At 32.3% G+C, this 68,717-nt stretch overlaps 3 protein-coding genes across 4 annotated transcripts; 1 reads left to right on the top strand and 2 right to left on the bottom strand.

The window, feature by feature from the left end:
* Window positions 1–2,995: 2,995 nt before the first annotated feature.
* LOC107928672 (uncharacterized) lies at window positions 2,996–3,592 on the bottom strand. Its single transcript, XM_016859929.1, has 2 exons — window positions 3,295–3,592; window positions 2,996–3,231 (listed from the first exon to the last, which is right to left on the bottom strand). The coding sequence occupies exons 1-2, from the start codon at window positions 3,590–3,592 to the stop codon at window positions 2,996–2,998; spliced, it is 534 nt and encodes a 177-aa protein (XP_016715418.1).
* A 25,491-nt stretch (window positions 3,593–29,083) lies between these two features.
* Window positions 29,084–33,548, bottom strand: LOC107928671 (stemmadenine O-acetyltransferase). Its single transcript, XM_016859928.2, has 2 exons — window positions 33,274–33,548; window positions 29,084–30,362 (listed from the first exon to the last, which is right to left on the bottom strand). Exons 1-2 carry the CDS (start codon window positions 33,546–33,548, stop codon window positions 29,084–29,086), a joined length of 1,554 nt encoding a protein of 517 aa, XP_016715417.2.
* A 9,454-nt stretch (window positions 33,549–43,002) lies between these two features.
* Window positions 43,003–45,149, top strand: LOC107928656 (E3 ubiquitin-protein ligase AIRP2). Of its 2 annotated transcripts, none has more exons than XM_016859913.2 (5): window positions 43,003–43,310; window positions 44,019–44,181; window positions 44,278–44,344; window positions 44,442–44,667; window positions 44,750–45,149. In XM_016859913.2, exons 1-5 carry the CDS (start codon window positions 43,222–43,224, stop codon window positions 44,958–44,960), a joined length of 756 nt encoding a protein of 251 aa, XP_016715402.1. In that variant the 5' UTR covers window positions 43,003–43,221; the 3' UTR covers window positions 44,961–45,149. The 2 variants fall into 2 exon arrangements, with proteins under 2 accessions (XP_016715402.1, XP_040938989.1); XM_041083055.1 differs by having other exon boundaries at window positions 43,022–43,310; window positions 44,019–44,070.
* The last annotated feature ends 23,568 nt before the right edge of the window (window positions 45,150–68,717 follow it).

Raw genomic sequence — 68,717 nt, 5'->3', positions numbered from 1 at the left:
AGGAGCTTTGTCAAAGATGTGCAAAGTTGATTTCCAATTCAGCCTGAGCTTAGCAAGGCGATCTGCCACCAAATTATGTTCTTGCAGAATGTGGATTATCCTCCACTGGCCTTCTGATTTAATGATTCGTTAAACTCTTCTAAGCACAGTAATCGCAAACTCCTCCATTCCCAAATCATTTAAGGCTTGGATAGCTTCAAGACTATTAGTCTGAATAATGACTCGTCTCAATCCTTTATTAAGTAGCAAAAGGATTCCATCAAGGATGCTCCAAACTTTGGCCTCAAATGGTGAACAAACACCTAAGTATCTGCCGAATCCCATAATCCAAATTCCATCTCTATCCCGAACGACGCCTCCGGATGTGGCATGGCCAGAATTCCTCGTCACGGCACCGTTAGTAGACAAAAGTACCCATGTATTCTCAGATAAATTCGGACGATTCACAGCTGAAACCTTATTTTCGTATCCACTACTATATAATTCAAATTGGCGAGCCCAACTAGTAAAGACTTTCACCACTTCAGTAGCTGACCATGAGATGTTCTAGAAAATGAAGAGATTCCTATTCTTCCATATTCGCTAGGTTATTAATCTAAATAGGCATGACCAAGTAACTCCACTATCCTGCAATCTCATATGACAACAAAGATTAGATGAAAGCCAAACCTAAAAAGAGTCAGAAACGAACCTTTGCTTCAGATGATTTGGAAGCACATATGTCCACACGTCTTTTGCTACTGGAAAATCACAAAGAACGTGGCTCATATCCTCTAGCTCATGACCACATATAGAACAAGAATTACTGTGTCTGATCCCCCTCTTCGTACGCTCCGAATTTGTAAGGAGCCTTTGTTGAAAAGCAAGCCATAGGAAAAATCTCACTCTCTGTGGACCATGATATTTCCAAATAATTTTCCAATTCTCATCTCGAGGATTCCAAGTGTCTTTTTTTAAAGTTCAAAAAGCACTTCAAACCGAAAAAACGCCTAAGGTCGAACGAGTCCATATCACTTTGTCAGCTCCTCAGTCAGGATGGAGAGGAGGAATGCTTATGATCCTGTTAATCATGTCTTCAGGCAGCCAAACACGGAACAAATCCAAGTTCCAACTACCATCAGCGTTAACCATCTCCCTAACAAAACAATTCAAATCAAGGTTAGTATTGAAATTAGAGGACCCATACTTGGAATCTAAGAGTCCTTCAACAACGAACGCTGTCACCATCTCCTATAGCCCAAGCTAAGTTTTCACGGAGGGTTGGCCATATTTTAGCAAGGGATCGCCATAAATGTGAGCATTGACTCTTAGTAATGGACTCTGAAATTTGCTCTTTCCAACCATATTTAGAACGCAGGACACGAAACCATAATGCATTACATTTTGAAACTAAACCAAATCCAATTTTCACGAGAAATGTCATGTTTTGATCATTCAAATGACGAAAACCAAGTCCACCACGAGATCGTGGTTGACAAATAGAATCCCAGCCTACTAATGACATTTTTGGATGACCATTATCACACCCCCAAACAAACTGTCTAACCAATCTTTCAACCTTAGCGTAGACTCCCTTTGGAATAAGCATCGACTGCATGAAGTAGTTCGGGATAGAAAGTAAAATAGATTGGGCCAAAGTGATTCTTCTCGCTATGGATAGTTTCCTCACATCCCAATTGTTAAGCTTGTGCCTTACCTCATCAACCACAAAGCTAAAGGTACTTTTAGTCACCCTATTATGCAAAAGAGGAACTCCTAAGTAAATACCAAGGTTCTGAATCTTCTGAAATCCAAGCAGTTAAACAATTTGGTTACAAATTTTATTATTAATCCCGTTAGAAAAGTAAATATTACTTTTCCTAGCACTAACTCTATGTCCCGAAACATCACAAAATCGATTAAGAATGTTCTTCAGAAGTCTCGCTTGATCAACTTGAGCTTTGTAGAAAATCACCAAGTCGTCGGTGAAGAAAAGATGGGAAATCGCTGGTCCAAATCTTGAGAGTTGAATAGGTTTCCACCTTCCAATATCAATATCCGACCTAATAAGATGCCCTAGCCAATCCATGTATAACAAAAATAGATAAGGCGATAGAGGGCACCCCTGACGGATACCTCTGGCTAGTTTAAACTTTCGAGTAGACACTCCATTCCGAAGGATATGCATTGAACTGGAAGATATAGTCGACATAATCACTTTTCGAAGAGACTCAGGAATCCCAACAGCTGTCATCAAAACACTTATGAAGTCCTAGCTTATTATGTCATAAGCTTTCTCCAAATCTAACTTGATAGCCATCCAATTCTTCCCACTCCTCTTGCCACGCATCGAGTGTATGACTTCTTGAGCTAGAATGATATTATCTGATATGTTCCGACCAGCTATGAATCTAGCCTGTTCCTGTGAAATAAGGCTAGGGAAAACCAACTTAAAACTTTTAGCAATAACTTTTATAACCAATTTATACATAACAGAACACAAACTAATAGGCCGAAACTAGCTAAAATCTTTAGGACGGTCCTTTTTAGGGATTAAGATGATTAGAGTGTTATTCAAATCTTGTTCAATAGGCTTCCTAGCAAAAATTCCTTTCACCCACTTGCAAATATCATTACCAAGAAGATCCTATTGGCTCTGAAAGAAATGAGTATGAAAGCCATTACTCTCAAGAGCTTTTAACGGTGCCATATCAAATAGAGCCTTTTTAATCTTTTCATTGGTGATAAGCTTATCCAAGAAAGTAATCTCAGAGGGCTTTAGGCGAGGAAAATTAATATTGGTTAGGTCCCCCAATGGCTATGGCACTTCTCCATAAAGTTTCTCAAAGAATCCCACAGCTTCAGATTTCAAAATTTCCTGATTAAAACACCATTCCCCGTTGCTAGTACGCAATGTAGTGATACGGTTAAACTTCCTCCTCTTGACCGTACGACTATGAAAAAAATTAGTGTTTCTATCCCCCAACTGCAGCCAGTCACACCGAGCCTTTTGTCTCTAAAGTAAATCTTCATGATTGAGGACATTTTTCAATTCATCTCGGACTTCCATCTCCTTTCTAGCTAAGAAACTTGAATCAGTTCGTTCTAAGGCCTTTTCAATGTTGTTGAGCTCTCTCATAAGTTGACGTTTATGGGAGCCCAGAAAACCATAGACATCCTTATTCCAATCTTTGACATAAGTAGTAAACTTATTCAAAGAATCAGCTATATTGCTTGCGAAGGTCCACTTATCTTTGACAAAGGTAGAACAGTTATTGTGTTTCGTCTAACCGGTTAAAAATATGAAAGGTCTACCTTTATCCATATTCAAGTCCGGTCTTGTAGACAAAAGGATAGGCTGATGATCAGATTTAACATGTGGTAAATGTGATACTAGAGCCTGTGGAAAAGAAGTCATCCAAGCATCATTCTCAAGAGCTCGATCAAGCCTGACGAAAGTTCCACCTCTCTGCCAAGTGAAAGCCAGGCTGCTAAAGACCAGGTCTTGTAATTCACAAGAGTCAACAAAACCCCCAAATAAACTACATCTCTTACCTTTAGTACAAGGGCTTTGCTTATCCGCAAAAGATAAAATAGCGTTAAAGTCACCCATTAATAACCAAGGGCTCGTTTGAATAAGTATTGCATCTTTAAGCCCATCCTATAGAATCTTCCGTTTTGTCCTATCAGGACTGCCACAAACGAAGGAAATAAAAAATGATTATTAGGATCATGCTCATTAACACGAAGAAGAATGAATTGAGAATGATTCTTGATAATTTGAATCCTCACTGAATCACTCCAACCCACTTATATACCACTTGAAAAACCAACAACTTCAACACGGTGAGAAAAATTAAAACCCAGTTGATCAATAATGAAATTGGCTTTTTTACCGCTCACTCTCGGTTCAAGTAGACAAACAATATCAGGATGATGCTCCACATTGTACTCTCGAAAAACACGGATAAATTTCTTACTAGCACAACCTTGACAATTCCAAGAAAAAAATTTTAAGTTTGAATTCATGTCAAATAAGAAATTAAAAATATAAGCCTTACAATAATAAAAAAAATTCGGATACCAAAAAGAAAAATAACAATTACCTAGTGTATCAAAATAAAATAAATAATAAAACTTGTAATAATAAAATATCACAACTAGCAAATTAAAAACCATAAACTTGCGGCAGTAAATAAAACCAGCCTTACTGTCCAAGGAGACTCCCTTCCTTCTGCTGTTCTTCGTCTCCAAAATATCCATTTGAGCTAGATTTATCACCTATTAAAGAGGAAATATTTTCAGCCAAATGAGCAATCGAGTCTTTTAACAAAACTCTTTGGTTACCATTAGATTTAAATCGGCTGCCACTATTCACATGCATTTTATTAAATTTTTTCAAAGCTCCCCTGCTTTTAGCTTTCACACCGCCCTTACTTCCAAGCATCAACCCTTGATTCAAGCTTAGATTGGCCTTTAAAACCGTGGGGGTGCTGTTCTTATCCTTGCTTTGCGAGAAAACCACTGCTGAGTGCTTATCTGAGTCGAGACTTCCCACCTCCACCACCACTTCAGCATTCGGTTGGCCTTCCATCAAGGAACCAACGACTGTAAAATTCGAGACTTTTCCCATCGCTGAAGAAGTGTTACTGTTGGAACCACCGACCAGCACATTTTGGGCTATTACCTCTTGCCCTGTAATATCCAAAGAGGAACATGCTTGATTTGTTAAGGGGATACTAAGACCCGAGCTCCAGTTGGACAAGTTGGGTATAGCAATTAGCCCACCATCCTTTATGGCCAGGTCCAGGCTAGTTTTAGGATCCACCAGTTTAACCTTGCCATTCTTTTTTAATTCCCTAGGCAATCGATCGTTATCAGGTTCCATTCTTTCCTTGCTGGATTCAACAATTAGCCCACCATCCTTAAAGAGCGGATTCAAATTAATTTTAGGACCCAACATTTTAGCCTTGTCATTATTCTTAGATTCCATATTCTGTCGACCGTTGTCAGATTCCACTCTTTCCTTACTTGAAGAATTTTCAGCAATAATATCTTTCCCTTTTTTTTGTCTAAGGGCTATTAAATCTCTATCATTTATTTCAAAATTTGAATTCCTATTAATCAGAACCCTAGTCCTAAGGCCTTCCTTCTCTCTTTCAATATTTCCATATGTGTGTTGCCCATTATCCTTGGATTTTTACCTTTGTCTCCTTTCAACGATTATCCATGGCCCGTAACTTTCATCTTCCTTCTCCTGTCCAACATCTACCATACTATGGTTTTCCGGTGACTTTTCCGGCAGAGCTGAATCCTTTCCCATATTGATTTCAGTATTCTTGAAAGAACAGTTGTCCTTCACGTGAACATACCTCCTAAATTGAAAACGCCCATTGATCAAAATTTGAGACACTAAAGGTCTCTCCAGATTGATATATACCGCCATGCGAGCAAAGCAACCTCTCACCCTACTATCAGTATTGAAATCTAACTTGACAACCCTACCAACCAATCCTCCTATCTCAGTCAAAATTTTATGTTTATAGAGATATCCAAGCAGCCCAGGAAATCTGATTTATGCCATGACCACATTCGGGAAAGGTTGGGAAGGATCAAAATCCAATGTCCATGGTTGCACAGTTAAGTATTGACCAAATATGGTCCAAGGCCCTTCAGATAGAGCCTTTTCACAATCAAGCTTGTTCTGGAATTTGACTAGGAAATAGCCATTTTCAATATACATCATGTGAATAGGTGCCGAAGGCTTCCACAGGCTATGAATTTTATTCTGTAAAACCGAAAATCTAATATTACGACCCAAAAGTTTTAAAACAACTATGTTATCCATACCCTGAATAAGAATTTGATAGATCCTGTCAGAGAAATAGATAGCAGGCATTCCATTTACAAAGGATTTCTGAATATCCCACTCCAAAATAACAAGGTCTTCTTTTTCATTCGATTCTTTAAAATCAGTTTTGAAAGACTGTCCAACAAGCTTGTCCCTCCAAGATATTGACTGATCCAGTGATAGATCAATCATCATACCGCTATGCGTATTATCATCTTTATCTCTGAATCGAACCTTTTTAGGTATTAGTTTTTCCACCAGATTAGCTTCAGAATTCTCAATTCCGCCATAAGAGGCCATCCTATTTTTTTCCACCTAGATTCTTTTTTATACACTGAACTACTTAAAAAACAGCCCCTAAATGGAATTTCTTTGGTTTGTGCATCAATTGACTTAAGTTTTGAACTGCATACGACATGTTCGGTCGTGTATTGGTCAAATATAACAACCTGCCTAAAAGTTGTTGGTATACTGCAACATCAAGAATCAATTCATCACCATCAACTCTCAATTGTACAAACTCATCATACTCAATTAAAGTGAGCTTTTTGATTCTGTTCAAAAGGTTTTCTTGCTAATTTTGCTTCTCCTAACCCAACATTAGCTATCAACTCCAACGCATACTTCATTTGATTCAACACAATACTTTTGTTTGATCTTGACACCTTTATACCAAGAAAATATTTTAACTTTCCCAAATGTTTCATCTTAAAATTTTGATGCAGAACCTTTTTAAGCTCACTGATCATATTAACATCACTTTCAATGATTAGCAAATCATCAACATAAACAAGTAATATTACTATGTTACTCCCTTGCAACAATGCCTCAGTAAGCTTTAGATTCCATTGTTGAGAAGCTTGCTTTAAACCATACAACGACTTGAGCAAACGACACACCTTGTGCTCCTCCTGTTTGCGAAAACCTTCTAGAATGTCCATATAAACCTCCTCATACATATCACCTTGAAAGAAGGCATTGTAAACATCCATTTGGAAAAGAGGCCATCCATCTATTGCAGCCACACTAATGACAGTCTAAACAATAACATGTTTAACCACAAGAGAAAAAGTCTCCTGAAAATCAACTTCAGCTTGTTGGTTATACCGTTTTCACACCACCCAGGCTTTAAACCATTCAATGGAACCATCATAATTATATTTGACTTTATAGAACCATTTGTAGCTAATAGGAACTACACCAGATGGTAAAGAAACTACCTCCCACGTACCATTCTCCTCCAAAGCTCAAATTTCTTGTTGCATAGTATCGACCTACCTTAAATCCGAGATGGCTTCAGTATATGTTTAGGGTTCAAATATGGTAGAAATACTTGCTGCAAACAATTGAGTATGAACAGGTAAATGTAAAGAGGAATAAACATGAGAAATATAGTATGAACTTGTATCAAGGGAAGCAGAAGATTGATTGGAACAAACATAATCCCTCATTCATGCAAGTTTCTTAACAGACCGTGTGGTGTGTCTTAATAGGTTTGAGGTGGAAGATGCTGGTTGAACAGAAGGAGATAATGATTGTTCAATAAAAAAACAAGACTGGCTAGGTAAAGTATTATCGACTGGTAAAATCAGTGAAGTGGGCATTATAGGAATGGAAGGCATGGGCTCAAGATCAAGAAAATTCGATTTATCAGCTGTAGGGAAAAAAACAAAATTTTTGGTGGAAAATTTAAAAGGAAACACATTTTCATGAAACACAACATCATGATTAACAAAAAAAAAATTGGTTTCAAGATTGAATAATAGGTAGCCTTTTTAAATATTAGAATATTCCATAAACATTGAAGGAATAACTTTTGGAGAAAATTTATCATGATAATAAGATGTGGTAGCATAAAAAAGACACCCAAACATTCTTAGACGAGAAAGATCAGGTAGCTTATTGTATAAAATTTCAAAAGGGCTTTTCCAATACAAGAGAGAAGTGTGAATCGATTAATCAAAAAATAGATTGTTAGCACACATTCACTTCAAAACTTACTAAGCATATTATATTGAAATTTGAGAGACCTAGCAACTTTAATCAAATGTCTATGTTTACACTCAACAACCCTATTTTGTTGGGGAGTTTGAGCACACAATGCCTAACATACTAAAATATTCACTACACTCATTCTTGAAAAACTCATATCCATTATCACTACGAACATATTTTATATTAGCTGAAAAATGATTCTTGATCATAACAATGAATTGTTTAAGATATACAAGAGTATCACTTTTAAATCGCAACAAATACACCTATGTCATTCTCGAGTAATCATCAACAATGGTTTAAAAAATACTTATGACCACTATGAGAAGAAACTCAATAGGGCTTCCACAAGTCTATATGGATAAGAGAAAATATAGCATTGACACGAGTTGTACTTACAAGTAAAGGTAGTCTAGTTTGTTTAGCAAGATGACACACTAGACACTATTATATCTATCACTATTCAAAACTGTGTAGGGAAGATTAAGCACCTTATTTAATCTTGAAACAGAGCATGGTCGAGTCTAGTATGCCAAAGAAAATATGGTTCAACATTTGCTGAAAGAGATGTAATAGGTGTAGTTATAGCCACATTAGTTTGTCGAGAAGGTTGCAGGATGTAAAAACCGCCTTGTTCCCTACCAATCCCCCCCTTAGCCTTCCACTTGAGAGATCCTGTATAAGACAAAATTTAGGATAAAATGAAACAAAACAGTTGAGGTAAGTACTGAGTTTAGAAATTTGAAAAAAGGTTATAATGGCAATTTGAAATATAAGGAACTTTTATAAGCTGAAAGTTAAGGTGAATAGTGCAGGTGCCAATGTGGGTGATTGAGGTAGATGAGCCATTCGGTATTTAAACATAAGGAAAATCCAATACACATGCAAGAGGGAACTCTAAGCACTGGAAAGTAAAAAGCATATGGTCAGTAGCTCTAGTATCCATGATCCAGTTATTAGATACACCAACCATACTTGCTAAACTTGCGAAAACTTCAACTATATGCTCATTGTTCAACAAATTTAAGATTTGCTGACATTGTGCTTGAGTAAACATATGTGCTTGTTGACCATTCACAACACCAACATCACTAGCTATGTCACTACCACTAGTTGAATCACTAATTGATGCATTGTTCACCATGAATCTAAATGCATTATTAGCCGTCTTATTAGTGAACTTAAAATTAGTTGGGTAACTAATTATCCTATAACAATTTATCTTTTATGCCCTTTTTATCTTACAATGATCACATGTCCCATTAAATATCTTCTTTTGAATCACATTTGCTGTATTTGTTGAGTGTAAAGAAATTGAATTAGAACCTACAACACTTGGATTATGCTGCCTTTGAGATTTCTCTTACACGAGCATAGAGTGTGTTTGATTTACAGATGCCAATGGATTCATCAACAATATTTGGTTGCGCTCCACATTATATGACTCATTCAATCCCATCAGAAATTGAAAGAGACGCTGTTGTAAAACTTGTTCAACATTTTGCCTCGGCTGATCACAACCACATGAAGAAAAAGGAATAAGAGCATCATATTCATCCTAGAATAATCGTAGCTTAGTGAAATACACATAAATTAGTACCTTGAAGATGTGAAGTAATCTCACGATGCAAAAAATAAACCCTAGAGCCATTAACTTTATGAAACATTTCACTAAGATCCTTCCATACAACTGTTGTGCTAAAGGCAACTACAATTCTGACCAAGAGCTCTCTACTAACTGTATTCAGGATCCAAGATAATACAATAGCATTACACTGCTCCCATTGATAACTCATATCATATGGTAATGAATCCTTAGGTCAGGTACCATCCACAAACCCTAATTTGTTCTTAGCCAACAATGCAGTCTTCATGGGTTGACTCCAAACATTGTAATTTTCAACTCCAAACAACTAATGAGACACTAATAGGGCACCTAGAGTATCCGGCGAATGCAAATAAAGGGGGTGATTGAAATCAACAACCAAATCAGAGGGAATCACCATGATTTCAACCCAGCAACCAATACCAAAACAAAGAAGAGTGTCGAGCACGAACAAATGAAACCATGAGCAAGAACAGCGCAAAGAACCATGAGCAAGAATGGCATAAAGAACTACTAGTAAAAACGGCACCGATGGGAAGAAGATGACGTGAGTAAAACAAACCTAGGTTATTAGCTGGACCACACCCGACAAACAAATTTGGGCCAAAGAAATAGTAGAAAAATAGGTCTGACTATCAAACAACATAACCCCTCAAAAAAAGTGAAGAACACCAACAAACCAAGACTACTTTATGTGGACTACAATGACTGGAAAAATGACAATCACTGGAGCTCTAATACCATGTTGAGAACACTGACAAAGAATCAACTGAAGAAGAAACTATTTAAGAAAATTGATTTTCTTTAAAAAAATCATATCTCATAATTACAAATCTACAGACTTTATAGATTACTTGCTAACCATCTATTAACAAACTAATTATTCTAATAACAAGACTAACTACCCAACAAACTATCAGCTAACTTCTTAACAAACCAGGGTTCGAGAATAGTGAAGAACATTGTGTTTGTTGAAAGTCAATAATTGACCGAATTTTACTAAGTTCGAAAACACAAGTACTAATTTGGTAAAGTTTATTTATATAGATAACACAACATGATTCAATTTTATGAATTTTAAAAAAAATCATTATGCAAACAAATTGTCTTCTAAATTGTTTTTCCAACAAATACATCTTCAAGTCATTCAAGTCAATACCCACAAATCAAAAGGTCCAATTTATGTGATTTGGATTGATTCAATCTTGAAAGATTGGTTACTCCAGGAGGTGGATCCTCAAATATGGACCAACTCACATTCAAAAAGTCCTTTTAAGTCATTACCCAACTAATTTGATTGAAAAGGTTATCAACTTAAAATAAAACAAGTCTTGTGCAATTGGCTAGAGCAATGGTCATTGCATGAAGCATTGCTAACATAAGTGCCTCAACAATTCTCTCTTTCAAAGTCGAACAAGGCTCCCATATTTAGAGTATGAATTTAACTTCACAAAGTAACAGACAATCCATTCTAATCTCATCAAATCTTAAAAAATTTGTAAGCAAATAGTCAAAATATTTTAATAAAATAATTCAACTAATAAAACAAGTTAAAAAAAGTCAAAAATGCCAAGTGCGGTGGTCTTCAACATATAAACTATAGATCATCAGTTTAAATTTGAAATAATTAATAAAATATATTTTTAAAATTTTTTGCAACTTAATCTCAACTTCGTTGAAAAATTGGAAGAGGATTGTATGTAAGAAGCTTGGGCTTCTTCAATCGTACTTTCTCTTACCATGATTGAGCACTTGTTCATTCAATTGAATTTGCATTTTTGGTCATGTCTAGCTGATTAATTAATATTTTTCAGGAGCACGTGATGTATGTTTTATGGTTGACCATAAACTTTATATTAATTTATTTTAGAAAAACTCCTTAATAAAAAGTCTTCTATTGTTAAGATTGCAAACATTATTTTTATATAATGTTAAAGAAAATACCCATTGTTTTTTTTAAAGTTTGCTTTTACGTTGGATTTGAAGTGAAACCATGGTTTGTGGAAAATCCAAATGAAAAGGATGGTTGATTGTTGACACCATCTTCTCTTTTACTTTTTCTAAATTGGTTAATTCAATTTTGATTCTTTGAGATTTTTTTAATATATTTTTTTTAAATTTTTATAATATTATTAATTATTAGTTCAAATAATTAATGAAATTAATTTTTAATTAAAATATTATGTTTTTATATATAATTTGAATGCCTCAAATATATTAAAGATTAATATGTGACTTCCTATATTTTTTAAGTTTAGTTTACTTTTTTTTCTTTCACATTATAAAACAATGATAAATTTTTAATTTTGACCCTTATATTTATGTTGAAACTTGAGATTTAATATATATATATATTTTTAATTTTTTTTATATTTTGGTTTCTCTATATTTGTAACGTCATTAATTAATCTAAATAATCAAAATTATTAACTATTTCAACAAAAATCCTGACATTATTTTTTCTTACTCACTATCCCAATAAAAAAAATTATTTTATCATGATGAGTTTGAATGAATTTTTTAAAAGAAAAAAATCATATCAATATTTTCAATGTTACTTTCATTATTACATTATTACCAAATAAAAATATATATTTTTTAATTCTAAAATGAAATGCCAATAAATTTAATAAAACTTTTTTGATGAGGGTAACAATGGAACTTAATTTTAAATATAAAAAAGTAAAGAATTTGAATTCTTAAATAAAAATAGAGGCTAAATTTTTAATATACAAAGTGTATAGAAAATTAAAGCATATTTTAATTTTGAAATTCTAATTTTATAATTTAACATAAATAAATAATCAAGCTTAAACCTATGGAATTCCAAATTATCATCCAACTTGCTTCGTGAGGAAGTTTACAAAAAGAAAAGAAATCAATCCGACAAAAAGTCAACAACCAGCTTCGATCCCTATTGATTTCGAGGACCAAGGTGCAGCCATGAATAAACCCCTGCCCAAGGAATTAATTTGATGGAAATCTCAAAAACATATGCTTAGAACCTCCCACCAGCTTTTCCCGCTTCCTCGAAGGTCACAGAAACAATGTCGCCAAATGCCTATATATTGCTTAAACCCTACCGATTCCAAGGGCGTAGCTACTATCAATAGCACTCAAAGCAAGCTCAAGTTGGAGAGTTGCTCCAGTCTATCCCAAATTCATTCTCACTTAATTTAAAATGTTAGAATTTTAAGAAAATCAAAGCTCGAGACCGTTTTAATCCAAAAAAAGAAAATCAAATTTATAATTGAAAATGCATAATATAATTATATAATAATATTAAAATAAAATAAAAAAGAAATAAATCACAATTGTTATTTAACTTAAAAGCAAAAAAAAACACCCTTATAAAATAATGAAAAATCATTAAACCTCAATAAAAAATTACACCCAATTTAATACACATCATCACTCATTGAAATTATTATAAATACCCGGTTCAATTCTCACATCACAATTAGAACTGATTATGGGCCAAATTAAAGTAAAATTCTAGGCCTGTTTTTTAAGCTTGAGTCTAGCCTAGAAAATGGACTTAAAATTTTATCCAAGCTCAATCTAAATAAATATGTTAAAACTCAAGTTTAGCCTGCCCATATTAATTTTTTATATTATTTTTATGTGAAAATAAAATTAAAAGATATAATACATCAAATACACTAAAAACATTGAAATAAATATTTCCCAATAAATTTTAAATAAAATTATACTTAGATAATACTAAGAAAAGTAAAACTTAGTAAACAAAAGGCTCTAAAATAGTAGTAAAATTAATCATAAAACAATAACAACAAATTAGTAGTAATATAATAACGAAATGACAATAAAACAGTGACAAAACAACAATATTTTTCTTTTTGTAAATTCGGATCAAGCAAAAAAAAATACCAGAGGACCAATCCGTTTAGAAAACAAACATTATTTTTCATCCAATCTCATTTTTTAAGTCTACATTTTTATCCAAACTCTCTCACTTTTTAAACAGACCTTTAGATCGAGCCAAATAACCTGACCCATGATCACATGTATTCACAATTCATATATCATATTTACATATAAATATAAATGTTGTTTGAAAAATTCATTATTTTCATTTTTCTTGTTGTTTAGGTGATCATATCATTTTCTGATATAAAACATATCATTGGTCAAGAATAAATCTTAACCTCATATTGTACACATCATCTAAGTCACACGGTTATCCTCTTATTGATACAATAACATATAATAATACTTATCATTTCCATGAATATCAAATTCTAGTCGGTTCATCCACAATGCTTTCCAACCATTTTGCTAACATGTACAAGATCAGTAATTCTTTTTTCCATTGTTTAAGCAAATATAATTATTACAAGACACTTTCCTTTTTAACTTATGCCATTTCCAATATCTCAATTATTTTACTTCACTTTATCGCTTTATACTAACATGTTTATTTTAACTACATTTCACATATCCAAATCTATTAAATACACTTCACAATTTCTATCTTTTAAGGCACTTATCATAGGGTAACAAAAGTTGTTTGAGTACTTATATCTTTTGAACAATATGGCCCTAGATTACTATGGAATAAGCTTTAAACTGGCTTCTTTAGTTGCCTTAGAGTAAGACATGCGTGGATTTGATTTGAGAGACAAGCTAGAAAAAGGGAATTCTTCTTTCCCTTCTTCAAAGGGGGAGAGAAGATGACAAAAAATGCTCATATTTTCTTCCTTATTTCCTTTTAAAATTGTCAGTCAAATTCAACTTAAACTATGGTTGACTTAAACTATGGTCTACATTAATTCCCTTCCTTTCTATTCAACTCTTATCACCACAATTGCCCTCCAACGTCCAACATATCTTCATTTAAAAATTCAAAATATAATCTCATAAGTATAAATTACATTGTTATGGTATAATTGCACTATAATCCCTATACCTTTCAATTTTATTTAATTTAGTTCATGAATGAGTTTCCAATCCACATACCAATACATTTTTCCATGTCTCAAACAAATAATAATGGCTAGACCACCTTTATCCTTCATAATGATCAATTTGTACGTTAGTCCTCATATTTTCACCAAGTTTTCAATTTATTATTTTTTTTTGAAATCCCAAATTCACATTTATTCTTACTAATTTCCTTTCTCAATAACTATTAATTCCTTTAAAAGAAATCATTTACTAAACTCATTCCAATTTCTCAAAAATTCCTCTATTTACATCTTCAGAACAATACCATTTATACAAAAAAATTGGGATCTACATATCTATTGGATAATATTCTTGAAGAGAAAAGAAGAGATTTCAGCATGATGGACTGTATTCTTATCTCTCAAAGAGTTTGAAGTTGATGGAAACTTTATTTATTAGAGACAAATTCAATTGTGATAATCTCAACTTAAATTTGAAGGAGATGCTTATCTCCAATTCGATTTGGATGATCAAAGGTAATACCTATAAATAGGTTGTCGGCATCACATATTGAAGGGCTTTTTCAGTGTCATAGTTGATCACTTTTGCTTTGTTTTTCAATATATTTTTGACACTATTTATTGGAGAGTTTACATTGATTGTAAATGAGGTTATTTAAGAAAGTGATTGTAACAACTTGAATTCCATTTTGGGGCTACAATTATTTATTGTAAGAGAGCAGATTGGACTTAAGCTAATAATTATATCGAGTTAATTGTTAAGTAAAATCATTTTTTAAGAGAGGCTCATAAAGGTAGGATAAATGAATCTGAACTACGCTACCAAATATTGTATGATGATATTTCTTCTTGCCTTAGTCTCATTGCAGAACTGTATTATTGCATTTCATTGTCCTAACACATATTCAAACAACTATCCGAACCATAACTTAGAACAAGTGCAAATCGATATTGTTTCAATTGGAATTAGAGTAGGCTTCAAACATACTTGAAAAGGATCCTTAGTTCGATTTGTATTAAAGATCATGAAAAAAGATCGCTCTATCTCATGTCCATCTTTGTTGATTGAAGACCAGATTCAGACAACGATAGTGATGTTTCTTTTGGTAGTACAGAAGAAGCTTACAAGTCAATAATGGATAATTAGATTTGGATATGTCAATTGAATCAAACTTTGAAGAACGAAAATGCCAGACTCAAATGAGAAAATATGAAACTTGTAGAGGCATCATAGAAAAAGACATGCTTGTCGAGACTATTAAGGAAAAGGATGAGATGATTGTTAAAAATGATGTAATTTTGAAAACAAGTGAGCAACAACTAAATGATGCCAAAGTTATTCTTAAGAAAATGAAAGCCAAAGTAAGAAATTTGATAAGATCTTAGTTATTGAAAGATATGAACCTGGTCATAGTGAACTTGCTTAAACTCCGATGATTTTTTGTTAAATCTAAAGAGATGATTGCTAATTTTTTTTCTTTAAGATAAGTAAAAAGAAGAATAAAAACCTGATAGTTATCGTTGTGGAAAGGTAGAAAATATTAGATCAAGTTGATGAAACAAAAAAATGGAGAAAGGAATATTCAATCTGATATTGCAACATTTGATAGAATAATACCTAAACAACATATATGTAACAAGAAGAAATAAAAACTCGTATGCTACTATTGTGGTTTTTTTGGTCATATCAAACCTCACTGGTATAGAATGATGTAACGACCTAATTTTCAGTAGTGTTGGATAAAGTGATTTGAGAACACTAAATCCGACAAGTGAGTTTGAAAATTTAATAAATTACTATTTATTAATCAAGTGAAATTTTAGAAAAATTTTTGAATTAGTGAATTTTGTGAATTAAAAGAATTTATTAGGTAAATTGGGTCGAAAACGAGGTATTGAGACCTCGATTTCATAAACTGAGCCATATTTACGGATAGTGAATAAGTATTAAAGTTTCATTAGAAAATTTTAATGTTTTGATAGTTAATTAATTAAAAAGAACTAAATTGAAAAATGTGCAAAACTTGTTAATTAAAGAAATAGTGACTAAATAGCTCAAATAGGAAATAAGAGGGATTTAAAGGACAATTAGGCCTAAATTACATAGGTTGGACAGTAGAGATATGGAAATTAGCAAGGAAGTAATGTGAACTAAGGGCAAAATTGGAAATTTTGCAAATTAACTAAATAAAATAATGACTAAATTGAAATTCTAGACAAATCTTCATATTTCTTCAGCCAAAAAAAGCCATTGAAGAGTTCTTCTAATCTGGTTTTTCATATTTTTGCTACATGTAAGTCCAATTCTTGTTCTTTTCTTGAAATTTTTGTGTTCTTGAGACTTTTACAACTAGGTCCAACTATTGAATTCATTAGTTTTTGGTTCTATGAGTGATTTTGAAAGTTGCCATGGATAAGTGCTGAAAGTTTATGATGAATTAACATGGATTTGAAGCTCTAAGTTTATTATATGATAATTTTATTAAGTGATTTTGATAGAAATTGATTTCAGGACCTAATTGTGAAAAAGTTAAGAATTAGAGTTTGGTGCTGAAATTCTGAATATCAAAGGTTGTGTAGTAGTTTATAATGATGGAATAAAGTTTTAATTGAGAAAAATTAGTTACATTGATGGGTTAATTGATTAGGGATTAAAGTGTAAAAACTATAAAATTTACGGTGAATGTGTAATTTCAAAATTGAAGGGTATAAATTGTGAAATGGAATGAGGCTGAAACATATGTGCTAATGAATGAATAATTTTATATTATAGATCAAGAGTCCAAAGAAAATCGAAGAAAAGAGAAATTATCCGAATAGTTCCTGAGCTACAATAAATTTTGCAAACTAGTCCAGGTAAGTTCGTATGGTTAAATTTTTAATGTTATTTGTTAAATTGATGAATGGTAATAAGTACTTATTCATATTAATTTTTGAAAATAAAATTATTGGAAAAAATATGAAATGAAGTCAAGTATTCGAAGTGAATGGAACACAGGATTGAGTACAGTCGTTTAGTGCAAAAGAAGAATTGATGGTAAATTACCCAAGTAAAATGAGGTTCAGCATTCATTTTGGACTCTCGTGTTTACTTTCCATTTAGCTCTCATGAGCTTCAGTTAACTCATATGAGTTTTAGTTAACCCTAATGGGTTTCAGTTCAACTCTTACAAGTTTTTGTTTAACCTTACTGGGTTTTCGTTCAGCTCTTATAAGCTTATGTTCAACCCTTATGGGTTTTCGTTAGCACTTATGTAACACCTCTAACCCTCACTCGTTGCTGAAATAGGGTTTTGAAGTATTACTAGAACATCTAGAACATTTTTCAATTCATTCATGCAAATCACTATTTATTAACCAAGATTATTCGTAATGTCCCTTAATCAGACCCTAGAGGTCCAATACGAGCATTAGAATCCAGTCAGGACTTAATCAGGACCCCTAAGAATTTTTCGCGAAATTACAAAAAAAAAATTCAAGGTGCAGGGCTTACACACCAGAATGACTCTAAGACACTCCGGTGCTAGAGGCCGTGTTTGATCCCGTGTAACTCTCTGACTTGCACACACAGCCATGTCACACGCCCGTGTGCTAGGCCATGTGGTTAATTAATTTAATTCGAATTAGGTGCAGATTTCACAAGGCTAGGACACACGCCATCTTACTAGGCCGTGTGCACACACGGTTGAGACACACACCCATTTCTTTGCCCATGTGCCCAATTCTGAGTATTCTGTTTCTCAAAATTTAGGTGCAGGGGACACACAACCTAATCACACACCCGTGTTACCAGGCCGTGTGTCACACACGGTTTAGACACACGCCCATGTGTCTGCTCGTGTGGACAAAATGAAGTCATTTCCTAACTTCATTTCTCACCCAAAATCACCCAAAAACCTGCACATAAAACACTCAACCAATTACAAACAGTTCAAGTATTTAAAGTAAGCAATTTCATCATTTAAACAAGGCATACCATTTCATGCATTAATAGTTACCAACTCACCTTATTTTAAATTAAACATTCATAACATTGGATCACATGAATTTAGCATAACACATGTGGATATATATATCATAATAGTTTACTAAATCATATCCCAAAATGAACCACCACTAGCCATTCCAATGGATATGTTACAAAATGACACTTAAAGCCACTATTGGTCAAGTTTCCCTATACATGTCATTACACCAAAATGATTTCACTAAATATACCCAAAATGCTAGGTTGATAGTGTGACGATGCTCCAACAATCTTCTAACCTTCACGAGCTTCCGAGCACTATAAAACAGGGGAAAAATAAAAAGAGTAAGCATTACATGCTTAGTAAGTTTGTATAACAAAAACTAAACTTACCAATCTTGTTTAATAAATCTAAGCATACATATCATGTTTTCCATCCATTTGGCTAAATTGCCTAAACACATACAATCAATCAAACATGTTAGTCACCAAAATCTTCATATCAATCAAGTAATATAGATGAGCTCATCAAGCAATGTTCTTTCAAGTCATTATTATTTTATCTCAAGATTTTTATGCCAAATCAAGAGTTATATGTCCATTGAGTTATTGAAATCCCGATGAAGGCTCAAGTAGTACACTCGAGGTGTACGATTCATTAATCCGTCAATTCTTATCGAGGGTACCCCTTAGGGTACTTAACCAAGGAACACACTCACAAGTCACATGTTGTATAATAGGATTACCAGTCCAGGCTAAATCCTTTAAATAACGTATGCTCACAAGAGCTCGATTAGGATTACCAGTCTAGGCTAAACCCTAATCCTAACGAGTGCTTGAGAGGTATTATATCGGGATTACCCATCTAGGCTAAATCCTTTATATAACAAAGTTATTGGGATTACTCATCTGAGCTAAATGCCGTCCACAACAAATGTAGGACTTTATTAGTTTCGGGAAAGCATATACATTTATTGGAATTCAATATTCAATCAAAACTTAATCCTTTATTACCATTTCAAGCATGTATAATTTTCCATCATAACATACAAGTAAGGCACATTAACATAAATCACATTACATACAATGCAACATTCAATTTACATTATTACATATCCGATTAAGTTATACGAACTTACCTCGACACTTGTTCCCGTAAAAATCTACTAATCCGAAATCTTTTCCTTTCCTCGATCTAACCTCGAGTTTGTGTTTTCCGGATCTATATAAATGAATTTAATCATTAATTTCATAAATTTCATTCTTAGAAAAACTCAATTTATGTCTTAGGCAAAATTACCATTTTGCTCTTAGCTTTTCCAAAAATTTCGATCTTGTCCCTAAACCCGAAAAATGAAACTTGTATAAATTACTCCCTATTCCAAGCCTAACCAAAGCCCCATTACAAATTTTCCAGCACATGTTTAAACAAAATTTCAAAATTTTTCATCAAATTTTACAAGTTTACTTTTTAGTCTTTAAATCAAGTTTTCATCAAAAATCACCTTGCAAAAGTTATTTATCTATCAATAATCTTCATTTTCTACCATAAATTTCTAATTTCTAGCATAATACATCCATGAACCATTTTCATACCTTGATAAAATTTCAAATTAATCCCTTAAATAGAGAGATTAAGCTATCCTGGTTCCAAAAATACCAAAATTACTAAAAATGAGACAAGGGAACTTACCCAATTAGGCCTTGAAAGCTTATTTTCTCTCTCCTAGGGTCTTCATGTGGTTTTAAGGTTGAAGATGACAAAATAAGATGATATAATTCTATTCATTTTTTTAATTAATCATGTATTTTGGTATTTCCAATTTCGTCCCTTGTCTTTTTCTATAATTCCATGGATGAGTCACTATAAAAAATCTACATACTTTTATTAATGGTCTAATTATCTTATAAGAACCTTAAGTTTTAAATTCCATAGCTATTTTCTCCTCATAGCTACTAGAATTCAACTTTCGTATTTTTTTACGATTTAGTCCTTCTCGTAATTAGGCACTAAATCGATAAAAATTTTATATAAAAATTTTCACATGTCATTTCAATCATATTATAGGCCATATGGTAAAATAAAAATAAAAATTATTTTGGATCGGATTTGGGGTCCCTAAACCACTGTTCCGATTTCACTAAAAAATGGGTTGTTACAACTTATGTGCTTCTGTTCAACCCTCGGGCTTCAGTTACGATGTACTCATATCCGTAAGACATTCATTAGTTTGATAAAGGTTGATAATTCAGTAAGTGACATTTGATACTAATGGTCGAAGACTCAATGATATTGTTGATTTTGATATGAAATAAGTGAATTCATCAATTGAAGTTGTGATTGGTAGGAAATGTATATTGAAAGCTTTATTTAAATGAGTTGTTTTAGTATGTTTGGTAAGATTTATGTTTAAATTCAACGAATTTACTAAGCTTCATTAAGCTTACTTTAGTTGTTAAATGTTTTTTGTTGACTTTCGAGAAGTTTGGAAGATCAGATAAACACTTCGGTTCACACTATCCAGATAACTCCGGTAGATTTGTTATGCATCTTAAGGTTTATATGGCATGTATAGAGTTAAATTGAAAAGAAGTAAACTTGTAATATGGTTGAGAGTGGTACAAATACATATATGTATGTTTGTATGCATGTACTTAGTAATAGCTTATAGTAATCAATGAATGGAGTTAATGTGGTAAGTTTATGAAAATGAGTTGTGTGATGATATATTGGTTCTAAAACTTGATTTTTGGTTTGTTTTGGTTGCTCGATTGGGTTATATTGGTATATGAGAGTGTTGTATGCAGGTGAATTGTGAAAAGAGTGAGAAAAGTGGCCTTTAAATGACCTATTTTCGTCCACACGGGCAGAGACACAGGCATGTGTGACACACGACCTTACACATGGGCGTGTAGTCTGGCTGTGTGTCCCCTGCATCTTAAAATTTAGAAATAGAATGCTCAGAATTGAGCATACAGTCAGAGACACGGACTTGTGTCTCAACCGTGTGAGGCACATGGTCTAGCACACAGGTGTGTGGCTTTGCCGTGTGAAAATTGCACCTAATTTTAGGAAAATAAATTGGCCACACGGTCTAACACACGGGCGTGTGGTTGTTCGTGTGACCCAAGTCAGGGAGTTACACGGGGTAAGACACGGCCTGAAGTATAGGCATGTCATAGGACCAGACGGGTGTCTCCCTTAGCCACACGGGCGTGTAACCCCTGTACCTAGGAAAAATTTTTAAATTTTGCGAAAATTTTTTTGAATTACCGATTTAGTCCCGACTTGCTTATAATATTTAAATTAGGCCTCAAGGGTCTATTTAAGGGACAACATGATTAGTCTCGATTATATATAATAAATGACAAGAATTATGTGTAACTATTCTGTAAACTTCGATAATACTCTGTAACCCTATTTCGGCAACAGATACGAGTTAGGGGTGTAATAACCCGAATTTTACCGTTACCGAAACAGTGTATTTTCAGGTCTCCGTTTCTGAAAAACGGATTCGTAAATATTTATTAAAAATATTTACGAAGTAAAATGAGTGGTTAATTAGAGTTTAATTAAGTAAATTTAGCTTAATTAAGAGTAATTAGGAAAAATGTCTAAATTGAATAAAGGATGAAAGTTGAATTGTAGATTAAAAGAAAATGAAGATGACCAAAATGGCAATTATGCCATTTGTCCTAAGTGAGGCGGTATAAACATAAAAATCTGAGATTTTTATGTGTTAAAATATATATTAAATTATTATTATTTATTATAGTTTTATATTTAATTATTATTGTTATTGTTATTATTATTTAAATTGATATTATATTATAAAATGAATAAAAGTAAGACAAGTGTGTGGTAAAAAAAATGTATATGTGTACCAATGATATACATACACTTGTAATACACATATATGTTTGCTTATTATATAAGTATATTATATATTATTAAAAGTAAAGTAAATAAAAAGGAAATAAAGGAAAGGAACAGAATGTGGAAACGAAACAGAGAAGAAACAGGGGAGAAAGAAAGAAAGAAAAAGAAAAAGGAAAATTTGGGGTTTCAAGGTTCAAAGTTAATTTGGTTTAGTAAAGATAGAACGTTGAATCAGCATCCCAGTTCGATCCAGAATTCATTAAGGTAAAGTGTGTTAATTATTGGTAATAGCATGTACCTAGGATGTCTTATGTGTGTGTCATTTTGAAATTGTAAATGTAAGGATGAAATGATATTGTATGGATTTAGTGAATAATAGTGGTAAATGAATAAATATGGCCTTCAGTAGTGTAACTTTTGAAATTCACCATAAATTGTGAAAATTGAATTAAGGGCTGAATAAAATATGAGATTAAAGCCCGATGAGTCTAGTTTCATATAGAGGAAACGGTGCATGCAATTGGATTTTATGTTAAGAGATATTTAAATTGTTGTGAGACAGAGTCTGAATGACTTCGAGATCCTCTGTTCTGATTTTAGAAAATCATTATAAATTATACAAAAATAATTATGAGTTTTAATTTATATAGTTAAAATCCTTATCGAGTCTATTTTCAATAGGGATAGATGGGAACATCATCCGAGTCCCGAATTATGAGATAAATAATTTTTAGTGAAGAGAGGTCAGAACTATTAGACAGCGAAACAAGGTAAACTTTTAGAAATAAAATATACTAATTGGCTAAATCAAAAATTCTGAAAATTTTATGGTAGAAAGGTATATGAGTCTAGTTTTAAGGAAAATTAACAGAACTTAATTTGGAGTTTCGTAGCTCTAGATATAATTATTTTAGTGACTATTGCTCAAGAAGACAGTTTTGACATGAACATAAGAAAATAATGGAATTATGTGTAATTATTCTGTAAACTCCGGTAATACTTCATAACCCTCTTACGGGATGGTTTGGGGTTAGGGGGTGTTACAATTGTTGGTATCAGAGCTATTCAGGTTTAGCCGATTCTCGGGCTAAATCGAGCTCGGAATTGAGTCTAGAGGTACATGCCATAATAGAGTCGAAATTGAGTTGGGATCGGATGTTGATATATTTGTTTGGTACTGTTTTATAGTGAAAATCTTAGACAAAAATATCGATGGTATTGATTATGAAATGTGTACTGGAGACGAATAGTCTCGTGAATTAGATGAAAACTGAATCAACAACACTGGGTATAAACTCAATGGGTAATTAATTACTGAATGATGACTAATGAAATAATAGAAAAAAAATTATACATAATTATTTAGAATTATAACTGATGTTCTTCAGTAAATAGAAGAAATTGTATTTGTTATGATATCTGCCCCTCCTGTTTCTTAATCGGTTCCCGAAGTGGTTCAAGGTATAGAGCTTGTCTGAACGGGTAAGTTATCTGCTGTTAATGATCTGGACATGTATATATATGGTGTGGATGAATTGAGAATTACAGTTGAGAATGATCTTGAAAGAAATGAAATCTGGTTAGAGAATATTATCGGGATTGTAAATGAATTGTTCTGATCACCGATTAAATATTAGAAGGGTATAATATTCCTGTTAAAAGATTCAGGTTACCAGTGGTAGAAAACATTGATTATGTTGTGATTAAGAAATGGTTATTTGAAAGTTTTCTGAGATGAGTTCTGAAAGAAAAATATATATATCAGTCAGAGATTTCTTGATCAGAAACGTACAGAATTTTTGAAGCTTAAACAGGATCATATAACTGCAACTGTGTATGAAGGGAATTTGTTTGATTAAATAAATATATCAGAGGGTATATTCCGATAGAAACTGTATGATACAAGTGGTTTGAAGATGGTTTAAAATGAAAATATAAAGTCGAAGAATGTAGAATAAAGAGCAGAATATGAGTTAGATATGATTCTTCTGATCATTATCTTAGTGATTGATTGAAGAGAGTTGAAAAAGATATTATTTAAATTTCAAGACAGAATACTACAGTTACTAGAGGTAGATTACTCTGTAACCCAGAAATGCGAGTGGTAGTCGAAGTGTGATAAAGGATTTCACTATAAAATCTGGAGAATGAATATCAGTCAGGGCATATGTTAATTGTATATAAGAAGATGTTTCTCTACCGGATATCATTACAGGTATTTCCTTCTTTATCGACACTAATATGATTAATTTAAATTGATATTGGTTTGACTATTCCTAAGATTACATAAGTTCAGTATCTATTAAAAATTTGCCTGTTGGGTTTGCTGAAATTTTTGGGTTGAAGCATTAAATTTTTCAGATTAGTATTTATGGGCTGATAAGATCTGCAGGAACTGTTTGATAATGATACTACTGTTTTCTGATCGATTTGATGTTCTTACTGTTTGATATAATCTCAATAATGGAATGGTTAATTCTGCATGATATGGTGGTAAATTATAAGCAAAAGTATATTATATTGCAAGGATAGAATGATGAAATGTTTTGTTGAATCAGAGAAGATTGAGCTAATTGTCTATTGTGATATTGAACATGCCAACACAGATATATGCCGGAAAGGGGTCATAATATTTACCTTATTTATGTATTGAATATTAAAGTATTTAAGTTAAGGTTTAAATCAGTGGCAATAGTGCAAGAGAATTCTAATGTGTTTCCAGAAGAATTGCCCGAACTACTGTTGATTGAAGAAGTTGAATGTGCTATAGATTTTGTAACTGAAATGATAGTGAAAATATATTTGAAATCAAAAGTTTTCTAAAACTAGTCGGTTATTACAGAAAGATGTGGAATTGGAATGATCTGATAGACGTTAGCAAGGTTTTGATTAGTTGAAAGCTCAGTTAACTGAAGTATTAGTTCTGGTTTAGTCTGAAATCCGGTGAAGAAACTTGTGATTTACAGGGATAGCAGTGTTTTGATGCAAGAAAGAAAACTAATGAATCATGTTTTGGAGAGTTAGAATTACATGAGAAGAATTATTTGATACATGTTGTCTTTGCACTAAGAGATCATGATTTGATAATTGAATATCATCCAGGAAAAAGAAAATGGAGTTATGAATACTCAGCATTGAAAGTTTTGCTTTGTGTTATGAACTATGAACACTCTATTATCATTATCTGATGATCGCTCAATTCTAGTCGAAATAAAGGTTAAACTTACTTCTCTACAGCAGGTCTGCAAAGTTCAGAAATGTGGTAATGAGTTATCGGTTAAATGGATATAGTATACAGATGATTTCTGATTAAAAACATTTTGGACTGGATATGATAGTTGTTTGCTATTTAGAAATAAAAGCCGAACAGAGAGATTCAGAACATATACATGAGAATTTGCATGAAATTATAGTAGTACTATGTCTATGCATTCTGGAAGAATAAGATGTACAGTGATTTGAGACAGATGTATTGAAGACTGGGAAAAGAAAAGCAATACTTTGAATTTACATATAAATGTTTATATCAGATACATATATCTTCAGAACTGTTACAGCTAGAAAGGATATCAGAATGGAAGTGGGATATAATTTTTATGGGTTTGAATTGGAATTATCTCGATCTTTAAAAAAAGAAAGACGGTATTTGAATAATCGTCGAAGGTATGGTAAAGTCTGCAAATTCTATTCAGGTATGAATAAATTTCTTAATAATTGTCTGAAATATAGGTTTCTGAGATTATCAGATTTCATGGTATGGTGGTTTCTATTATTTTTTTTATTGAGATACGTGGTTTATACTCTGATTATAGAACAAGTACAAAAAGTTCTGGGTACGTAATAACAGTTTTCAGCACTGTATGAAGTTCTGAATGATTAAGATGTAAAACTGCATGAGATCTGATTAAATACAGTGAGAAAAAGAATATGCGGAATTGTTTAATTTGTGAAATTGAAGAAAAGTGGAAGTGATTCGAGATAGATTGAAAGCAGTTTTGAGTTTTGACAGACAAGAATTATATGTGGACTTGAAATGTTAGGATATCGAGTATTTTGTTAGTGATATGATATTTCTTAAAGATTCAGTTTGAAAGAAAATTTTGAAGATCGGGTTGAAAAAGAAGTTGAGTTCTTGTTCTGTTGGGCCATGTAAAATTTCAAAAAAAAAAAAAGAGTCAGTTGAGATATTAGCTTGAATGGTAAAGTCATATCATCGAGGAAGCAACATGGGAACCGAAAGAAACAGTGAGATCACTAAACCCCCACATCTCTTTTAGGCAAATTTCGAGGACGAAATTTCTTAAGGGGGAGAGAATTGTAATAACTCGAATTTTACCGTTACTGAAACAGTGTATTTTCGGGTCTCCATTTCTGAAAAACGGATTCGTAAATATTTATTAAAAATATTTATGAAGTAAAATGAGTGGTTAATTAGAGTTTAATTAAGTAAATTTAGCTTAATTAAGAGTAATTAGGAAAAATGTCTAAATTGAATAAAGGATGAAAGTTGAATTGTAGATTAAAAGAAAATGAAGAGGGCCAAAATGGTAATTATGCCATTTGTCCTAAGTGAGGCGGTATAAACAGAAAAATCTGAGATTTTTATGTGTTAAAATATATATTAAATTATTATTATTTATTATAGTTTTCTATTTAATTATTATTGTTATTGTTATTGTTATTTAAATTGATATTATATTATAAAATGAATAAAAGTAAGACAAGTGTGTGGTAAAAAAAAAATTATGTGTACCAATGATATACATACACTTGTAATACACATATATGTTTGCTTATTATATAAGTATATTATATATTATTAAAAGTAAAGTAAATAAAAGGAAATAAAGGAAAGGAACAGAATGTGGAAACGAAACAGAGAAGAAACAGGGGAGAAAGAAAGAAAGAAAAAGAAAAAGGAAAATTTGGGGTTTCAAGGTTCAAAGTTAATTTGGTTTAGTAAAGATAGAACGTTGAATCAGCATCCCAGTTCGATCCAGAATTCATTAAGATAAAGTGTGTTAATTATTGGTAATAGCATGTACCTAGGATGTCTTATGTGTGTGTCATTTTGAAATTGTAAATGTAAGGATGAAATGATATTGTATGGATTTAGTGAATAATAGTGGTAAATGAATAAATATGGCCTTCAGTAGTGTAACTTTTGAAATTCACCATAAATTGTGAAAATTGAATTAAGGGCTGAATAAAATATGAGATTAAAGCCTGATGAGTCTAGTTTCATATAGAGGAAACGGTGCATGCAATTGGATTTTATGTTATGAGATATTTAAATTGTTGTGAGACAGAGTCTGAATGACTTCGAGATCCTCTGTTCTGATTTTAGAAAATCATTAGAAATTATACAAAAATAATTATGAGTTTTAATTTATATAGTTAAAATCCTTATCGAGTCTATTTTCAAGTGGGATAGATAGGAACATCATCCGAGTCCCGAATTATGAGATAAATAATTTTTAGTAAAGAGAGGTCAGAACTATTAGACTGCAAAATAGGGTAAACTTTTAGAAATAAAATGTACTAATTGGATAAATAAAAAATTCTGAAAATTTTATGGTAGAAAGGTATATGAGTCTAGTTTTAAGGAAAATTAAAAGAACTTAATTTGGAGTTTCGTAGCTCTAGATATAATTATTTTAGTGACTGTTGCTCAAAAAGACAGTTTTGACATGAACATAAGAAAATAATGGAATTATGTGTAATTATTCTGTAAACTCCGGTAATGCTTCATAACCCTCTTCCGGGATGGTTTGGGGTTAGGGGGTGTTACAAGGGATATAACAAATGATGCGTAATTGGAAGAAACTCAAGGCTGTTGCAAACCTGTTACAACAAGTGTTTGCAATTGGCAAAATGTGATAAAAAGCATATTTGGGTGAGAAAAGTCCAAACACATTTTACTTTTGAAGACCAACAATTTATTGATGCTCAAGTGAGACATAAGGTTGCATCTCATGTAGATTATATTGAAGATATGCCAAAGATCAAACATACCACATCTAGATTTCATAGAAAAAAAATACTTCTAATTATGGAAGATGTATCACCTTGAGACAATTGTGTAAGGGGAGAATAGAGTAAGAAGGAGCAAAAGAATGGAGTAGAGGGAGTAATTATGATATTGATTCTTTGTTTACTTTTAATTTTCTACTTTTACATTGATGGTGTTGTTGCTATTTACCTTTTAATTGCATTTTATTTCAAATTTGGTGTTGATTTTTATTTGGAGATGTTTTTATTGAAGAAAGAAAGTCATGGGTGTGATGGAGGTAGTGAAGAAGCTGAAGGCCAAGCAAAAGAAAGTGTGAATGTTCAGAATTCTGTTGTAATAGGAAGTGGAACAGAGCAAGGTGAAGCTAAGAAGTAGCTTTTGATGGAGAAAATCTGACTCTGCCAATTCAGTTGCAGGCCATTAATGGAGACTTTCAGAGGAGATAGAAAAATAAATTCTAGAGATGGAACTAAAGGAATCAATCTTCAACCTGATGTTGAAACTTCATATCCGAGAACCCATATTGTTTATTTTTTAAACAATTAAAGGAAGGCTAAATTTGCTAAGATGATTGGTGTCTTGGCGAAGACCATATGGTGAGGGGTGTCCCTTTTGCATCTTTGCTAAAAAAGGGGGAGGAGAAGTGGTAACTGGGAACAAGTGAGGCTTTTTCATAATTGAACAGCAAACCAAACGTTAAATACTTCCAAAATCTTCCCCCATCCATTATGTAATAATCACGATCCGTCTCCCATAATAGATACGGAAAAATATATATATATGCAAACCTGAAATGAAAACATGCTTCAACAACAACAAAATTAAAGCTTTGACATAAACAATACAGGCACTACTTAATCCTCTTTACAAGCTTTTTGGGTTATTAACATATGCAAGCAATTCCTCATCACAATCAAATTTCGCCATTTCTTCTTCATTTAAGGTAACCCAAGCCTCTATTCCATCACCATTTATGGCGTCCGTTAAAGTAGTTACATTCTTTATTTGTCGATCTGCAGAGCCAGCCCATATGGGTTTCCCCCAACCAAAATCAGCTTCGTACATAGGAAACCTGCATAAACTTGTGAACGTTAAGGTAACCATCTCGCCTTTGCCATAACTTGTTGCCATATCCCTAAGATATTCCTGGTGAGTATATCCATTATTTAGTTTCATCACGTACTCCTTGTTCACTGTTTTTATGGAGTCTCTTATTTGGGTAACGATGTTACTGTCCATGGATGGGATAGTCATTGCTAAGCCAGAAAGGTTTCCAAATAAAGAACCCGGCATTGGAGGCTCAATTCTCGCACGTAAATTTACCAAGTGAACAATTGCGCAAAGCGTATCTGGTCTTGATCTTGCACCAAAGGCAGTAAGGAAACGCTCCCATATGAAAGCTGATAAGGCCTCAACACGAGTCGGGCGTGTTTGGTTAGTATTCTCAGCATATTTTCTTCTAATTTCCTCCACTTTGGTGGCACAAAACACGAATCTCTTGGTTATTGTTTGTCCTTTTTTTATTAAACTAGCTCCTGGCGTGTATCCCCAAAGGTCTCGTGGTGGGAAAAGCGAGGCTGATTTGAATTCGGGGGCAATCAAATTCGTCTCTCCACGAGCAATGGCTGCCCACATATTCACAAACGAGAAAAATGAAAGGGCGTCTCCAATTTTGTGGGAAATACAAACACCAACCGCTATCCCCCCACAGTCGAAAACGTTGAATTGGATTCCAAGGGGAACTTTTTTAGCACCATGGAAATCAAAAGGAAGCAACTTGTTGAGTTCTTTGGGAATTGGATTGTTTAAAACATCTGAAAGTTGGCACTTCACTCCAACTTCCAAAAAGGGTATCCCCTCATCGTTGCAATCAACAAACAACTGGTCATCCGTTATCCGACCAGCCAGTGGGTAAAAATAGGTAAGGGCATTGGAAATGGAGTGTTTCAGCCGATTGGAAACTGTGATTTTGTTGGCTTCAGTATCGCATATTTTTGGGTAGAAATAGACCAAAGCATTATAGAACGAGGCATTTAATTGATCTAGGAACGATAGTTGGTATCGACGCAGTCTATCGGCAGTCGGAGATGATGGCTTTACAATCTCTTCGGAAATCACTTGGACCTTAAGCAGCATGTTGTCCCTGTAAACAATGAATGATTAGATTTGTAATTAAGAATGAGAATTTTGTGTAACCTAATGGCTAGTTAAGTTACACTTTATATATAGTTGGCATGAACTATAATTTTACGTCATTTTTATTTCCTAAACGAGACAAAACAAAAATCAAATGGATTTAGAAGAGACAAAAATTATGACGCCGATTGCAATTGACGCTAACCATTTGCTAGAAACGTACAAAATCAATGCTAACTAATTAATTATCAAATATTAATTCATATTTGTCTTTATGCATGTGAAAGGATAATAATTGTTCTTTTTGGTAAAAAGTCTACATCTAATTACGTTCAAATAGATATTAACTATATTATCTTTTTGTTAGAAAGTATACATCTAATTATATATTAATTAAGGAGGAATCAGTGTAAAATTAACATTAATTTTTATACTATTAATATTTTAATAATTTAGTCGTCATATTTTATACTCTATTTATATATCATGCATATCAAATTTGACGAGCTATTTGTTTTATGCAAAAAAAAAATAGTCTATTGAATGAATATTTATATATACACTTTTTTAGATTGTTATAATAGAGAATGGTTTGAAATTTTACATGCAATGATAAGTACAATTATATCAATAAATTCAATAATTGAATCATTAAAATATTAATCTACAAAACTTACGAAAATGTATAAAACCATTTTAATTTTATTCTAGTGTAGTGAATTCCTTCTAGAGATCATGTCCATGGGTTAGATCGAGTCGGGCCTTGATAAAATTTTACACTCAAGCCCGACTTGGTCCAAAAAAATGGGTTTAGATTTTTGTTCAAACTCGATCCAGATAAAAATGCTAATACTCAGGCTTGGCCCATATTAATTTTTTAAATTTTATTTTTTATATAAAAATTTTAAAAAATATAACACACCAAATGCACTAAAAATATTAAAATAAATGTTTCCCTACAAATTAAAAATAAATTAAAAATAGTCTTTATACTTAAATAGCAATAAGATAAGCACAACTTAACAAGCAAATACCTCTAAACTAATAGCAAAATTAACAATAAAACAAGAGTTATACAATATCCAAACATTAACAACAAAATAGTAACAACATAATAATGAAACGGTAGAGACAAAAATTGGGAAAACAACAACAAAAATAGTATGGGGTTTTTATTAAAAACTTGAGTTTAGTCGGGCTCGGACCAAAAAACCTTACCTGAGGTCCAACCTGTTTTTTAAACAAGCTTTGTTTTCTGCCAAACTTAGTTTTCGAGCATATATTCTTACACAAACCCTCCTATTTTTCGAGCCCAACCCAGCCCATGGACAACTTTAATCCCTTTCATATTAATTATATTTTTTTGGTAGAAAACTTACATCAAGTTATGTTTAAATAGATATTAATTATATTATTTTTTGTTATATCCGTAATACAAAGTTAAGGATTAAAACCATGCTATGTATGAAAAATTTTAAAATTTTAAAATAATATTTTATAAGACACGAAAAATTAATTATTATTTGCTCCAAAAGAAAGATGGAAATACCCAAATTTAGCTTCATTTAACTAAGAATAGAACCCATCAACAATTTTCGTGTCTGTTAAGTATATCTTGTATTTAGAAATTGTTAATTCTATCACTATAAGAATAAAATGAACGGAGAGAGAGGAGACGTGAGACCGACGTGAAAGCAAATTAGACGACGGGATAGCTCTCAACTCTCTCCTCATCATTCAAATTAACACATTGAAAGGAATTGGAAGAATTTAAATTTGATTCCAATTGAGAAGTTTAGATTATTGTTTTTAGAATTGGATTAATTAGTTGAATTAGTTAAATTGAAAATTGATTGAAGTATCCATTTAAAATAAGAAGTTGGACTTGTTGATCTGTGAATTAGTTGAATTGATTAGATAGAATAGTTGAATCGACTTTCTTTACTTTTTAAATATTTTTTAAATACTTTATTTAATTGAACTAGCCGAATTGAGAATTAGTGGTCTACAAGTTCAACTTGTTTAGTTTTGAAAACCTTGATTTGGATAATTTATGGAATACAAGTTAAAAAAGCGATGTTTGCTTGAAACCGATTTTATTTTATTTTATTTATAATTAATTTTAAATTTATGATATAAAAATAAATTTTACCATAAAAATACTTTATATTTAAAATAATGAAAATAACTTAAAAGTTCTATATAAAAATTATTTTTTTAATCAAATAAAAGTTATGATTATTTTTATTTACTTAAAAAATAGGTAATTTACCAAAAAAAAGCCCTTTTATATCATTATTTACCAAAATGACTCGAATTTTTGATTATTTACTGGAAAGGGCTATTTTCCCTAAAAACGGACGTGTCAACAAAACGCTCCCCTACGAAAGCATTTTGCCCCCAACGGTCACAAGACGGTTTGAACTCCAACGGTCAATATATATATATATAAAAGGCCCCTCCCCCCTTCAAATAATTTTTTTTGTAATTTAAAAAAATTGATATATCTTTTTTAAATATATACTTATTTTTAATATTTTACCATACTAATTAATTTTTTTAATTATAATTATAATTTAATTTTCATCACCTGATGAATGCTGATAAATTTATTTTAGATGTATTTTGACTAGATAGATAATGTATTTAAACATAGTATATAATTATGTTAAATAAGTTTTTTTATAGAAATATATAATATACATAAAATATAATAATTATTTTTCATATTTTTATATCTAGATTAAATTACATTAGTAGCACTTAACTATGATTTTTTAGCTATCGAATTATAAAAACTTACAAAATGATCACTCAACTATTAGTAATTTTTTAAATATTTATTTTTTAATATTTTACCATACTCATTTTATATTTTATAATTTTTTTACTTATAAAGTTTAAAATTTTTTTGTCGCCCTTCAACATCTTTAGTTATGGTTGGAATAGGCTCCAGTTCAGAAAATAATTCAACTTCTGCACCATCGAGGCCAAACTCTTGACGTGGATCCACATCGGACTCATCATCCGACCCACTATCATCTGCAACGAATGAGGTCCCCTCGCCGATGGATGTCGTAGGAAGTACATCATTCCTTTTTCTAGATGTTTCATAACGTCTCCAATCCGATGTGGATTGCCAACCACTAGAAGTTGATGTCATTCCCCAGTACATATTTCCAGTATCAAACATCGACCCACCGAGGTGAATGTCTCATCCACCAACGGAGTGTCGTGCAAGGGTTGCGTATTCCATACTGCTACCAAACACGGGCACTTCCGTGTTTTGCCACCCACTAATGGAGTGTCGGGCAGGGGTCGTGTATTCCTCTCGAACAACATTAGATGTTGAAGTCGCAAATGCATCATTTGGCAATTAAAATTGTACATATAACTCAAGATAAGGTGATCTACTAGCAAGATGAGTCTGCACCATTGCCTCCAAGCTACGAGGACCTTTGATGTCGAATGAGTCATATCTCACGGGATCAACCGAAGTAAAAAATCGATACTTAATAGATAAAACTTTCATTGGAATTGTTCCAAAGATTTTACGCCTAATTCTTTTACGAAGTTCTGTCAAATCTATGTTCTGGTTAAAAACCAGTCGCACTGTGTTCTCCGATAAAAAAACAACGCCGTTCTTGGTGTCACGGACTCGCCATCATATTAAATAACAGCACTAATACGTTCACTTATCTTCAGTTTCGATTTTACTTTAGCCTTAATTTCTCTTGATGTAACTTATGCAACCTAAAAATGAAATTTGGCTCATTTATAGTCTAAGGCTTTTTCAGATACTACTGTAGCAAAAGACGGTCCACGTAGGAGCTTTTTTCCGTAATTTTGCTGACAGTGCATCCTTCTTGAAGCGTTTTTGACACTATTTATTTAGAAACATCTTCTTAAAATTATTTTTCAGATATTACTGTAGCAAAAGAGTGTCCACGTGGGAGCTTTTTTCCGTAATTAATAGTTAATTTAATAATAAACCCTAAAAATCCTAAACTCTAATTTAATTGATTTTTTTAATTTCATAGTTAATTTAATTAATTAACCCTCAACTCTAATTTAATTAATTTTTCCCTTAAAAAATACTAAAACCTTAAACTCTAAAAACCCTAAACCACTAAACCCTAACCCTAAACCAATCAAAAACCCTAACCTTTAAAAAAGGGGCAAAACACTTCCCTAGGGGAGCATTTTGCTGACACGTCCCCTGACTTCGCGCTGACGTGGACGCGCTTTCGAAGAAAATGACCCTTTCCGGTAAATAATCAAAAAGTCGGGCCATTTCGATAAATAATGACATAAAAAGGGCTTTTTTTTAGTAAATTGCCCCTTAAAAATTATATTTTTAAAAATATTTTGAAATTTTATCAAATAATATTTAAAAGTCATAAAACGAAATTCATTTTGCCAAAATAAATCTAAATTTTAAAAAAAAATAATATAAAAAATTGCCAAATTATAATAAATAGTTTGAAAATTCCAAAAATTTTAACCCAACCAAACTAATATCACCCTTTATTAAAACATCAAACAAGCAATTAAGGTACCAAATTTAATTGTAAGGCCAAAATTGATACCTTATTAAATACATTTATAAATTAAACAACTAAAATCTTGATATTTAATTACGATACAATGCTTTATACAATAAAATTATAAGCAAAATAAAATGATCTAAAAGATTTTTATAGAAAATGAAAAAAAATTCTTGCACCATTCCATAAAATCGCCAAGGTTCGAGAATATTTTATTCATTTAGAAAACATTTTTTTATTCACCCAATTTTGAAAAGTAGGTTTCTTTAGATGACTTCATATGTCGAGCTTAATTTATAACAGACTTAAGTATGATAATATATTTTATCCTTATTCAAGTTTGTACTGATTTAAAATATGGGATAAAATTTTTGCTAAAGTCCATTCATATTTTTTTTTATAAATAGTTGACACAAATTTATTTTAGGTCTGTTCATATTTTTACATTGTTTTTGAAAAATTGTATTATTTTTAATTTGGTATTTAATAATATATTTTTCATTTATTAAAATATTATATATAGGTAAAAATTTTTGAACAATTTCATTATAGGTTCTGGTTATATCTGCTCTTTTTGAAACAATACTTATAACTACCAATAGCCCCTCCCCAATCCATAAATAAGAGGATAATGCGCTTTAGCGCACTCGGACCCACATTCTGCATTATTGTCAATGCTCATGGCAATCGAACTAAGACTCAATAGACTTATATATAATAATTTAATAATTTGCTAATGTTTATTTATAGTACTATATATTACTATAGATTTAATTTTATGTGTTATAACTTACATAATATATATAAATAGCATAATTTAATGTATTACAAATTAATTTAGAAAATATGTCGGGCTTGGATCTTGAATGTCCATATTTTAAACGAGCCTAACTTTTTTCCCAAACTTATTTTCCATTAGGTTCTTCAATTTATTCATAAAAGTATTTTTATCCAAATTCTCTCAAATTTCAAGTGAGTTTTCGAACTTGAGTCGATAGTTTTTCGTTTGAACAATCTCCTCTAATATTTTATAACTAAGGATCTTATCTTTCAGTATAATTTGAGAATATATATTTACTATTACTTTTAAAAGAATCAATTGAATACATTTTCTTTGAAAAAATGAGATGAATATGGCAAATTCCAACAAAATAATGATACTAAAGCAAAGTTTTAGCTTATAAATTGGCAGCTAAAATGTATTCTTTTTCTTACGTTGATGTTTAAACTTTTTTTTAAGTTTTTTTTTCTCTGAAATGGTACCTAAACTATTTCTCAAGCTTATAAATGCAACTAGTTTCTAAACCGTGACATTATTTTTGTTTTATTTTTATTTTTTACTTTTTCATTTCTTTACTTTATTTTCTTTTCTCTTTTTTTTTCCTTCCCCCTCTCTTTTTCTCCCAAAAACTCAAGCACCACTATTGTTGCCCCAATTTCACATGGATCCTCCACCAAACCATGAGAGGAATCGTGTTTAGAAACCAGTTGCATCATCTTAAACTCTAGTAGCTTTTGCATTGCTTCATTTGCGGCATCTTTAGCTCATCCATCCATCCATCACCATTAAACTCTCTGAAAAAACACACGAGTTTAAAAGATTACAACTTCATTCAAAGAATAACTAAGTGAAAAATACAATGAGCGAAATGGCTTTTAATTATTCTATAAACATTCTATGTCAAACAACCATATTTACCAAAAGAAGTATGTCGCAGAAAAAGCTCATTGTTACGTGCAATGGAAGCAATATAACATATAAAAGGAATGAAAAATGCCAACAAATCTAACCTAAACATTAAAGATGTACATGGGTGAGTGGGAAAGTGAAGGGATAGAAGGAAGGAGTAGAAAAGTGAAATGAAATAAACTTTGAATGTGATTGGTAGGGAGAAATGTGAGAGGAAAGAAAACACGGGGGAGGTCATTTTAAATCCTAATGAGAGGAGAGAAAACGAGAGAGAAGTATATGTTAGTTCAAATTATACATTTTCCAAATGTTTCATTTTCTTTCTTTACATTTTTCAACTCTACAAAACAGTGGATGAAAAGCAAATTATTTTTTCTTTCTATTTTTCTATCATTCCTACCAAACACACCTATGGAAAGAAATATATTTCCCCTCTTTCTACTTTTTTCACCCCATCAATTTTCTATCCTTCCAATTTTCCTTTCCCTCTACTGAGCAAAGCCTAAGGCTATATTTGGTTAGGTGGAAAAGTGGAAGGAAGGCAATGGTGGAGCCACTAAGAGGCTTAGGGGGTCATGCCCCCTTAAAATGGTAAAATTTCAATTTAGGCCCTTTATAATTTATGAAACTTTAAATCAGTAATGATAAAATTACACTTTAACCCTCAAAAAATGATAAAAATTTAATTTAACCATTTAAAAATATAAATATATAGACTGTTAAAATGATGAAATTACATTTTTAATATCGTAAAAATATACAATTTAATTCCGCCCTACAAGAAAAAATTTGGTTCCGTCACTAAAAGAGGGAATGAAAAAAGGGAAAGAAAATAAATTTTAAGTGTACTTGGTAAGGAAGAAAAATGAGGAAAAAAAAGTGAGACTATTATTTCATATCCTAATGCATAAAAATCAATTCTTCCGAGATGAAAATGAGGTAAAAAATGAAAGGAGGTTTATATTAGTTAAAAATTGTGCACTTTTCAACTCTACCCAACAATGAAGAGATACATATAAATTCAAGAAATGGTAAATGTAGTGGGCCTATTTTGCCTGGGCCCAAACCAGAAACTCAAAATACAAAAATATAAAACCAAAATAAAATAAATAAATAATATTAATGGTCCAATGTCAAAGTCCAGTCCATTTACAAATACAAATAGCCCAAATACAAAAAAAACCCTAATGACTCAACAAGCCCAAAACCTAAACTATTTTCAGCAAAAAAGAAGAAGAAGAAGAAGAAGAAACCCTAGCCGCATGTCTGTACCGCGCCGCCTCTCCGCGTGCAATCTGACACCCCTCTGCCACCACTGTCGACTCGCCTTCTGCCACTGTCACCTGCAAAGAAAAACGAACACGCAAGGCAGTAGAGAACAACAAAGAAAAAAATAAAAGAGCAGTAGCAAACAAAAGCAAAAAACAAAATGAATCTTGTAATTTTGGCTATAAAAGAGGCCATAACAGACCATGTTTTTTTTTACACGCACTAAAGAATAAAAAAACAGAAAATAAAATTTCAAAGGTGATTTTTTCTTTTTAATCTGTTATTTATTTTTTTTTAAGAAAAAGAAGAAATATATAAAGAAGATCAAATACAAAAATATATAGCAATCGCATATAGATTCAAAAAAAAAGGGTGATTCTTTTATGGTTTTAATATTTTAAATCCGTTATTATATATATAATAAAAAAAGAACTTACCTGGGAGGCTTTGTCTCTCTCCGTCATCGGAGGTTCTCCCCGGCGCCAAAAACCTAGAATCGATTAGGGTTCAATTTAGGGTTCGTTGGAACGTACGACGCGACGGTTAAAAGAATCAAAGGTTTTTTTGTTGTTGTTTTTTAGACTTTTTTGAGAGGAGAAGGCCTTTCCTTCGAAAGAGGGTCAAAATCAGAGCTTTTGGGCTCTCCGACCACCGTGGACGGTGGCGCTGTCATCGGCGACCAGTGGCCACCACAATGGCCTGACAACCAGACCTAGAGGGTGAAAGAGTAAGGAGAGAGCTCTCAAATTTTTTTTTTTTTTTAGAAATGGTGCAGAATGATTTTTTTTAAAAAAATTAGCTTTTATAGGCCTTGTGAAACGATGTCGATTAGGGGCTGATTCCAATAGCCCCAAAACGACGTCGTTTTGGCCAACCCACATCTGACCTGACCCAAAGCCTCAAGGTCCGCATGTTTTTGGACTAGGGTATAATTTCAACCCTAGTCCTTTCGCCTTTCGAATAGTTTACAATTGGGTCCAGATCCTTTTCTTTTAATTTTTAGAAATTTTACCGCATGTTTTCTATGCATTTCAATTTGGTCATTGGTTAGCTGGTCTCCAGGAGAAGGGATGTGTGTCTGAAGGATCGTGTTATTTGCCTGTTTGGTCCTTGCTGGTTTTCGCGCTTTTCATTTTAGTCCGATATTTATTTATTTTATTTTATTTTATCCTGTTAATTTGATTTGAGTGACAATTGAGTCCTTTATTCATTTTAATTCCTTATGTATTTACTTGTTAGCCTATTACTTATTTATTTATTTATTATTATTATTTAAAACTGTTCTCTTATTTTCTTTTTATTGGGTATCTATTTGTTTATTTTATTTTGTCATCCATTATTATATATTCATGTACTTTATTACAAATTGCACTCCAAACTTCATTTACATTTTAATTTGGTCCTTTATTTTCAATATTTTATAAACTATTTTCCTCAATATTCATTTATGTATTTATTTGTCTTTATTATATTTAAAAATTGGTATTGTCATTTCATGAGCACATTTTGTCATTATTATTATTATCATTATTATTATTATCATTATTATTATTTATTTTATTTTTCTTTGATTGTTTATATTAGTGTTAAAATAGTATCTATTATATGATTATCGACATTATGTGCATTATGAAATGTTTTATTAGTAATTTATATTATTGACGCGACATTTCATTCGTATATCATCGTTCCATTTTTTACATCACCATTTTATCTCATTTCGTTAAAATCACGTCAAAAATCGTGTTTAAATATATTTATTCATAATAAGCCATTTTATATTATACCCCGAATAAGAGAAATACACCTCGTTTAAATATTACACTTGTTATTATTCAAAAAAATTTCAAAATAAGGCAATATTCCATATTTGGAGATTTGAGAAGTCGTATCCTAACTTACAGGGTTTCAATTTTTCTAGTTGAACCTAAGTGACCAAATATCCTTTTAAAATTAAAATACATGAGATTTAAATAAAAAAACAAAAGACAACCTTATTCTTAAAGATTCAAGGTGTCGTGTCCTAACTTATGGGATGTGACATTTTGTTATCTTAAGATGAGAGGGTCTTTAATATTCACTTTGATTTATTCAAGAATTTTTAAGTAAAATTAACATTAATGCAAAAAGGGATCGTATTTTAAACTCTTCCCAAGTTTTCAACTTTCGACACTGAGACATTAATTAATCAATTAAGTATCAATTTTGGGCGTTACGAGTGTGCTAGTCCTTCCTCGTATGTAACCGACTCTCGAACTCGTTTTCTTAAATTTTGTAGACCAAAATTGTTGTTTTAGTAAATCGAAAACATTTATTAAAGCGATCAAATTACGAGGTGACCCAATCACACCTTATAAAAATGATTGGTGGCGACTCTTATTTTTATATTTATTTTTATTTTTTTAAATAAAAAGTCGATTTCAAAAATGATTTTGACAATAGACATTAAATTAGTTAAAGATATAATATGACCAAAGGTTCAAAGCAAAGTGCCCTTGAGGATTACAAAAGATAGAACTACATTGCAGCCTCATTGTGTCATTTGCCAGCAACGACCACACCGCATGCACTGGATTTAAATATCTTTGCACAACAACACTTTTCTCCCTTGGAAGTCTTTGCCTGCTACTTTATTACAATCTCTTGGTGCGTAACTAAGTTGAATAAACCGTTGTCGTTGAAGCAGGCTAGCGAGCATATATTCACATCCTTATTAGGGAATCGTACTACAATCACTTTCAATAATTCCATATGCCTATAACCCACAAATTTTCCGTAACTTATAACTATATAAATTGAGTAGCATACTCATAAGAATCTTCCAACATAATTGAATGCAACCATTTATTAAAAAAGAACAAGAACAAGATTTTTCTTTATTCACTATAATTTTTATTAAAGATTTAAAAAACCATAAACTAAGATGTTCCTATGTCAGTACCGTAAAAGGACAAGGAGAAAATTGTAATTTACTTTTAAATACATTTACTTATTTGTACCTTTTTTAATTTATTTATTAACCATCAATAATGCATGAGACTCATATATTTACCGTACATTAAATATAATTTCTAATTATTATTAATATTATTAAATATTAAATTTTTTGAAGTGAAATCTTTTAGGTGTCTTTACTAACCATAGTTGAAGCAAAAATACTCGACAAAACCGATAATATTAATAATAATTAAACACCAATTACAGCTAAACCACTCATTTACAACGTAAATTGTTTGCGGAAGATAAAAGCATGATTTTTTTTGAATGTAACAGATAAGAGATGATTAGTGTTAAGCAAATGCTCTGTTTTCTTCAATTTTTTAAATCCATCATTTCTAAATAAAATATATCATAAACCTGAAGCTCGATTCAGATTTGGAGTCCATTATTTTTTTTTATAATTTAAAGGCAATTGCCTAATATATAGATAATTGTTTTATCATAATTTGACTGTAGTTATTTCGGTAATCAATGTGTCATTCTATAATTCAAACTTAACAATTGAGTCGGGTAAGGGGTATTACAAAGTATATTAGAGACTGACAATCTCATTTCTTTTAGGTTTACCTTATTTTTTTTTATATATATTATAATATAATGACCAAATTTCAATTTTGACTCATTAGCATGCTGAAACTTGAAATTTAATTTATATACTTTAATTTTTTTACATAGTTTCATCATTCTACATTAAAATCTTAAAATCTTAAATACCTCAACTTCATCATTAAAAGAAACCTTTAACTCTAACAAATCATTCATTATACCTCATTATGAATGGTTCTTTTATATTAAAAGTGTAAGAACTTACGATTTGCTCCCTATTTAGTTTGATGTTCAGTCTAATGTTTAGACCGTAATTGTTGTTTGAGCACGAGTTTAAATAGAACACAAGTGATAAGCAAAATAAGGAATGAGAGAAACAAACACAAGATTTGTTAATGGAGTTTTGATTCACCAATCTTATACTATGGAGCATTACTCAGAGAATGATTCTTACTCAACAAATTTCCAGATCATCCATTAATTTAAACCCAACCTACCTTTAGACAAATAAGTAATTGCAGCTACAACACCAACTCCAATTGTTACAAACCACCCACCCAAAATCCTCACTTATATCAAGTATAAACTCTTTGATAAAAGTCTGAGGCAAAAATGCAAAAATACCAAGTAAAAGAAACACAAATAACCATACAAAAAGCACTCTAAAAGCACACCCATATATAGCACAACAGCCTATTTGTAGGTTAAATTCTATATCTTCTCCAAGTAGTCTTTATAGGATAAAATTTCAATTATAATTTGAATATATCTTATTGAAATTTCTCCAGTAATTATTTTAAAATAAAACTTTTTAAACCAAGTAAAATCATTAGATAAATCACCAAATAAATAGTTTAACAGATAAGAATAAACCTTATAGAACAAGGCATATCAATCTCATAGGTCCTTCATTCATCCAAATTCGACCACAACTGTTTGATACGAAATTTAATACGTTTTGAGACTTATTTATTTATAGAAAAAGCACTTATGAAGTCTCAAATTAAAAAAACCTAACAAATAAAATTAACTAAATTGTCTCAAAATCTTGATTGATTAAGTATTTAAATAGGTGAAGATAATGATTAGACATCGAATCTTTAATTGTTTGAAATAATTAATTAACCAAATAATTAAAAAAAAAAAAGAAGGCCACAAAGATTATAATATGATGATATAAATAATAAAGAAAACAGTTGTACTGATTATGATAATAATTCTAGTCTGATTATATATACTTTTTTATGAAATAATCTGATTAACATTATTAACAAATAAATAAAGTCATGACGGATTTTTTTTTTAAAGAAAGATAAAGAAAGATGGCAAGAAAAGCAACTTTTAAGATAAGAACAAAAGAAATAAATGTGAAATCATCATAAAATAATAACACAATTTCTTAGACGTATAAATGTAATATTCTTTGTCTAATCATACAAATTTAATCAACAAGTTCAAATACCAAATAAAACCCAAACCCAAATCCAAACCCAAACCCAAACTCAAACCCAAACCCAAACCCAAACCCAAACCCAAACCCAAACCCAATTATTATTTTTATTTTTATTTTCTTGTTGTATGATTATTAGCGGCATGGTTTTCTTTATAATGAGAAAAGGATAAAAAAGAGTATGTTAAGGCAAGAGAGAAGAAAAGTCTCTTTTCTTGTTCAGTTTTCTTATACTTTCTGTTGTCTTCTGGGGGATTGGGTTCTTAGAAAGGGAAAACCCAGTTCTCTTACACTTTCTGTTGTTCATCTTTGTAGATTCTTGTATCTTGTCTAGGTTTCTTTGTTTTCTCTGTTTTTTAAAGAGATGGGGATGATGTATTATCAGTTGTCAAAGTCTTCTTATCAGGATTTTCTGAAAATACTAAAGGCTGACATACAACATGCAAATGCTTTGTAAGTTTTCTTTTCTTGGGTGTTTAATTTTCTTAAAAAATTAGTATTTTCTTTTACCTCACCATCCTTTTGAAGTTGATTGCTGACTTGTTCTTGTTGTTTCTGTTTATTAGTTGCTTGATTGGGTTGCTTTTGATGATAATGATTAAAAAGCTTAGTTTTTTAGCTGCTCTGCTAGTTGTTAAAAGAAATTATTAAAAAAAACCGAAAAACATTCGGTTTGGAAGTTTATCTGATTCTTTTCTCTTTTATGATAATCTTTCGTTAGCTTTATGATATTATTGAATAACCAATTGCAGATTTTTTGTATATGGTTTAGTATTGTAAATTTTCAGCCTAACAATTCTTATACCAGCTAAAATCTCTCTGCCTATTTGCTGAGCTGTTGGTCGTTTGATGTTTCTCTAGCTGAGAACAGCTCAAAAAGATTTCATTTGTTTGTGGTAGCATATTAATATTTGTATGTTTATGATAGGGTTTTACTTCCTTATCGTCATTCTTCTTCTGAGAGTGTTTGTCTGAACTTGATGATAGTTTGATGTTTCTTTAGCAGATAGCAACTTAAGAAGTTTCATTCATTTAATGGTAGTATGCTAATATTTGCATATTTATTAAAGGATTTTGGTCATTGTGATGCTTAATGATTGGCTTAGAATATATTGTGTCTCCATTTTAGTTCTTCTAAGAATGTGTTCTTGGGGGTTTTAGGGCTGCTGCAATTCCAAGGGCCAAGAGTGGTGCTCACCTTCAAATGAAATTGGTGTATAATCATTTGGCTCCCCTCTTTCTATTTTTGTTACAGTGGATGGATAGTTCCTGCATGTGTCTACTCCCTAGATTTCTAAACCTCTTTCACATTCTTGTATACAAGGTTCATTATAACGGCTTATTTTGTTCCCCTCTTTTACATTTATTTTCATACATATTCATATGCGCCATTTGTTCATTTCCACATTGTTTGCTAAAGGTCTATACAGATGGGAGATCAAATATATCTAGACGTGGAAGGAAGGCAACAATTAGAGAGTTTTACGGTATGCATATAATCTTAGTTTGAGTGTGTTTTTTTTTTTTCCTATAATGATTCATTCACCTTGTCATTGTCTCTCTTTGCTAATTAACTAATTTTAGGTGTTATATTACCATCTCTTCAAAGGCTCCATAGTAACTTGGGGGAGTTGGATGATGATAAGGAGGCCGGTGGGAGTTCTGCCAAGAAAAGAGTCGACTTAGACAATAGACTTGGGAATATTGATTTTGAGAGGGAAGATGAATGTGGGATTTGCTTGGAGCCTTGCACGAAAATGGTCTTGCCTAATTGTTGTCATGCAATGTGCATCAAATGCTATCGCAATTGGTAACTTGAAATCTCTTGTTATTCCTCTCCAGTTTCAGTGCTTTGCAGCTTCACTCTTAACATTTTCCTTTACAAATTACAGGAACACAAAATCTGAGTCCTGTCCGTTCTGTCGAGGTAGTTTGAAAAGGGTCAACTCTGAAGATTTATGGGTGCTTACTTGCAACGATGATGTGGTTGACAATAAAACTGTCTCACAGGAGGACTTGTTGCGTTTTTACCTCTACATCAACAGCCTTCCAAAAGATTTCCCAGATGCACTTTTCTTGGTATACTACGAGTACTTAATTTGATTTGAAGTCATTGAGAAATATGGTGTACAGATAGAAAAACACGGACCATCAAATGTAAATAGAGTCTGGTAAGGAAATTCTCTCCGCTTCTTACTAGAAAGACTCAGTCCCATTTTTATGCTTTTCAGATATTAATGAACATCAGTGTAAGAAATCCCCAATTATTAATGGAAGTTGTAATTTCTGAAACCTCAAGTCTGCTATTCCTTCTTGTTGAAACTAATAGGACATGAAATGGACTAATTTCTTAGCCAAAGCCTTCTTGAATCTACTTTGGTCTTTCTTTTTGAAGAGTTTGATGACTGGTTGAGAAGTACGTGTGACACAGGTGGCTATTTTTAAGGTTGTATTGCAGGACATAGATAATACAGAGGGAGAGCAAATTTGAATGTATTTCTATGCAATTAGTGACACAATTGAGCCTTACGTAAATAGAAAATAGAACAAAGAGGGCAAGAGATGTACCGCCATATTATCTAATGGTGTGGTGGTTGTGCTTCTTAAAAACGAAATATATGATTGTTGTTGATTAAGGTTTCAATGAATGGAAATTATTGATTGATTAATAAAATACGCTTTTGTTCCATGTAAGAAAGAGAAGTGGGTGGGAGAAGAGAGCTTGAATTGAATGCTCCAAAGTCTTTTTATCTATGTTCATATATTTTAGCACTTGATTCATTGAAGTTAATTATCATAGTTTTTTACATGCTTGAATTCAAGGCATTGCTTCTGCAAATAACTTGAGACTGGGATCTGTTAAAAACGTATGGATTAGATTTTCTATCGTTTGTACTTCTATATTTAAGTTGAGTTTTCGGCTTAATAAGAATTGATTTAGAGTTGAATGTTTCATGTGGTAGGCTTTTACTATTCTCGAATCTGTTTATGCATAAATATTTATCAATATTATAGAGCATCTTAATGTATCAATACCATAATATATGCATAAATAAATAGAGAGATGATACATTTCATGATATCATGTATCATATGATATGTGAATCGATAAAGCATATTAAGTCATTTATACATCCAGCCATCGACAACATGCAAAAGTGCATGTATTACAAATCTTTTTCTTTGGATGACTGTTAATTATGAATATACCTTGTATCTAGTGAGACAAAAATTTTAGTTATATAAGAAGAGCATAATCTTCAATGGAAGTATCCCTTCAAATGTAATTAATTAAACAGTGTCATTAAGATAATGCATTCCAATATTACGATCGCATTTTCTTTTTTGAAGTAAATCCATTAGATTATGTTAATTTTAAAATATCAATGTTTTCTTTAAAAATTCACGTGTAAGAATTAATTTTTTTTTATTTAATTCCATCACATGTCATGAAATTACTTTAGTTTTGTGAGGTGCACGTTTCATTATCCTCATGCAATCATTTCCCACATGCTTTCATATGGATATGAAATTTGGCTTCAGGCTAGGGATAAGGACAAAAAAACAAAAATCATATAATTGCTTCAGATAGGAGGAGAAGAAATGCCATTCTCCAACTACAATTGGGGTGAAGATCCTACAAGTATTAAAACCTTAGCATAGTCTCTTTTTGCTGCCATTTACAACGACGAAGTGGCGTTGAAACTAATTGATATCTCATGTGATTTCAAGCGGTTTGGTGAGGATAGTGCTCCATATTTACGTCAACCCTTCTCCGAAATGAAAATATAAAGAGTTATTCGTAGATGTTATTGGAAATATACTATTGCAAAATAAAATAATTAGTACTGGCATAATAAATAAATTGAGTGTAAATTAATAAAATAATCACTTTGTCGTAGAAAAATTACTGCCTTAGAAGCAAATCCATCCTGATATGTGTAATCGTGTAGTGAATGTCGTCCCCCAAGGTTAACACAATATTTTAATATCCGTACACCCGAATAAAGAAGGTGAAACGCAATTGGTATTGCTCTTCTCAAAAGTATTCGAAAAAATAGACGGCAAACTAAAGCTGAAAGCTTGGTCAAAAATTCAATCGAAAAAGTTTTGTGAACAGAAAATAGACGAGCTATGAAAGACAGAGAAAAGATTGTTGTTTGCTTGTTGTTGTAAAAATTGAGGAGAATGATCAGCTATTTATACTATTTTTTGAAGGGGCAAATTGGTAAAATAGCATTGTCAGTTTTCAAAAATAGCAAAGGATTTTCCTCAATCAAAAATATTCTGCAACAGCTAGAAGATTTTCAAAAAAAAATATTCATGATAAAAGGAACATAAATTTTATCCAAAAAGAAACACACGCGATATGTGTCGTAGACACAAGCCGGGCGGCTGGCAACGGCGGCGCACATATGTTGGGCCTTTAGCCCCTGTTACTCATTGAAGGTAAGAGGTAAGGTTGTATTTAAACCTTCTTAGAAGCATTTCCTCAACCAATGTGAGATTACCCACTTTGTATTACCAACATTCCCCCACTAATGCAAAGGAATTGGAAAATTTTGTAAACATGGGAAAGGTAAAACATGAGAAGAGAAAAAACGAAATTAGTCGCTTAAGCACTAGTATCTTGTAGATTTGAACTAGCACGTAGTGAAATAAGTGGTTATTCTCTTTAATAAGTGAACAAATCTTGAACTTGTTAAAATAGGGGTTAACTGACGAAACAACTAATCTCAAATCCAATTGATGTTCCACAATAGATCAACAAGTTTTAGCCAATATATCTTAGGTTGCTGGTAAATGCTCTAGAAAGTCTACCCAATGTTTTTCATAGAAGGTGGCTAGTTCTTCACACTTACATAGGTGATTTCATCAAGTCTATCTCAATATAGACTATCTAAATTAGAACTATGAAATCATTAAGAACATTTATTAAACTCATCCTCTCAAATTTAAGTTTGATGGATTCATCAAGCTCGTCTCAAGAAGACCGCTCAACCTTTGAGATATAAATTCATTAAGAGTAAGAACTCAACCTTATGCATGTACATAGTTCGCCATAGAGATAAATGAAATGTACAATATGAGTGTTTTCATGGTTTTATTTTACCAACCTTATGCATGTACATAGTGCTCCATATTTACGTCAACCCTTCTCCGAAATGAAAATATAAAGAGTTATTCGTAGATGTTATTGGAAATATACTATTGCAAAATAAAATAGTTAGTACTGGCATAATAAATAAATTGAGTGTAAATTAATAAAATAATCACTTTGTCGTAGAAAAATTACTACCTTAGAAGCAAATCCATCCTGATATGTGTAATCGTGTAGTGAATGTCGCCCCCCAAGGTTAACACAATATTTTAATATCCGTACACCCGAATAAAGAAGGTGAAACGCAATTGGTATTGCTCTTCTCAAAAGTATTCGAAAAAATAGACGGCAAACTAAAGCTGAAAGCTTGGTCAAAAATTCAATCGAAAAAGTTTTGTGAACAGAAAATAGACGAGCTATGAAAGACAGAGAAAAGATTGTTGTTTGCTTGTTGTTGTAAAAATTGAGGAGAATGATCAGCTATTTATACTATTTTCTGAAGGGGCAAATTGGTAAAATAGCATTGTCAGTTTTCAAAAATAGAAAAGGATTTTCCTCAATCAAAAATATTTTGCAACAGTTAGAAGATTTTCAAAAAAAAAAATATTCATGATAAAAGGAACATAAATTTTATCCAAAAAGAAACACACGCGATATGTGTCGTAGACACAAGCCGGGCGGCTGGCGACGGCGGCGCACGTATGTTGGGCCTTTAGCCCCTGTTACTCATTGAAGGTAAGAGTTAAGGTTGTATTTAAACCTTCTTAGAAGCATTTCCTCAACCAATGTGAGATTACCCACTTTGTATTACCAACATTCCCCCACTAATGCAAATGAATTGGAAAATTTTGTAAACATGGGAAAGGTAAAACATGAGAAGAGCAAAAACGAAATTAGTCGCTTAAGCACTAGTATCTTGTAGATTTGAACTAGCACGTAGTGAAATAAGTGGTTATTCTCTTTAATAAGTGAACAAATCTTGAACTTGTTAAAATAGGGATTAACTTACGAAACAACTAATCTCAGATCCAATTGATGTTCCACAATAGATCAACAAGTTTTAGCCAATATATCTTAGGTTGCTGGTAAATGCTCTAGAAAGTCTACCCAATGTTTTTCATAGAAGGTGGCTAGTTCTTCACACTTACATAGGTGATTTCATCAAGTCTATCTCAATATAGACTATCTAAATTAAAACTATGAAATCATTAAGAACATTTATTAAACTCATCCTCTCAAATTTAAGTTTGATGGATTCATCAAGCCCGTCTCAAGAAGACCGCTCAACCTTTGAGATATAAATTCATTAAAAGTAAGAACTCAACCTTATGCATGTACATAGTTCGCCATAGAGATAAATGAAATGTACAATATGAGTCTTTTCATGGTTTTATTTTACCAAATTGAACTTAAAAATTGAGTTGGGTATCCACCATGAATTCCTCAATCACTAGGCATAAGACCCATCCCTCTCGACAAATCAAAAACCATTTTCCTACTTAACCTTTTGGTTAGCTTATCAGCTAGGTTCCTTTCAGACCTCACGTACTCCAAAGTAAATACTTTATTCTTTATTAGATGTTTTTATAGATTTATGTCTTATTCGAATATGTCTCTTCTTACCATTGTAAGCTTAGCTCTTAGCAATGTGAATTACGGCTTGTGAGTTACATAATAGAGAAACGAAAGCTGTCAGTTTTTCCCATAAAAGAATCTTTGCAAGTAAATGTTGGAAAACATCCAGTTTGAAAATGGTTTTCTTGTACATTGAAAAATTACAAATTTGAAAACTGACTCGATTTGTAATATTTATAGCCATAAACCTTAACTGAATTTGTACTTGTGTTTTCGGCTTAGCAAACATTCTTTGTTCCATGCTTTCAACCAAACGACCTTTTTCACTATTTTCGTACCACAAACTGCTTCGAGTGTGGGCTCGAACCAATTGAATCGAAACACAAAACTGGAAAAAGTTTTCTCTCATTTTGAGGTGAAAACGAAAATTCAGTTAAGGTTTGTGGTACGGGAATTGTTATTCCGGAAAATATATGTAATAGTTGAGAATAAATTTTCTTCATTTTTCGGTAGAATAACAATCTCTCAAAGTTGTGTTAATAGTTCTATCGGTGCCATCTATTTATAGGAAGAAAAGGTAGAACCCTTGTTGAGTTGTAGTGGTTTATTTCAAATAGAAAAACGACATCCTACTTAGAATAGGACTAGGATGGAAAAAAAAACCCTAGTATTCCTACTAGGGTTGCTGCCTCCTTCATGTCCATGAGGGATTTTTGGGCCTCTCTCACATCGGGTCCAATTACGAGTACTTCATAGGCCTTTTTTTACCTAGTTGTAACACCACTAACCCGTATCCGTTGCCAGATTAAGGTTAAAGGCGTTACTGGACAAATCAGAATATTTTACGAACAATTCATAAACTTCATCCAAAATTGTAATCATACATTACAAAAGAGTCCATTGTATAGGTCATCGAGACATTAAACATGCATTAGAAATGGGTCGAGCCTAACCGAACTCATACAAAATTTTTCAAACCTTAAATAATTTTCAAAGTTGTTGTAACATCTCCTAACCCTATACCGTCGCCGGAATAGGGTTACGAGACATTACCAGTCAGTACAGTCCAATTCTGGTCATTAATTAAAATAAATATTCATACTCATCCTAGTTTAAGATGTTGTCCCTTTAATGGGCCCTCGCGGTCCAATAAGAACAGTAAATTCAATTCGGGACTAATTTAGAATCACTACGAATTTTTAGTAAATTTCAAAATTCATATTATATACCGTTGCCAACCATAATTTACTCATTTCATCAATACTTCTACAACCTAAATGACTCTCATAAAACATCCTAGGTACATGCCATTACCAATACTCAACATACTTTAACTCATTGAATTCGGGATCGGCCTGGGATGCTGATTCAACGGTCTAGCCTTAACTTAACCTGCGCACGAAAACAAACCGTACGCTGAGTATACACTCAGTGGTATTTCTATAATCTGAACACTTAAACAATTATAAAACATATTAATTTATATATATTGAACTATTCAAACTCAATGAGAATTCAAACATTCACTTTCCAACCAATGTTTTGGTCTACTTTAAATTTCAAATCATTTATTATTTTTCAATAGCAATTAATCAATCAGTAATGTTCATTAACACTCAGAATAATTATTTATTCAGTAACAGTCAGTTGTTCGGTAACAATCAATTATTCAATAATAAACAGTTATTCAGTATCGATCAATTGATCGGTTATCCAGTAACAGTCAATTATTCAATAAAATCATATATTCAGTAACTATTAAGTTATTCAGTAGCAGTCATTCATTCAGTGACAATCAGTTATTCAGTAATGATCAATTATTCAGTAATATTCAGTTATTCAGTAACAGTCTAATATCCAGTAACAGTCAATTATCCGGTAACAGTCAATTATTCAGTAATAATCAGTTATTTTATACCTTTATTTACCCCTATTAACATGACTCGGACTCAGACGGATACACGGATCCAACCAACACACCAGTACGGCACATAGTGCCTCATCGGCCGAAGCCGGAACAGTAACAGTAACAGTAGCAGTACGGTACACAGAGTACCTCATCGGAACAAATCTGGAACAATAACAGTAATAGTAACATTATTCAACACACAAAGTGCTGAATCAGTAACAGTAACAGTAACAATATTTGACACACAAAGTGCCGAATCGGTAACGGTAACAGTAACAATATTCGACACACACAGTGCCGAATCGGTAACAGTAGCAGTAACAATATTCGACACACAAAGTGCCGAATGTGCCGAATCGGTAACAGTAGCAGTAACAATATTCGACACACAAAGTGCCGAATCGGTAATAGTAGCAGTAGCGGTAACAGTAACTAGCACATAAGTGCCTAAAATACGGCACATAAAGTGCCCGATCGGTAAAGTCGATAAATCCCATATTCTTCCAATCCTATGGCATGCCAATTATATCCGACTAGCTTGACAAGTTAATAGGAAATTTAATTCTTATTCCAATTTTACTTAATATTCATATTTACCCCTATTAACAAGACTCAGACTTTGGCGGATATATGGATTCCAACCAAACACACCAGTATGGCACTCAGTGCCTGAACACTTCCAAATCCTATGGCATGCCAACTATATCCGACTCAGTCCGACTAGTTAATAGGGTATTCAAATCATTTTTCTATTTCAAATTCGCTTTCAATTCAATCACAATTTCCCATATTTCAATATCCAACCAATATACATTTCAATTAATCATAATTCCATTCCATTCAATTCAATTCAAATTTACTTTTCCACTTTCTAATCAGTATACAATTCAATACCAATATATATTTCAGATATTCACATATAATCATATTTCGGTTCAATTCCAACCACTTTTCAATCAATACACAATTCACATATTTACACATATTCATAATTTATTTTATTTTTATTCAATTCATATTTATTTATTGTCCAATCAAATTTAAAATCACTAATTTCTTTTCAATCAATATACATTTCAAATAATCACATTCAATTCAATTTGGTTCAATTCCATATCATCCAATCAAAGCCATTCCAATATTAACTTCTCATGTATTTTATTTGTTTCACTTTTCCAATCAATTTACATTTTAATTTCAATTTCAATTTCAATTTCAATTCAATAACAATTCACATATATTCATAAATCAATTCAATATAATCAATATCCAATCCAATTCATATAATCATCTCAAAACACCTACTACATATATATATACATTAAATAATAAATCCAACAATTTAAGTATTAAGTTCAGATTATAAAAATACAAACCGTAATTTTTAAGCTAACTCCCGTTGACTTTGTTTTGTCCTTTCTTAGCTGAGATTTCCGGTACCACATTAACTACGAAATTAATACAATTCATAATCATTAATACATTACTAATTTATATCTTCAGTTACAGAATTCTAAATTAAGATCTGCTAATTTATCCTAAAACTAGACTCACAAATCTTCTTACCATAAAATTTTCAGAATTTTTCGTTTAGCAATTAAATACAGTTTATTCTTTAAATTCACCCCTATTCTGCTGTCTGACAGTTTCGACCATTCTTCACTAAAAATTAATTATCTCATAGTACAGAACTCGGATAATATTCTTGTTGATTTCTCCTGAAAATAGACTCGTTACGGATTCTAAAAATATAAATTTAAGTCTCTAATTATTTTTCTTCAATTTTTGGTGATTTTTCAAAGTCAGAACAGGGGAACTCGAATTCATTCTGACCTTGTCTAACAAAACTCACTATATCTCATAATTTACAATTCAATTGCTTACACCATTTCTTCTATAAGAAATTAGACTCAATATTATTTAATTCAATATTTTATTCATCCTCTAATTCAATTTATACAATTTTTGGTGATTTTTCAAACTTAAACTACTGCTGCTGTCCCAAACAGTCATAATACAAAATGTTGATTTTCTACTTTAATTTCAATTTAATCCTAACTAAATTCACTTACTTTTCTATCTTAATTCATACTTTATTTCTACTCAATTTTTAACCAAACTTAGACATAATTATCTATTTTTCATCATAAAACCATAATTTTTAAATTCTTTCAATTTAGTCCTTAAAGCATAAAACTTATGAATCACTTTACAATTCAATCCTTATTTCATTTTTAACTTGAATTTCTATCAATTTAGCCCTTAATTCATCTTTTTGTTCAACTTAATCGACACATAAAAATTCATTAACTTCCTAACTTTTGATATAATTCATGTAGTACTCTTCTCTAGAATTCCATAAACATCAAAATTACAAGAAAATGGATCAAATTGACTTACCTAGTAAAGCTTAAGGCTTCAAAAGCCTCAATTTTCCTTTTATTTTTCTTTCCTTCCTTTCTTTCCCCTGTTTCATCTCTTTCTCTGCTTCTTTTTCTTTCTCTCTTTTTCTTTTTTTTTTTACTTTATATATATATATAATAACAATAATAATAATGACTTTATTAAATATCTACTTAATATCAAATATTTATTTTACACTTAGGCACACATATATTATTACATTGTATTTCATCATCACCGTACACTTGCCATTTTACATTTATTTATCATATAAATATATTATAATATAATTATTTATTTAATAAATATCTTTCACTAAATAATAAATATCCATTTAATATCAAATACATATATTACAAATGTATGTATTTTTTTATTAATACATTTGTACTAAATCATTACCATACACTTGTCTTTATTTAATCTATTCATCATATAATATCAATTTAATAATAATAAATACATTAATTATTTACTTAAATAATAAGTAAATACATACATGTATTACAAATGTATGTATAATACTTATTACACATGTATTTTATTTTTGCCATACACTTGGCACTCCTTTGGCTTATTTACTTATTTAGTCCTTTCAATTTCTTTATTCTATAATTAAACTTTCACACTTCATTCAATTTAATCCTTTTATCTAATTATCCTTTATTTAAGCTAATTTGCTTCATTAAACTTTAATTAATCACTCTCTTAACTTCGTAAATATTTTTAATAAATATTTACAAATCTATTTTTTAGAAACGGAGACCCGAAAATGCACTTTTTCGATAACTGTAAAAATTTAGGTCATTACAGTTGTACAGGTCACACGCCTGTGTAAACAGGCCGTGTACCTCACACGGCTTTAGACATGCCTATGTGTCTGGGTCGTGTCAAAACAGGGCATACATACTGACTTAATCACACGGCCACAAAACATGCCCCTGTGCCTTGGCCGTGGTCGAAACTGACTTGGGTCACATGGCTAACCACACGCCCATGTGCCTTGGCCGTGCTCAAGACCGACTTAAAATTGTAGGGTACCCTAGGGGACACACGACCGTGCAACAAGACTGTGTGTCGCACACGGCTGAGACACACGCCCGTGTCTCTGCCCGTATGGACAAGAATAGGTCATTTGAAAAGCCAATTTGCCACCCAATTTGGGTCAAACCTACAAGCATCAAACCAAGCACATTTGCACTATAATTTCAGCCAATTTCAATACCAAAACTTACATCATTCATGCCATATTATTATCAACCAAATTCAGGCTTATAATCTATATTCAATCATATGAAATCATAAGCCAAAGTCATATTAAATCATATGTTTCATAACTCCACTTCACCTCATCCATTCACATGCCAAAACCTTACCAAATTGACCATTTCACTAGGTCATTGAGGTACATTAAAACATACCATTTATGAACACAAGCATATACCAAATTCATTCATAATCTCATCCATAACCAAGCCATATCACATGGCTATATACACACATCACAAAATATAACCAAAATGCTTTAGTCTATACATGCCATACTACAATATATACATTTTTCAAAAGGTACCAAAATAGAGTTAAATAGTGTGGTGATGATCCTCGATGATTCTCGAGCTATTAGTAGCTACGATATCTATAAAACAATGCAAACACACAAAAAGTAAGCTTTCAAAAGATTAGTAAGCCATATACCAATAAACTTAACAAATAACATCAATTTATTCATAAAATTTAAGGCAAAATATATTCACTTAGCCATATATCTCTTATATTTCATTTGAACATAATTCACATATACATATCATAACTCATTCTCATAGTAACTCATACTTATATCATATATTCATTAAGGTACATATTCTTACCTTTCATTCTCAAACTTGATATACGATTCAAACGTACCTGAGTCGGATACAAATTCACATAGTCATCTATTTTCTCGGAATGCCTGTTGAACCCTTCAGAATCATAAGGATACGCGGATATCTCGGAAAGCTCGTACAATGCCAACGTCCTATACGTGGTCGTATATATAATCAAATATCGATGCCATTGTCCCATACAGGGTCTTACACGAAATCAAATACGATGCCAATGTCCCAAACATGGTCTTATACGTAAATCATAAGTCGATGCCAACGTTCGAGACGTGGTCTTACATGTAAATCATAAGTCGATGCCAACGTCTCAGACGTGATCTTACATGTAAACCATAAGTCGATGCCAACGTCCCAGACGTGGTTTTACACGATAACACATATCGAATCTTATGTCATGACATATGTATCCTAACTATTCCTAAGGTTCGTACTGGGCTTTACGGACGTTTGACCTTTGTAGATACTTTCTTTGATATCTCATATTCAAGGCATAAAGCCATTCATCATTGTTCAATAACATATAATTATAAATAAACCATTTCAAATACATTTATCTGTATACAGACTTACCTCGTACGGATTCAGATAGACGAAATTGGCTATTCGATGACTTTCAACTTTCCCCAATCTAATTCCGTTTTCTTTAGTTCTTGATCTATATAAATTCAAATTTAACTCTTTTATTCACTAAATCATTCAATTCAATCCAAAAACACATATTTAGGCCATTTTACAAATTATCCCTCACATTTTCACGTTTTGACAATTTAGTCCCTAATTCATAAAATCACAAAAAACACCAAATTTCTTTAAACATATACTTAGCCGAATATTCCGAGTGCTCATATAAACCCACATATTTCATTTATTTCACATTTTTGTCCCTTAAAATATCATTTTTACAATTTAGTCCAAATTACTCAAATTCATCAAAATTTCAAAGACAAAACATGTTAAACCAACATCAAGCTTTCACATACTATCATCAAACTTCATAAAACTCATAATTTCATCAATGGCATAACTCAAAATCATTAAAAAAAATCAGAAATTGAGACATGGGCTTGATAGAATACAGTGCAACGATTACAAAAACGTAGAAATTATCAAAAACGGATAAAAAACGAACCTTGAATCAAGCTTAGACCATGGCCGAATGCTTCAAAAACTTAAACACTATATTTTCTTTCTATTTTCGATGGAAGATGAATGAAAAATATGAGCATTTGATTTTGTTTTGTTAATATTAACATAATATACTAAATACTAATTTTGCCCTTTTATTAAACCATTATATTAAGGCCATAATTGTCCACTTATGCTTTCAATGGTCTAACTGCATCATAAGGACCTCTCTTTTAATAATACAAATCAATTAAGCACTTTAACAAACAGCAGGCAACTTTTGCATTTTACGCGATTAGGTCATTTTATCAAATTAAGCACACAATTGATCGAATTTTCATACGAAACTTTCACACATGTCAATTCACATATTTTAAACACAGAAAATAATATTTAAAATATTTTTTTGACTCGAATTTATGGTCTCGAAACCATTATTCTGACTAAGGTCTAAACCGGACTGTTACAATTCTCCCCCTTAAAGATTTTTTTCCCCGAAAATCTTACCATTGAACAGATTCAGCTATTGCTGTCTTATAACATCTTCGAGCTCTCACGTAGCCTCTTAAACACCATGTCAATGCCACATCACTTTAATTAATGAAATTTTCTTATTTCACAATTCTTTAACCTCACGAGCTAAGATACGGATCGATTTTTCGTCTTAGGTCATATCAGAATGAATCTCAATCTCAAATGGATGAATTACATGTGAAGGATCGGAACTGTATCGTCGAAGCATCGATACGTGAAACACATTATGAATCTTTTCTAACTCTGGTGGCAACAATAAACGATAAGCAACTGACCCAATTTATTCAATAATCTCATACGACCTGATAAACCTCGGACTCAATTTTCCTTTTCTGCCAAATCGGAGTACTTTCTTCCACGGTAAGACTTTCAAAAACGCTTTGTCTCCGATCTCAAATTCAATGTCTTTTCATTTCAAATCTGCATATGATTTCTGACGATCGAAAGCTATTTTCAGACTATCTCAGATCACTTTTACTTTCTATTCAGTCTCTTTTATCAAATCGACTCCGTGTATCTTATTCTCACTAAGCTCAGTCCAATACAAAGGTGTACGACATTTGCGACCATACAAGGCTTCATATGGTGCCATTTTGATACTCGATTGAAAACTATTGTTATAAGCGAATTCAATCAATGGCAGACACTGTTCTCACGTACCTTCAAACTCAAGAATGCAATATCTTAACATATCCTCGAGAATCTGAATAATCCACTCGGATTGACCATCCGTTTGTGCGTAAAAAGCAGTACTGAAATGTAACTTCGTATCTAAAGCCTCTTAAAGTTTCTTTCAAAACCGTGATGTGAATCTCGGATCTCTGTCTGACATAATAGATAATGGTACATTGTGCAATCTCACAATATCAGAAATATATAACTCAGCTAATTTATCAAGTAAGTAATCGGATCATACTGGAATAAAATGAGTTGATTTCGTTAATCGATCAACTACAACCCAGATAGCATCTTTCTTCTGCGGAGATAGGGGCAAACCCGATATAAAATCCATCGTCACTCTATCCCACTTTCATTTCGAAATCATAATTGGCTGTAACAAACTAGATGGCATCTGATGTTCAGCTTTATCTTGTTTATAGATTAAACATTTAGAAACAAAGTCAGAGATATCTCTTTTCATTCCAGACCACCAGTAATGCTATTTCAGATCATTATACATCTTTGTACTATCCGGATGAACAGATAAACGGCTGTTGTGAGCTTCATTCAAAATCATCTGAATCAATTCTGGATTTTTCCGAACATAAATTGATATCAGAATTTCAAACAATTATCTTTATCAACTCTGAATTCTGAATCAGAATCTAGATCACACTAAGTTCGTTTTGTTAAAATCTCATTATCAATTTTCTGAGCTTCTATAATCTATTGTAAAAACAATGGTCTCGCTTTCAATTTAGCTAAAATCAAACCATCATCAGACATACACAACTAAGCATTCATAGTACGTAATGCAAACAATGATTTCTAACTCAAAGCATCAACAACAACATTTGCTTTTCCCGGATGATAATCAATAACAAGCTCATAATCTTTTAGCAATTCTAACCACCTTTTCTGTTGCAGATTCAGATCTTTCTGAGTCATCAGATATTTCAAACTCTTATGGTCAGAATATACGTGACATTTCTCACCAAACAGACAGTGACACCAAATCTTCAAAGCAAATACGATCGCAGCTAGCTCAAGACCATGCATCGAATAGTTCTTTTCATGTGTCTTTATCTATCTCGAAGCATAAGCAATGACTTTTCCTTCTTGCATCAAAACACATCCCAGAACGTTCAATGAAGTATCACTATAGATCACAAATTCTTTACCCAATTCGGGTTATACTAATATTAGATGTAACACCCCTTACCCGTGTCCAATACCGGGACAGGATTCGAGGCATTTCCATACTTGAGTATACACTATTGTGTAAAATCAAGCTATAAAATTTCGTTTAAATTTAAAAATTATTCAAGAACATGCCTATCGTCCCTTATATGGGTATAGAAGGCCCAAAACATACATCAGGAGCGGTTCGAGACTAAACCGTGAACTTTAGAAAAATTCTCTTAAAATAGGGTCACAAACCCGTGTAGACACAAGGACACACCCGTGTGCCCTTGACACGCCCGTGCCCTTAGGCTATGTAACTCTGTGTTTATGACGTCAGCATAAATTTAATATCACACGGCCAAGTCACACGCCTGTGTACTAGGCCATGTGGCGGATTTAATTTTCACATTTAAGGTGCGGACTTCACAAGGCCTGGGTACACGCCCATGTCTTAAGGCTGTGTCCTCTACACGGATGACTTGTAAACACAAGGACACACCCGTGTGCCCTTGACATGCCCGTGCCCCCAGGCCGTGTAACTCTGTGTTTACTACCATGCATACTGACTTGTAAAACTAGGGTGCAGGGGACACACGGCTGAACTACACGCCCATGGGGCTGGCCGTGTGTCACACACGGCCTAGACACATACCCGTGTGTCTACCCATGTGGACAAGTTTGAGACTATTTTCCAAGCCCTCTTGTCACCCTTGACAACCCCAACACACACTCATATGCCAATGGTGGTTAACATGGAAAAAAGGGTTACTTAGACATCCATAGCCTAAACTCATGCATGAAAAAAGGGTTAAGTCCATTCACTACAATTCTTTACCTTTATTAATTTAGTGACCATACCAATTAACATCATTTATCCATCAAGCATAAATTCCACATTTTATCAATCATTTGGTACACACCACAAAAGTAATAACACATCTCATGCACATAATAATATTTAGGGATTTCAACCCAATAATCAATATGGGTCATATTTCACGGCCATATACAAAATAGAATAATATACCAAAAGGAGCCATCACTTTGGCTAACAAATATGACACAAATAACAAAAAACTAATTCCCCTATACATGTCACACTTAAAAGCATTTAACCAAATTTACCCGAAAGATTTGTTGATAGTGTGACTTGAGCTTCGACTTCCACAATCCCCGAGCTAGCTTGGCAATGCTAAAAGAAAAGGGAAAAGAGAGAAGGGTAAGCACAAGGCTTAGTAAGTTGCATGTAAATAATAAACAACATAAGTTAAGATATTCATGGATTAAACATATTATCAGTTATCACCACAATATCATACTAAACACATGAACGTAGTCAAAATTGACATTAAATACCATTATACATCAAGCTTGTCTTACTCCTTTCTACTTATGTTAAATTTCCCATCATGAATCGAGTTCAATACTCATGAGGTTTACATACATACTTATACCGTACATTCTTACTCAAATCACTCAATTTCTTAACCCAACGTCTTGAATGGCCCGTTGAACCACCAGAATACTAAAGGACACTCGATATCGTCATACACCAATTAAAGTACCAATGCCATGTCCCCGACATGGTCTTACATTATCCACATATCATCGTCGATGCCATGTCCCAGACATGGTCTTACACGGACACATATATCATCACCAATGCTATGTCCCAAACATGGTCTTACACAGGCACATATATCATCACCGATGCCATGTCCCAGACACGGTCTTACACAGGCACACATATCATCACCGATGCCATGTCCCAGACATGGTCTTACACAAGCACATATATCATCGCCAATGCCATGTCCCAGACATGGTCTTACATAGGCACACATATCATCACCGATGCCATGTCCCAGACATGGTCTTACATAGGCACATGTAGCATGGTGTCACGACATCCAAGTCCTAAGTATTCCTTTGGGTCACCCGGGCTTCTAAGACACGAGGCTATCACTAAACTTCCATTGGATCATCACAAGTCAATTTTATTAAAGCATACACACATGTATCATGTAATGTCAAATATTAAATACGTAATATTGGAGTTTTTGAATTACTTACACACAACTTACCTCGTTGCAAAATATGGCAAATTTGCGATTTAGTCCACAACCTTGCCTTTTCCTCTGTCAAGGTTTATCCCTCGTCCCTCTTGATCTATAACAGCACATTTAGCTTATTTAATACACACATTATTCATTTCAGTCCAAAAATCATGATGTGAAAAAATTACAATTTTACCCCCAAAATTTTACAAAATTACCCCTAGGTCGTAAAATGAAAAGTACCCATTTTTCTCATTATTCAAGCCTAGCCGAATTATTTTCCCTCTTATACCAACCCAAATTTCTCATTTATTCACACATTTACACATAGTTTCTACAACTTTTACAATTAGGTCCTTTTTATCAATTTCACCAAAAACCACCTAGTAAAAGTTGTTTATCACACCCCAAACCTCCATATTCTTCCATTAGACATCAAAACACAAGCATGTCATTCATGGGTATGTTTTTGAACATGAACCCGAGCTCAAATTAAAGGTAGAAATAGCTAAATCAAGCTACGAGGATTTTAAAAATATAAAGAACATTAAAAATGGGGCTAGAATGCACTTACTTTTGAGCTTGAAAGATAAAAGAAACCCTAGCTATGGCTTCTTGTGAAATTCGGCCAATAAGGATAAAGATGGACACAAATTTTGACTATTTTTCCCTTTTAATTCTTTTATTAATTAATAGACCAAAATGCCCTTCCATTAAAACTTTGATAACCTCTTATGCCCATTTTTGTCCATAATGACATATAATGGTCTAATTGCCAAATAAGAACTTCAATTTTCAAATCTCATCACAATTAAGCCCTTAAATCAACTAGAACACATGTTTTTCACTTATTGCAATTTAGTCCTAATGATTCAATTGGACACCTTATCGGTAAAATTTCTCATCGATATTTTCACACATTTATTTAATCACATAGTAGACCTTAAAAATTTATCGATATAAGTATTTATACTTCAGATTTATGGTTTCAAAACCACTGTTCCAACTAGGCCCTAATTCAATATGTTACACTAGAGCTTCAGTCAATAAGGCTTTCAACTGATCAAAGCTTTTCTAACACTTTTCGGACCATTCAAACTTCACATTTTTCTGAAGCAATTTCGTTAACGGAGTTGCAATCATAGAAAAGCCCCTTATGAATCTTCGGTAATAACCAGCAAGTCCTAGAAAACTGCGGACTTTAGAAACATTTCTCGAAGGCTTCTAATCCATAATAGTTGAAATCTTGTTTGGATCAACTCGGATACCTGATGCTGATACAAAATGGCTCAGAAAACTGACTTCTCATAACCAGAATTCACATTTGCTAAAATTTGCATATAATTGCTTATCACGTAAAGTCTATAGCACTATTCTCAGATGCTTGGCATGCTCGGATTCATCACGCGAATAAATCAATATGACATCAATGAATATGACAAAAAATCAATCTAAATACGGTCTGAAAATTCTGCTCATCAAATCCATAAAGATAATAGGTGTATTTGTTAATCCGAAAGGCATAACTAAGAATCCATAGTGGTCGTACCTAATTCTGAATGTAGTTTTCGAAATGTCTGAGTCTTTTACTCACAACTGATAATAGCCTAATCTCAAATCTATCTTCGAAAACATGGTAGCTACTTTTAATTGATCAAACAAATCATCAATTAGAGGCAGAGGATATTTATTCTTGATAGTCACATTGTTCAATTGACGATAATCAGTACACATTCTCATCGTGCCATCTTTTTTTTCACAAACAGAACTGGTGCACCCCAAGGTGAGAAACTCGGTCTAGCAAACCCTCTGTCAGTTAACTCTTGCAACTGAGACTTTAATTCTTTTAGTTCGGTCGGAGCCATTCCAAATAGAGCTATCGAAATCAGAATAGTTCCCGGTACTAACTCAATGCCAAATTCAACTTCTTAAATCGGAGGTAATCCCGGAAGTTTTTAAGGAAACACATCAGGGAAATTACAGACAACAGGCACTGATTCAACTCTCTTTCCTGACACTTTCGAATCAATCACATAGGAAAAATAAGTTTCATAACCTTTTCTCACAATACTCAGAGCTTTCATTGAAGATATCACAGCCGGTAACCCATTCAAATCACTAGATTCAATTTGAACTATTTTATCATTCTTGCATCTCAAATTAATAGTTTTCTGTTTGCAATTCACAATAGCATCATGCAAAGTTAACCAATTCATACCCAAAATTATATCAAACCCGTCAAAGAGTAATAACATTAACGGATAGTTCTTGCACACTTTGTCAACTAAGATACTTTTACCTAGGGGGTTCGATACTTTAATCACGAATTTAGTAGACTCTACAGGCAAAGTCTTAGTGGATACTAAATTCATGTATATATACGAATGCATTGATCTAGGATCTATCAAAGCAATCACAAAAGTATCGTAAAGAGTAAATGTACCCGTAATCACATCTGGAGACGAAGCTTCCTCACGACCTCGAATGGTATAGGCTCTGGCAGATGCACGAGCCTCGGATCAAAAAATAGTGTCTTTAATCCCTCTCTGACTACCACTCACATTTTCCGTATTTCTGGGAGGTCTACCATGAGATGCATTGCCACTTGGCCCTGAATTTTGTGAAATTTCTTGCTCGACAGACTCGGGACAATCACGGATGAAATGGTCTAATAACCTACATTTGAAACAAACCCGATCATACAATCTACAATTACCGAGATGTCTTTTACCATAGTATTTACACTTGGGTCAATCAGATCTAACATTTCCAACACTGGCAACAGATGTAACTGGATCTCTAAAGCTAAAATGTGATCTAGCACGATCTCTACTCGAATGTCCCACATTAGCCTTTAAACGGCTATAATCATCTCGAAACTTCTTTGATACAGATTGAAATGGCTTGCTCGATAGTCTCTTTCGCACTTCTCTAACCTCTGAATCAGCTTTTCTTTTCTCTTTCCCAAGCTCTTCAGCTTTACTTGCTCGTTCAACAAGAAATACAAATTCTTTGATCTCAAAAATCCCGACTTACAAATGAATATCTTCATTTAGACCATCTTTAAATCTTTTCCACATTATTGCTTCAGTCGAGACAAATTTTTGTGCATATTGACTCGGCCTCACAAATTCTCGCTTGTATTCTGTAATAGACATACGGCCTTATTTAAGTTTAAGAAACTCTTTACATTTTTTATTGATAAATCTCTGACTGATGTATTTCTTTCGAAATTTAGCTTGAAAGAAATTTCAGGTGACTCACTCTCTCGGAACCACTGATATCAAAGTCTTCCACTAGTAATACGTCGTATCTCTCAGAAGTGAAACGGTACATTTTATGCATTCATCCAGATTCAAAGACAATTCATCGAATACTCGTATTGTATTTTCTAACCAGAACTCGACTCTCTCAGCATCATCACTAGTGGTAGCTCGGAACTCTTCTGCCATATATTTTCTAATTTTATCAACTAGAGGCTTATTCAACTGATTCGGATTAACTTGTGACATAACAGGACTTTGAGGAGGATTAGCCGGGGTTGGGGGTTGTTGAACAACTGGATTAGTTCTAATGTATTGGGTGAACTAATCAATCATCATTTGATAGAAGACTTGTCTAGTCTCTCCATCATGGCTACCCGTAGCAGGTCTAGAGTAGAATGGCACTGTCCGTTGCGTGGGAGTAGGCGTATTGCTCTCGACATTGTCAACTACGGCTCGTTCGGGATCCATTTGCAATATAAAAAAACATTTTTATTGTTAGGATTCATTACACTATCACAGTTCATAAATATGGCATGTACAGTTAGACTCGCATACGCTACATTAGTCCTAAAATCGACTAAATTGTAGCTCTAATACCAACCAAATGTAAAACCTCTAACCCGTATCCGTTTCCGGATTAAAGTTAAAGGCGTTACAGGACAAATTAAAAGATTTTACGAACAATTCATAAACTTCATCCAAAATCGAAATCATACATCACAAAAGAGTCCCTTATATAGGTCATCGAGACCTTAAACATGCATTAGAAAGGGGTCGGGACTAAGCCGAACTCATACAAAATTTTTCAAAACTTAAACAATTTTTAAAGTTGTACAGGTCACATGCCCATGTGAACAGGCCGTGTGCCTCACACAGCTTTAGACACCCCCTATGTCAAGGCTGTGTCAAAACAGGGCATACATACTGACTTAATCACATGGCCACAAGACATGCTCGTGTGCTTTGCCGTGGTCGAAACTGACTTGGGTCACACTGCTATCCACACGCCCGTGTGCCTCAAGACTGACTTAAAATCATAGGGTACCCCAAAGGACACATGATTGTGCAACATGACCGTGTGTCGCACATGGCTGGGACATACGCCCGTGTATCTACCTGTGTGGGCAAAAATAGGCCACTTGAAAAGCCAATTTGCCACCCAATTTCGATTAAACCTACAAGTATCAAACCAAGCATATTTGCACTATAATTTCAACCAATTTCAATACCAAAACTTACATTATTCATGCCATTTTATTATCAACCAAATTCAAGCTTATAACCTATACTCAATCATATCAAATCATAAGCCAAAGTCATATTAAATCATATGTTTCATAACTCCAATTCACCTCATCCATTCACATGCCAAAACCTTACCAAATTGACCATTTCACTAGGCCGTTGAAACACATCAAAACATATCATTTATGAACACAAGCATATACCAAATTTACTCATAATCTCATCCATAACCAAGCCATATCACATGGCTAGATATACACATCAAAAAATATAACCAAAATCCTCTAGCCTATACATGCCATACTACAATATATACATTTTTCAAAAGGTACCAAAATAGAGTTAGATAGTGTGATGATAATCCTCGATGATCCCCGAGCTCCTAGTAGCTATGATATCTATAAAACAATGCAAACACACATAAAGTAAGCTTTCAAAAGCTTAGCAAGCCATATACAAATAAACTTAACAAATAACATCAATTCATTCATAAAATTTAAGGCAAATACATTCACTTAGCCATATATCTCTTATATTTCATTTGAACATGATTCACATATACATATCATAACTTATTCTCAAGTAACTCATACTTATATCATATATTCATTAAGGTACATATTCTTACCTTTCATTCTCAAACATGATATACAATTCAAACGTACCTGAGTCGGATACAAATTCACATAGTCATCTATTTTCTCGGAATGCCCATTGAACCGTTCGGAATCATAAGGATACGCAGATATCTCAAAAAGCTCGTACAATGCCAACGTCCCAGACATGGTCTTACATGTAATCAAATATCAATGTCACTGTCCCAGATAGGGTCTTACACAAAATCAAATACGATGTCAACGTCCCAGACGTAGTCTTACACGTAAATCATAAGTCGATGCCAACGTCCCAGACGTGGTCTTCCACAATAACACATATCGGATCCTATATCATGACATATGTATCCTAACTATTCCTAAAGTTCGTACGGGGTTTTACGGACGTCGAAACTTTGTAGGTACTTTCTCGGATATCTCATATTCAAGGCATAAAGCCATTAATCATTGTTCAATAACATATAAGCATAAATAAACCATTTCAAATACATTTATTTGTATATAGACTTACCTCATACTGATTCGGATAGACGGAATCGGCTACTCGATGACTTTCGATTTTCCCTAATTTAATTTCGTTTTCTTTAGTTCTTGATCTATATAAATTCAAATTTAAATTTTTTATTCACTAAATCATTCAATTCAATCCAAAAACACATATTTAGGCTATTTTACAAATTAGCCCTCACATTTTCACATTTTGATAATTTAGTCCCTAATTCATAAAATCACAAAATACACCAAATTTCTTTAAAAATATACTTAGCCGAATATTCCTAGTGCTCATATAAGCTCACATATTTCATTTATTTACATTTTAGTCCCTAAAAATATCTTTTTTACAATTTAGCCCAAATTACTCAAATTCATCAAAATTTCAAAGACAAAACATGTTAACCCAACATCAAGGTTTCACATACTATCATCAAACCTCATAAAAATGATAATTTCATCAATGGAATAACTCAAAAATCATCAAAAAATCAGAAATTGAGACATGGGCTTCATAGAGTACAGTGCAACGATTATAAAAACATAGAAATTATCAAAAACGGATAAAAAATGAACCTTGAATCAAGCTTAGACCATGGCTGAATGCTTCAAACACTTAAACTCTATCTTTTCTTTCTATTTTCAGTGGACGATGAATGAAAAATATGAGCATTTAGTTTTTTTTATTAATATTAACATAATATACTAAATAGCAATTTTGCCCTTTTATTAAACCATTTAATAAACCATTATATTAAGGCCATAATTGTCCACTCATGCTTTAAATGGTCTAATTTCATCATAAGGACCTCTCCTTTAATAAGACAAATCAATTAAGCACTTTAACAAATAGTAGGCAACTTTTGCATTTTACGCGATTAGGTCCTTTTATCAAATTAAGCACACAATTGATTGAATTTTCATACGAAAATTTTACACATGTCAATTCACATATTTTAAACACAAAAAATAATATTTAAAATATTTTTCTGACTCGAATTTGTGGTCCTGAAACCACTATTCTGACTAGGGTCTAAACCGGACTGTTACACTAGTATTCTGTATTGTGATCCAACCCGATTCAGTTTTTCTATTTCCCAAAATAAAATTTAATATTTATATATAGAACAATTTTTTCATTCCTATTTTATCCCTAGTAAAATTTTGAGGATTTTGCCCATGGTAAAATTTTGATGATTTTACCTCTGGTAAAATTTCGAAAAAAATATATTAAATATTTCACAACTCAACATGCTCACCTTTAACGAATGGTTTATTGTCATTTTTGGGTTTCAAAACAATCAAAAAACATAAACTTATTTTTCTGATAATTTTCTAAGTAAACCATATAGAATTACAAATGGACCATTTTCATTTTCATTTCTGTTATTGGAAACCTGTATTCATTTCTAAATGATTCCATTTCTCTATTTCGGAGAAAATTATAATCATTTCTAAATGTTTCTGATTTCTCTTTTCCTATTCATTTTGTTCATTTCTATTTAAACAAACAATTTATTTCTAGTTTCAACAAGCTAGCGGAGGGACCGATTAGACATATGTAGTTGAGGCTCTAATAATTTATAATTAAGTTTTGGATTTTCGCCTATTAATTATAAACTTATTTAGTCACGAAGTTATTCCACTATAGTATCATGACTGAGCTCTCCCCAACGACATACCATTACAAAAGCAACTAATTAATGCTTGTCTAATAACCTTGTCATAAGTCTGTTACCCTCATAAGATATCTTTAATCTCTTTGGGATGATATCTTGTCTCCCAATATGACCCTATTTTATCTCAAG

The sequence above is a fragment of the Gossypium hirsutum genome, chromosome A12 (genome assembly GCF_007990345.1).
Source record: "Gossypium hirsutum isolate 1008001.06 chromosome A12, Gossypium_hirsutum_v2.1, whole genome shotgun sequence".
Taxonomy (NCBI): Eukaryota; Viridiplantae; Streptophyta; class Magnoliopsida; order Malvales; family Malvaceae; genus Gossypium; species Gossypium hirsutum.
This window is presented reverse-complemented; position numbering and strand designations above follow the sequence as displayed.

Bases quoted from the DNA above. Each gene is read 5' to 3' on its own strand.
- LOC107928672 (XM_016859929.1), bottom strand. From the start codon at position 3,592: ATGGGTGACTTTAACGCTATTTTATCTTTTGCGGATAAGCAAAGCCCT. The intron at 3,232-3,294 runs GTAGACCTTTCA...CCTTTGTCAAAG, and splicing joins GGACTTGAATATGGATAAAG to ATAAGTGGACCTTCGCAAGC.
- LOC107928671 (XM_016859928.2), bottom strand. From the start codon at position 33,548: ATGTTTGATACTGGAAATATGTACTGGGGAATGACATCAACTTCTAGT. The intron at 30,363-33,273 runs GCGACAAAAAAA...CATTGTTTACAG, and splicing joins ATAACTAAAGATGTTGAAGG to GGACAACATGCTGCTTAAGG.
- LOC107928656 (XM_016859913.2), top strand. From the start codon at position 43,222: ATGGGGATGATGTATTATCAGTTGTCAAAGTCTTCTTATCAGGATTTT. The intron at 43,311-44,018 runs GTAAGTTTTCTT...TGGGGGTTTTAG, and splicing joins ATACAACATGCAAATGCTTT to GGCTGCTGCAATTCCAAGGG. The intron at 44,182-44,277 runs GTTCATTATAAC...TGTTTGCTAAAG, and splicing joins TTCACATTCTTGTATACAAG to GTCTATACAGATGGGAGATC.